The sequence below is a fragment of the Talpa europaea genome (assembly GCF_964194135.1).
Source record: "Talpa europaea genome assembly, chromosome: 2".
Lineage (NCBI taxonomy): Eukaryota > Metazoa > Chordata > Mammalia > Eulipotyphla > Talpidae > Talpa > Talpa europaea.
Window position 1 is genome coordinate 89,873,294 of NC_140068.1, and position 72,089 is coordinate 89,945,382.

Below are 72,089 nucleotides of genomic sequence, written 5' to 3' on the forward strand. Positions count from 1 at the left end.
CTCCCCATTTTCTGTCTTTCCCTCACCCTTACGGATTTCTGTTAAACATGTTATACTTTATAGACCTAGCCTCCAAATCTTTCATTTTTCTCTTTTACTTTTCATCATTTTGCTTTCATTTTTTATTGAAGTATAATTTAAATACAGTGAAACACATAGGCTTTAAATGCATAATCTGATGATTTTTGATAGAGGCATGTAACTCTGCTGTAACACTGCTGTATCGAGATATAGAACATCTTCATCATTTTTTCGCCCTCAAAGGCAACCACCATGTGATTTCTTCTACATTGATTAGTTTTGTCTCTTCTTGAACTTTTTATAAACAATACCATAGAGTATTTATTCCTTTGTATCTGGCAGTTTGCATTTGCCATGTTTCTGAGTTCATCCATGTGGTTGTATGCATCAGTATTAGTTCTTTTTGTTCTAAATAATATTCCATTGTATGGAATGTGCCACAATCATTTATCCATTTGCCTGGTTCACGGGTTACTCCAAATGTGACTGTTTTTGAACAATCTTTTCCATGGACATACATTGGATTAGTTTGCTAGAGTTTCAGTAACAACATGCCTCAGATTGCATGCTTAAATAACAAAAATCTATTTTCTCACAGTTCTGAAGGCTAGAAGCCTGGGATCAAGGTATCTGCAGGGTTGATTTCTTCTGAGGTTTTAAAACAGTGCCAGGTGGAACAATTGTTTTTGGTTTCTCACCCGTGTTCTCACAATTGCAAGACACTGTCGAGGTATAGGGTGCAACAAGAGCAAGGTTTATTAACCAAGGAGAGAGAGGAAAAAAGGAAAGCATTTCTAAAACCACAGTGGCTGGTTGTCCTACCCCAGGTAGTATCTGCAGTGTCCAGTACTCCAAAACACAGGTTGTTTGTATGAGATTGTGCTGTCCCTTCAACGAGAGCCTGGAGCTGTTGGCCCACCTGTCCTAGGATCCCATTCATAGCAGCTGGAGGTACTCACAGGTGGGGCTGCTGAGGTGACCACACAGCTGTTCTCAGCAACAGTCTGAAGTCCAGACTGTCTGGTTCAGCATCTGACTCAACAGAACCAGGAGGTGGTGCTGGACAATCAGAAGTGGTGGACAGCTCTCAGAGGTGGCCCAGCACAGGTCAGCAGTACTGGTCAGCACTGGTTACTAGAACACAGTGCCAGAGACATCAGTTACAGCTCCTTGAGAGCTGCTGGAATAAACCATCAGCAAAAAGTTCTTTTAAAGACACTGGGCCTAGTCCAACAGTGCTTTTGGCAGGCACTGTTAGAGGCAGGGTTGGGGGCAGGTGCGGTGGCCGGGTCTCTGTGTTCTATGGAGATCTTGAAGTCCTGACAAATCTGTGAGGCGTCTGATGAATGAGGCTGCAGCCTTTTGCTGAATGAATCAAGCAGGTTATGCCTCAGGGTCCCTGACTTTCAAGCCTGATTGGGCCATTTATATTCTAGCTGTTTGATTGGTGCTGGGTAAGCACCAATCGGATTGCTCCATTTTCAATACTCAATGGCCTCAAAATCCTTAACTGGCACTGGTGAGAGCGCAAATCTCATCGATCCATTGAGAGCTTGAACCTGATTTGTCCATTTTCCAATCCCGGCATTGTATTCAAAAGTGAAACCCGGCAGCCTGTCCAGACTCAGCTGAGGTCAGGGCAGGTTTGTCCAACGTGGCCTCTGCCTCAGGGTTGTGGTGTGCTTCAGCAGGGTTGGGTGTGGCAGTGCAGAGGGCCCTGAAGCAGAGCTGGGACATAGTTAGGCTCTATTGGAGTGCGGGCGACTGCTTGGATCCTGCCATGTTAGCCTGGTGCACTGTGGTCCTCTCTCCTGCAGCTTGCACTGGGCTGTGCCAGGCCTCATCAGTGTAGCCCCAGTGCTAGCTTGTTCCAGGGTGGGGTGAGGAAACCATCACTGTAGCCCACTGGTGCAGCACTGGCCCGCAGGTGGCATGTCGAGGCAGCAGTGGGACCCTGTAAGAGCATCTCCCCTTGGCTATCTTCTTCCCCGGCGTCTTTGCACGGTCTTCCCTCTGTATGTGTGTGTCCTCATCTCTTCTTCTTATAAGGACATCAGTCATATTAGGTTAGGATCTGCCCTTATGGCCTCACTTGAATCTAATTGTCTCTAAAGCTTCTACCTCCAACACAGTTACACTCTGAGGTATGAGGGGTCAGAACTTAAACATGAATTTGGGGGAACTCAATCAGCCCATGACATGCATTATCCTTTCTCTTAGTTAAATATCTAGACATGGGATTGCTGGGTCACAGGGTAAGAATATGTATAACTTTATGAGAAACTGCCTAATTTCTAAGTGATTGTATTATAGAGTCTGACCCAAATGAGTGGGGCCTTTGCCCTCAAGGGGAGGAATTCACTAGAGAGTGCTAGGTGTAGTGGAACCAAGGAAGATTTTATTAGAGACTCATGCATGAGCAAACCAGTGTTGCAAAGAATTAGCTTGGTTCCTCCAAGGGAGTTAGGAGGAGATATTTAAGGGTGGGGGGAAGGTCTGTGAGGTGAGGAGGAGAGCAGCGTCATAGATTGTTCTGGGTTGGGCACACCCAGGCACGTGCGGACGCGTTACACTTCAACTGCACATGTGGGTTCTCTGCCTGCTCCCTCCAGGAAACTCCGGTATAATCATTAGTCAGGATCTGAAAAAAAAAAAATCCAGTAATTATACTCCTTGGCATGTATTAAAAGGTGTTGAAAACTTATATCTATATAAAAACCTGCACATGATTGTTTGTGGCAGCTTTATTCATGATTTTCAAGATGCCCTTGGGAACAACCAAGATGTCCTTCAGCAGGTGAGTGGATAAGCACACAGTGGAACATCGGATAATGAAATATTCAGCACTGGGAAGAAATGAGCTATCAAGTCATGAAAAGACATGGCAGAAACGTCAGTGCACATTGCTAAGTGAAAGAAGTCTCAGTGTGAAAGGCTGCCTACTGTCATTCCAGCTATATAACCTTCTCGAAAAGGCAAAATAGTGAGAAGGTTACTGGCTGCTGAGGGTGAGGTGGGGGGAGAGGGATGAATGGGTGGAGCACAGGGAATTTTTAGGGGAGTGAAACTAGTCTCTAGGACGCTGTGATGGCAGACACCTATCCTTGCACTTTTGTCCAAACTCATTGAACGTACACCAGGAGCGAACCCTAACATCAACTCTGGACTTTGGGTGATCATGTGTGTCATTGGTGGCTCATGGATTGTAACATACGTACCATACTGGTAGGGGATGTTGGTAGGGAGGCTGTGGTGTGTGGGGCAAGGAGCAGATGAGAACTCTCTGTGCCTTTACTCAATTTTGCTGTGAATCTAAAAAATAGTCTATTAAAATGCATGAAAAAATACATACAGATGGTAAATAAAACATTCCAAGCAGCTTAGAAGTATAACTTGAAAAGTAAAAATCATACTTGTTCTTCCTTAACCCCCAGTGTCTTTCCTCAAAGATAACTATTAACTGATTTTTATATAAACTTGGAGAAAATTTTATCAGAAATATGTCAGCATATATTTTTTTTTACATACAAAAGACACCAGGTAAGATAGTCCTGTATCTTTTTCCATTGCAATTAACATTTACGCACAGAAATTCAACTTACTCTAATAGCAGCAGTGCACTTGATTTCAGTCACTCAACCACTTCCCTAATGTTTGTGAAAGTTTTAAAAGGCTCTTGCCAATAGTGCCGCAATACACTTCCTTGCAGTGGCAATTTAGTGGCACATCTTTAGGAAATTCCTGGTCCTATGGATATTGCCAACACTGTGCTCTTCGGAGGTTGCACTAACTTGTGCTCTTAAGAACAAACAGGGCATGAGGGGACTCACACCCTTGCTAATGCTAAATGTCAATCAATCTTTTCAGTTACCGCCAATCTGATGGGTTCATGATTTACTTCATTATTATCAATTGTAAAGAAGGATGATCCTCTTTATGAACACAGGTGGTTTTTGTCTTGCTTTTCCCTCATGATCTGTTCGTTCATGTTGTTCTTTTAAAAAGATTTATTTATTTATGCATACAAGAACTGGGGTACAGGCCAGAGGTGCGGGTGGTGGTGGTGGTGAGAGGATTCACCAGAGACAGAGCAGGGAACAGAACAGGCAGATTGACTGAAATACACTGTAGTGGGCGAGACAGGAGAGGTCTGCTGTGCCATGTGGGTAGCTCCCTGGGCAGGGATTGAACTCGTGCTGCAGAGGCTGCAGATAGCTTCACAGTGTTGTGCTCAACCCCTTGCACCACCAGGGAGGCCCCATGTTAGGTTCTTGATCTTTTTATTATTGACTTCTTTGAACTTGGTTCAAAGAACTAAGTAATGCAAAGAGACGTGCTCCAGTATTAATGGACTGAGGACCATGCAGACTCAAGTCAAGAAGACAGAGGGTGTATTCAAGTCAGTTTCGGGATGCTCTAGTGGAGATCTGGGGAGAACTGATGAGGGAGTAGCTGGGGAGTGGGACCAGGAAAGTGACAGAAGCATTAGGTTGAGATGGAATTGACTGTACTTGGCAGAAATGGGATGTGGAAGATGATGGAGGAAACCAGAAACCATAGCTGACTCCAGCAGTAGCTGGGATAACTACAGATGTGGGGGGGGGGCAGTGATGGGAGCAGGATATTCTGGATGGAGGGTCTGGGTTTAGGGGCAGGTCTGAGAATCCTCTGGGCAAGGGATTTATCACAGGTGCTAGCAGGTATTGTCTGGGCACAACGTCAGTCTACTTTCAGGGAGCTGTGTGGCCCACTAATCAAGGGCCCCCTGCAGACCTGCATGGCAGGGGAGCAGGCATGAATCCTGGAGTCCAGGCTGGGTTGGAGATGCTCCTGGGCCTTGGGATCCAGACTGAACTGGAGGCAGTTCTTTTGAAGTTGTCTCATTTTTGCATGATCTGAGGAGAGAGGAGGAGGAGACAGCTCCCGCCCATGCTGTCCCCGGGGCTCCTTCCAACCAAGCCAGATCTTACCTCTTTTCTTGCCCCTATTGCTCCATCTCTTTCACTTGTTCTGTCTCCATCTCCTTATTTCAACGCAGGGGGCCAGGAGCAGAGACAGCGAAGGAAAATCTTTCTTCCAGTAACTAGCCTCCCCATCACCCCCACCCCTCAATACTGTCTTAAGTCTCTTTAGGGTGCCTGCCCACAGTCCAGAGATCCCTCTAAGACCTGACCCTATCTCAGAATGGGTCTGGTGTGGGAGGCACTGGGAAGTCCCAGGCAGTCAGCCCTTGGTACCGGGAGCAGCAGGAGTCCATGGGATTCCTGGAATGACTCGCCCAGTTAGCTGCAAAATAAGGAGCAGCTCACTGGGAGTCTGCAGGGAGGAATGGTCTAGAAGTGTGAGTTCTAGAAGGATGGAAGCAGCCCAGGATGATGGCTGAAGTAGTCTCCAAGTCTGGGAAGACTAGCTCACAACAGCTGCTGATACTCTTCTGTCAAACTTCCACCGCCACCAGGATGTAAATCAAGCCTAGTTCATTGCTCTGGACTGAACCACAGCTTCCAGAGGTGTGCACTCCCCAGACCAATAGCATTTCATAAAATATGTTACATGCTGATAGATGGACTCACTTCACTCTTCTACAAATATTGTATTCTTTAAAATAGAAAGATGTTTGAAGATTACAAATATTGCTTGGGTCATGAAAACCACATCTGGCAACAGCAGCATATAGACCTGGAAGCCTGGGTCCTGAGAACTTCTTGGAGAACAAGCCCCATTTGGCCCCTAGAGGGCATTCTTCTGGTCTAGATTCTGGACTGTACTTTCTTCTGGACTGTACTTTCTTCTGGACTGTACGTGAGAGGGACGTAAACTTTTAAGCTATGTGAAGTGCTGATACTGTTTTTTTTTTTTTTTTTATAGCGGGATCTAATCCTGACTAATGCAACTCTCATTCCTGAGTTTGGTTAGGTGAACAAACTTCAGTTTAACAGCTATTTTTCCTAGGCATTTTGATGGTGTTATTCCACTGTCTCTGGCTTGCACTGCCACAGTTGAGAAGTTTATATTTAAAATTCTTTGTCAGTGGCTTCCTCTGTATTGTGTCCTGCAATTTCAGATGAACATTTCTTTTTGTTTATATTGCCTGCTTTATGATAGTCTGTTTCCATAGTTCTGGAGACTCCTCCACCATTACATCTTCACGTAATGTCCCTCAAGTTCAGTTTAGGTCTGGGATGTACAGAGTTCAAGACATAATATTTCAATAATAATGCATCCTATAACTTAATTGACTGTTGATAAAAATCTAGTCATATTTTGTGACATTATTAATAAACTTTGAACTAGTACAGTAGTGGGGCATTGAATATTTCTATGTAAATATTTTTGAGAAACTAGTGTTCAAAGTTAAAATGAATTCCGGTTAAAGAAATTAATATTAGTATATACTAAGTACTGTATCTAAATTGAAGATCTAATATCTATCATACCTACTTGTATGTATTCTATATGTTTCATTACACATACATGCAAACACACATAATTTTGAGTGATGTAACGAAGAACTAAGATGATTTTAGATAGCTCAAAAAACCTGTCATTGTCTGTATTTTTCCTTTCATTTATTTATCATATGAATTCCTCTTAAAGTTACTAGTTATCAGATTCTTTCCCTAATCTCTCCCCGACGCTGGAACAGAAGCTTCTCTTTTCAGTTCACTGGTTTGTGTTAATACTAGCAAGAGTGTATTGTGGACAAATATTACGTAAAATTAGTGACCAAATATTTGGTCTAAGGATAAGGAAGTGTAAGTGTAGTCCCCATTCAATTCCCATGAGTTCTGTACCAATGTAGACTTGTCAAAATATAGAACTCGTATCTTTCCTAAAACCCAAAATAAGAAAGCAAGGAAACAGCTCTACTGCAGACACATCAGGACTTTGAATATTAAATTATTGTACTAGTCACGGTGGGATTCCTCCTCCTAGTCGCCACATCTCAAAACCTAACAAAACGTCTCACTCCTACCTCCTTGTTGTTGCAAATCAGAATTCTAAATTGCTTAGAAACTCTGTTAATCCAAGCTTCTACCCCAAGTTAGAGAAGGAAAGTGGTGAGTTCTGTGCTAGATCAGAGGCCTCACTCTTAGTGAAGTGTATTTCTGCTCAAAGCAAATCACATGGCCAGTGCAGTGAGCCCAATGCCAAGAAAGAAGAGACAGAAATTCTCGAGCAATCCTAACAGAAGTGCAATTCAAATGTGGATTGGCAAGACAACAGGAAATGTGTTTTAATATCATGAAGATTAACAAGCAAGAAAAAGTTTATAAAAGAGGGAAATCTAGTCAATATGCTTCATATTAAGGTACAATGGAAAATGACAGAAATGTATAGTAGAATCGAAAGATCTGAAAGTATATTTGAAGATTGTATATTCTATTTTTTGCTTTGTTTTCTTTGGCCTTTGCCATAGGCCTGAATGCTCATTTGCTGTTGTGTCAAAGTTAATAACCCCAAATTTTGGAGGTCCACTTATCAATTTATCTTATGTTACTAGGATTTCTATTGCTACAGATAGTGAATGCAAAATGAGTTAGTGTAGAGGGGACTCCCAACTATTAATATGTACAGAACATCATGCATTGAGTAATCGATGGTGGACCTTCCACTGCATCACGAGTTCAGTCACCGGCCATGGAGCTACCCATATAGTGCAGCAGACTTCTCCTGTCTCGCCCGCTGCTCCCCTCAGCAGTGCATTTCAGTCAATCTGCCTGTTGTGCTCCCCATTCTGTCTCGGGTGAGTCCTCTTACCCCCTACACCTCTGGCCTATACCCCAGCTCTTGTATGCATAAATAATAAATCATAAAAAAAAGGTGATTTCTGGCAACAACCCAATTCTGGGTAAGACCCCCAGTTTTCATTCTTCTGTGTAATTAAATGAATATTAAAAGTTCTCCTGAGCCTGCCAGGCCTTGATTGACCTCAGCTGGAAATAATCACACTTCTTAGGGAGGCTTGTTCTGAATATCTGGGGAGGCCAATTTTTCATATTCATGAGAAACAACTAATAGTCCTCACTTGGTCCCAGATTTTGGTTTCAAATACTGTTATCATCTTAAAAATTTCTAGGCTTCTTGGAGGTACTGGATTCCATGTTGCAACAAGAGAATGCAAGATGGATCTGAGTGTCTAGCTGCCATCAAGTAAGGATGCAGCTGAGAATTCTGAGTGGAAAGGACACGAAAGCCAACTTATAGGCCTTGCAATAGCCAGACTGTGAGTATGTGAACCTCAAAAATGAAATACCAGTTAGTCTATTGAGACAAACTGAATCATCAAAAGTTTTGAATTTATAATCATCTTTAAAAAAGGAAGAATGGAATGTCTTTTTCACTATAGATGATGAGTACTATATATATATTTTTTTTTCCTCCTGATTAAAGAAAGTGTTATAGATGTTTAATTGTATGCACATTTCCATGGTGGGTAGAAGTGCTTCCATGTTCAAGGGCTTGAATGGTCACTGTCAGTCAGCACCCTGGGGGATGGGTGACTGGGGTGATCTTGTGTATTGATTGTTAGCTGACTATTTGGCTAGCCTCTCTCTGATGAGACAACTCTACCCTGAGATTCTGAAACTCCATTTCTCCTTTACCAACTGGTTCCTGGTTGTACTCTGCCAATGGGAGGGAAGCTAGGCCTGGTGGTGGGCCTCGTGGATGGGACATGATGTGCGCTTCCTGTTGCATCTTGTTCCTGTGCATGTGACACCACAGTGAGTTTCACCATGGCAGAGGCAGTGTTTCCAGTTTGTGGCTTTTCCTACTCCCAGGCTCAGCTTCTCAGGTCTCCTCAGAGGCCCTGGGCCAGATCCAGACCCCAGAGACCTGGGCCCCAAGCCCAGGGGGCCCTTCTCTGAGCCTGAAAAGGCACACACAATCTTGTTGTTAACAAGTCACAGGTATAGTCTAGCTAGATCAGAACAATATGTGATTAATCAATCCATGTTAAGAAACTGCTACCTTACCCCACAGTAAAGAGCAGGGCCTGTTGACTTGAGCCAGTGACTTACTGAAGGAAAAAAACAATAGTAATATTTGTATAGGCTTTCATAACAGCACTGAAAATAATGTTTGCCAAACAAATGCAAGAAACCTTAAAAATAAATCTCCTAAGTTTGGTGCTAAGGCTACCAAAGGAGTGAATGTAGAGGGAAGGAGGTAGAACTTTTGGCTCAACCTTAATAAAATTAAGATACCCTGAGTTACAAGTCTCAAGACTGTTTAATGAGAAGCCATAAGAGATGAAAGCTTGTTGGGAGAAGTAGGTTGAGAATTTAAAGTACTGCAGGGGTCACTGAATTCCGGAAAATAAGGGATAAAGGAAGGACTGGGTATTTACATTCTTTTTATCTGGAGCACACAAAGTGATACAGCAGCAGAGAAAGATTTTATTCTCATTTCAATGTGCTCAAGTGCTGCCTCTAGAGAGGATGGTGAGAAGGGGCAGTTCCCTTCCTGGGGTACTCAGGTCTAGTTAGAAATCCTTTTCAGGCTATTTAATTAAAAGTTCCCAAAAGAGAAACAAAAGAATGAGGATCAGGGGAAAGAAACAGAAAATCAGCAATGAGATGGTAGATTAAAGTGCTAATATATCAATAATGATCCTAAATGAAAATCATCTATACCGATCAAAAGGCAAAGATGGACAGAGTAGGTATAAAGAACACAACCCAATTATATACAGTTCACAAAAAACGCAGTTCAAAGTCAACTATTAGGTAAGTTGAAAGAAAAAGGAGAGAAAAAGATATATCACATAAACATCAGTTTTTTTCAAAAAGCAGGGCAACGATGTAAAATGTCTGATTGAAACAGATTCTAGAGCAAAGGAAAGAAAGATTTAGAGACAAAGAAAGAGCCTCCATAACGAAGACAGCATCAACCCACCCAGAAGAGTCAATGATCCTAAACATAGTTGCACCAAACACCAGACCTCTACGTATAGCAAAAACTTAGTTTTAAAGTACAGCTGAAAATTCCTTCTTAGTGTTTCAGAAATTTCATTCTCAATATAAAGCATGCCAAGAAACAGAATTAGAAAGTTTGTATTATTTACTTAAGAGTGGAAGGTGTTTGTAGTAAGAAGAGGGATTTGTTGAATGAATTGTATTAATCATGCTTATCTGATTCATCCCTGTAAATCACGTAGGCTCCTCTGAGTCAGAAAATTTCAAAACCTCTAGTCTACTTTCCTTCCTTGTGGGCCAAATGCGTAAAACCAAGAACATGTCTGGCAGATGTCAATTCTGTACAGTTTGAAGACAGGCTTTGATTTCATTTATAGAACACAGAATAAGAGGAACTTGAATAAAATCTTAACTATAATGATCTCTACAAGGTGTAATTATATGATTTAACTTTCTTTATTATTGTCTATATTTTATAAATTGATGCATTCAACCATTGTAATTAAAGAATTTTTTTTTTTATAGAGGCATGTTTTATTTATTTATTTGTTTGTTTGTTTGTTTTGTTTATACAAGCACTGGGTACAGTCAGAAGCGCGGGAGGGTGAGAGAATTCACCAGAGCCAGAGCGGGGAGCAGAGCAGGCAGAAGGACCGAAGTACACTGCTGAGGGGAGCAGCGGGTGGCAGGAGAGGTCTGCGCGCCATGTGGGACCCTCCTCCTGTGGCCGGGGAGCAGCCGGGGATCGAACCGGTGCCGCAGAGGCTGCGGGCAGCTTCGCAACTCAGTGCTCAACCGCTGCACCACCGGGGAGGCCCTGTAATTAAAGAATTTTAACCTTACAAGATTTTTTTATTTTTTAACTTGCAGATGCATTAATAATTTTAGTTGTTTTCATACTCAAATAGCAATCAATTTGGGTATAAAATTCTAGAGTTTATGGTATTCCTTACAGTCATCTTACTGTCTCTTGATACTTGTTACTCAGACAAGAAATTTGAGTCTTGTCATTTCAATTCCTTCATAAGAATCAAATCTTTCTTCTGTTTGCTTAGCAGTGGGAGTCTTTTTATTTAATTTTTTTTCCATCTGAAAGCATCCTAGTATTGGTCTCCATGATTTTTTTCTTGTTTATATTAAACTCTCTTAATTTCAACTTCTTTATCCAGTTTCAGATTCCTTTTCAGATAAGGAAAGAAGTTTAAAATATATACACTTTCATCCTTGTTTATGATCCACTTTATGGCCCCACTTTATGTTACATGTGAAGAATTTCTTGTATTTGTAGATTATTAATTGCATTTCTATGACTTGTCCTATAATATATTTCTGAACTCTTCAAAATATCTTTATATACATCACACCTGTGAATATTTTTTAATATAGAAAATATTCAAATAATGAAACTTCTGTCATTGATTTCTCACCATGTCAAATCTGTCTTCCTTTGCTTTTAGTTGGAACCTGCTAGATTTTTTTTCTTCCATCACTGTCTTGTTCTATATCAACCTATTTCTTTTGTAAAATGTAAATATATTCTTATTTAATGGTGGAAATGTTTTCTCCAATCATTTCTGGGGTTTTCCACCCCTTTGGGAACTTTCCAGGCACATCTGTGACAGAACACCAAGGGTAAGTGCAGGGTGTAGCTGTCCTGGTAATAAAGATGAGGTGGCCTCAAGCCCAGGGGATTGGGGTCGCCTGGTATGCAGGGGTAGGATGTAGAAATAATGTGTGCATTAGGTACTATATTAATTTCCATAGGGATTTCATTCAGTGCCCAAAAAACCCCTAAAAATAAAGTATTATTACCCAATCTGGCCCACATTCTGGCCCACATTGAACTGGGTGGCAATTGAGTGGGGGCCCCAATAATATTAACACTTTATTTTGTTTCCCCCCAAATATTATTCCCACTAAAATGTGTAGTTGAAAGTTAACATTATTATTTATGCCCAGAGAGCAGGAAACTGGGGTTTGGAGGTGCTTCATGAGATTTGGGTCCATCTCTAGGTTCCTGCATGGTCTCTGAAATCTGGAGCAAGGCAACCAGTGATGAAACAGCATCAGACTCAGAAACTCCCAGTAGTGACCTCATATCCTGTTGTGCAACCTTCTGGAGCCTCTAGGTCAGAGTCACCTCATAATTGTCCCCAGAGTCACAGCAGCAATTGAACTAAAGGATGAAGAAGAACAGGGTCAGGGGGCTGCTCTGGGTCTTCTTCCTCCTCATATCAGGTAAGTTGAGGAAGGGGGGCAGAGCCAGGATCTTGGGGGGGTGCCTCACCTTTTTCTTTGAATCTCCAAGGGATATGGTCCCCCAAGATCCAAAGCCTTTGCCAGGCTGGCTTTCTCTTCTCAACCTTAGCAGACTCAGGAAAACATATGAGGCCTGAGGACAGGGATAGAAGGGGTGAGTTAGGGAAACAGGATGTCTGTGCGTTTTGGTGTCTAGGACATACAAAATGAGAGGGAAAAATGATAGAGCAAATCTAAACTTGACATCAACTAAAATAATTTTGAGTTGAAAGTAGTTTTCTCATATTCACTATGGTGTTTTGGATGTGGACTGTCAATGAAACCCAGAAGACCACTCATTTGACAAATATTCCCTGGTAGCCTACAATAGGCCAGAGAATATGCTGCAGCTCAGGATGCATGGGAAAGACCTGGCACCCACTCTCACAGAGACTGCGCCCCATTCTCCACACCTCCGTTACCCATGAGGCTCAGGCTCAGCAGCACTGCCCCATCCCCACGCCCATACAGCTCTCCTCTTATTGCATGGCTCACACCGTCACCAAAAATGGAAGTTTCTGAAACTCCTGTTGGTCCTCTTCCATATTCTTACAAGAGAACCAGAGAAAGGGAAGAATCTGCGAGTGAGTTGGAAGTATGGTTGCCTTGGGCAGACGTGAAAGATGATGGGGGGTTTTCAGGAGCCCACTACTTTGGGGGAGGTCACAGTCACCTCGTGGAGCCTGCACACAAATGCCATTTGGGGCCTCCTGGGAGCTGAGTGCCCGTCACTGTGATCTTAGCTTGTGTCCCATGTTCTGTCTCCAATCAGGCAATTTCTTCCTCTCAAAAACAATCATTTACAGAAGTTGATTTGCACAAATCATGCAGTCTCTCTAGCTCCTACAGTAGAAGCAAAATATAGTATTAAGATCTGGGTTCGAGTGCTGGCTGGTAGGGAAAAGTGCTTCTCTGAAAAATGAGTAGTTGAAAAAGAAAAAGAAGTGGTTCCTCTCTCACGTTTCCAAAGAGGAAAGTTATTCCTTACAGAGCTTCACTCTGATACCCTGCTTATAGGACTCCGAGTTGCAGCCGAATCAGAAGCTGTATTTACCCTAGCAGAGGGGGAGACCTTCAGTGTGAAATGCCCCACCTCCACCTGGAAGTACTCCAACAGCAGGAAGGCTTGGCAGAGGCTGCGCGGAGCAGAGCCCGTGAATCTGGTGATCACAGAGAGGCCTTCAGGGACGTCCACGCAAGCCCGGGTGGGAAAGTACTTCTTAGAGGACAAGCCCACCGAGGGCATACTAGAAGTCCGAGTGACCAACCTTCAAGAGGAGGACTCAGGACTGTATCGGTGTGTGATCTACCACCCTCCCAAGGACCCTGAAGTGCTGTTCCAACCCATCCGCCTAGTGGTGACCAAGAGTGAGTGATCTGGGTGTAGGGGGTACAGCAAGGGGAGCCAGGCCAGGTGGGTATAGGGGCGGTGGGGGGAGCACCCCCAGAGCTGTGGCTCAGAACTTCTAGCAGCCCTTCTTTCTCTCAGAAACTACCAGTCTCTCATTTGAAGTTCTTGAGAGACATTTAGTCCAAAAGAAGATGGGGACTCTATGCATGAATGCTGCTTGGGGAGCTGACACAGATTTGCTGTGTGGCTGTAAGAAGCTGGTTACAATGGGAGATGAATGGTAGACTGGACATGAGTTAGCCTCTTCTTAGTTTCTTTCCTTTTTTTTAAAAATAGATTTATTTATGCATACAAGCACTGGGGTACAGGCCAGAGGTATGGAGGTGAGAGGATTCACCACAGACAGAGTGGGGAGCAGAACAGGCAGATGTGCTGAAATACACTGCTGAGGGGAGCAGCAGGCAAGACAGGAGAAGTCTGATTGCCATGTGGGTAGCTCCCTGGCTGGGGATTGAACTCGTGCTGCAGAGGCTGCCTGTAGCTTCATAGGTTGCATCATAACCCTTTGTGCCACCAGGGAGGCCCATGTCTCTTCTTTGTTTCTATGTAGAAGTCATTTCCTCAGGGAAGCCTCACCTCCCAAGGTTATGTCTGCTGTCCCTCCCGTGGGCTTCCAAAGCAGTGCTTCTTAGACTTTACTGTGGATACCAGCCACTTGGGGCTCTTATTTCAAAGACACACTCTTCTTCACTGGATCTAGGGTGGGACCTAGATCCTGCATTTCTGATCAGTTCCCACATGATACCTATGCTGTCCATCCATGGCCTCCAACCTGGGAAATAAGACTCCAGACTCTCTCTGTGTCTTCTCATAGACAATACTGTTTTACTGGGTTGCAGTGGCTGAGTTACTTATCTATTCATCTTACCTATTCATCTCTGAGTACCTTGAGGGAAGGGCCTCATCACCAGCAACTGTCGTAGTGTCGGGCACACAGTAGGGTCTCCATAGATGTTGATTGGCTGAATTATGGAAGGCAGAGGTAAGGGAGACTGGTTCAAGTTTCTTGCACCTGGGAAATTTTAAGCCTAAGGAAGACAAAGTACATATGCAGTATATTAATAAAAAATAACTTATAAAGCAATATGTCACAGGTATAGGTGAGTGCAGACAAGAGTGAATGGTATAAAGTAATCAGGGAGTTATTCTTAAAGAAGGTGGGGCCACACAGATTGGTGGAAAATAGCAGGCAAGTGCATTTCCAATGACATGTGTAGCCTGAAAGTTCCTTTGTTCTTCACCCCTTCCTCCCCTTTCCCCCTCCCTTCCCATTTCCCTTTCTCTCATTCAGGATGACCTCACACTATTTCTTTGATCTTAGCAAAAGAAAACTTCATTTCTTGAATGACCATATTCATTTCTCCCTTAGCTCCATATACCCTACCACCTACTGATCCATTCACTCATTCATCTCTTTATCTACTGAGTCATTCATCTATCTATCCTTCCACCACTGTCCCAAAATTCACCCATCCATCCATCCATCCATCCATCCATCCATCCATCCATCCATCCTTCCATCCATCCATCCATCCACCCACCCATCCATCCATCCTTTCATCCATTCATTCATCTAATGTGCCTTTCTGAATATATTTCAGGTATTCCTGGTGCAAATGGGTTTTCCACCCTCCCTCCCACAATCATCGAGACCCAGAGCGAACCCCAAACCATCTCCACAACAAACCACCTTCAGAGCAAAACCCAAACCACCTCCAGAACCACAACCCAAATCTCACTCATGTCAACTATCAGTGCCCCCGTCACCAATGTGACAGATGTCACCAGGTATGGTTTCCAGGTTGCCGCCGGACTGCTTTTTGGACACCAAGTCCTTTGATTCTAGTCCATGTGCTGAAGGGATGTGGGAATTGAGGGGTGGAGGGGGGTGGAGAGGAGGCACAGACTTGAATCACCTCAGTCTGGTAGAAACTACCTAGGAGCAGAAGGGGGTGCATGAGCCAGGAGGAGGCTGTCAGAGAGGCTGCTTTCCAGCTCACCTGTGTTTCTTTACACTGCAGAGCAGTAACATGGGGAAGATGGCATCTTTGCTGAAGTCCCATGAATCTTAGGCAGCCCCAGGGTCCTAATGGTATGGAGGGAAAAGCTTACTGAGGGAGACACCATAGATTTGAATACTGGCTGTGTGATCTCAGAGAGTCAGGGACCCTCTCTGCCTTGTTCCTTGTTGGGGGACTAGGAAACCGGGCTGGAAGCAATAATCTAACTCAACAGTTCTCACAGCTACAGCAACTTAGGATCACCTGAAGTGTTTGCTTTCCTTTGTTTTGTTTTTATTTTGTTTTCATTTTTGGAATTTTAATACTTATTCTTTTAATTTACGTTTTAAAATTATTATTTTATTTTTTATATTTTTTACATCATTTTTGTGCAATGTATGCATTTTTTTTTATAAATTTTATTGTTATATTCCCCATACAATTGCAGCCCCCCATTCTGACCCCAATCCCTCCCCTCCCGCCCCTGCCCCCCTAAAAGTGTCTCTGGTTCATAGTTTTTTGTTGATTTTGATTTTCACTTTCTTATAGTTATTCATTTTCCTGGTCCCTTATTTAAGTTTTCTAGATTCCTGCTATGAGTGAGACCATCCGGTATTTTTCTTTTTCTTTTTGGCTTATTTCGCTGAGCATGATCCCTTCCAGCGCCATCCATGTTGCAGCAAATTGCATGTGTTTATCTTTTTTGAATGCTGAGTAATATTCCATGGTATATATGTACCACATCTTCTTGATCCACTCATCTATTTTTGGGCATTTGGGTTGTTTCCAAAGCTTAGCTATTGTAAACAGTGCTGCTATAAACATAGGGGTGCAGGTGTTCTTTGGAATTGATGTTTCTGTGTCCTTTGGGTAAATACCTAGGAGTGGAATTGCTGGATCATATGGAAGCTCTATGTTTAGTAGGTCCAGAAATCTCCACACAGCTTTCCACAGTGGTTGGACCAGTTTGCACTCCCACCAACAGTGCAGAAGAGTTCCTTTTTTTCCACACCCTCGCCAACATTTGTTGTTGCTAGTTTTTTTAATATGTGCCATTCTCACTGGTGTAAGATGGTATCTCATGGTAGTTTTGATTTGCATTTCCCTGATGACAAGTGATGTTGAACATTTTTTCATATGCCTGTTGGCCATTTGCATTTCCTCTTCAGAGAAGTTTCTTTTAAGCTCTTCTGCCCATTTTTTGACTGGATTATTTTCTTTGTTGTTGTTGAGTCTCATCAGCTCTTTGCAGATTTTTGTGATCAGTCCTTTATCATTAGTGTTGGGTGCAAAAATGTTCTCCCAGTTGGTGGGGTTTCTCTTTGTTTTTGTTATTGTCTCTTTTGCTGTGCAAAAGCTCTTTAATTTGATGTAGTCCCAGCTGTTTATCTTTGCCTTCACTATCACTGCTTTGGGTGATGTGTCTGTAAAGATGTCTTTGATGTGCAAATCACGTAGTGTTTCGCCTATATTTCCTTCTATATATTTTATGGTTTCAGGTCTTATGTCTAGTTCTTTAATCCATTTTGAGTTGATTTTTGTGTATGGTGTGAGGTGGTGGTCAAGCTTCATTCTTTTGCATGTAGCGACCCAGTTTTCCCAGCACCATTTATTGAACAAACTTTCTTTGCTCCAATGCATAGTCTTTGCTCCTTTGTCAAAGATTAGTTGACCATAAATCTGTGGGTTTATTTCTGGATTTTCTATTCGATTCCATTGGTCTGTATGTCTGTTCTTGTTCCAATACCATGCAGTTTTGATGATTATGGCTTTGTAGTATAGTTTGAAGTCTGGGAGTCTGATGCCTCCATTCCCTTCTTTTTTTTTCAGGAGAGCTTTGGCTATTCGGGGTTTTTTGTGATTCCATATGAATTTCATCAATAATTGTTCTATTTCTTTGAAGAATGACATTGAAATTTTGATTGGAATAGCATTGAATCTGTATATTGCTTTTGGAAGGATGGCCATTTTAATAATGTTTATTCTTCCAATCCATGAGCAGGGGATGTCTCTCCATTTCTTTGTGTCTTCTTCTATTTCTTTTAACAGTGTTTTATAGTTTTCTTTGTATAGGTCCTTTACCTCTTTTGTTAGATTTATTCCCAAATATTTGATTTTTTTTGTTTCAATAACAAAAGGGATGGTCTTTTTGATTTCTTCTTCTTCAGATTTATTGTTTGTGTATAGGAAGGCTACTGACTTTTGCGTGTTGATTTTGTATCCTGCCACTTTACTGAACTGATTGATGAGTTGAATTAGCTTTTCTGTGGAGTTTTTGGGGTTCTCTATGTATAATATCATATCGTCTGCAAATAGTGATAGTTTGACTTCTTCTTTTCCTATTTGGATTCCTTGGATGTCTTTCTCTTGTCTTATGCAATGTATGCATTTTCATCTTGGTTATAATCCCTGGGAAATTCTCGCCACCCATTCACCCGTGAACTCTCACCATGGTCCCTTATGCTCTTCCCACCCCTGTTTTGATCCAACTCCTTCCTCCCCTGCCTGCAGAACATCTTTGGTTTATAGTTACATGCTGATTTTGATTTTTACTTTGTTATAATTACTTTTTTTTCTCTGATCCCTTATTTGGATCCTCTACATTCCTCTTATAAGTGAGACCACACAGTATTTTTCTTTTTTTTTTTTTTCTGGCTTATTTCACTGAGCATGATCCCTTCCAGCTCCATCCATGTTGCCATGAATGCTTTGTTTGTTTTTAATATTAATGCACGTGCTGTAATGAAGACCAACAGAATCAGAACTCTGGATATGGAACCGTTCTCAGTACATTTATATAAAATCCTCAGAGATTTCTCCATGTTCAAGCAAAGATGAGAATCCCTAACTTTGTAGACAAAACCCTTTTTAGAGGTTACAACTAAACACTGATTTATCTTAGCATATGTTTATCATTAAATAGTCAATGAGAAGAGGAAGAAATATTCTTCCATATTTCCACTAATCTAACATGTCTTCTTTCTATTTTCTTCTAGTCTATATTTATGTTTATATATTTTTCAACACAGTAGTAGTAGTCCTAATTATAAATATTTTCCCATGCTAAAACTATTGTTTGATGTTGATACCTAGTCTTCATATTTATAATTTTGGTGACTATGCTTTTCTACCAACAGATAAGCCATAACTTATGTAATAATTATTTGTCTGCTTTCAGACATGCAGATTGTTTTCATTTTATATAAACTTACTGCTGGTTTATTCTTTGTGTGTGCTGCTTGATTCTATTTTCTGGGAACTTTTCTATTTTTTTTTTTCATTTAAAAAATGTTTAGTCTCTCTTGGGGAGGGAAGTCAATTTGTTGCATAGTTTAAGTTGTAAAAAGGTGACTTTCTCATCATTTTGCTGTCCAGGTACCTAAGGCTCTTCACTGAGTAGCCCCAGGCACTGATGTCAGATGCTTAGATAACACTTGACCTGCCTCTAGCGCCCTCTGTGTCTCACTGTTCTCTGACTCTCAATTTTATTTTATTTTATTTTTTTGACTTATGGTTAATTTATTTGACTTCAGCTCTCTGCTAAACTTTATAAAACATGAATCCTTTTTCTTTTTTTATTTATATATATTTTACACCATTATTCATTTTTAAACATTTGCTTTTTTTCCCCATGTCCTTCAATTTGATCTCTAGTCTTGTGTAGAGTAGTTGTAGAAATTGTCTATTTCTATAGCAGTTGAGTCTGGACAGACTAAGTTTTCCTCATTCATTTGTATCCATTCTTAGGACATCTACTGACATTAACCCATTTTGCTAAAATCTGGAAAACTTTGTGATAAGATTTTGATGAAGACTGTGTTCTTCTCAGTTTATGGATAAGGAAACTGAGGCCAAAGAGGTGAGATGACAATCCAGATGCCGAGAACAGAAACCCTGTTTGCTGGCTCTGGAACGTAGAGAAGATGGCTTCTCTACTCATCTGAGTGCAGGAAGAGCCTCTGCACAAGGAGGAAGATCCTGCTTTTTCTCTGTGGTGCCCTCTGGACGTAGATTCATTTGCTCTACTAAATAAATTTCTAATCGGTAGCTTTAGGCAGTGGGACAAACTAAAATGCACAGGACCAGTTGGTATAGGGAAGGTTCTGCGCAGAAGAGATGGGGCACGAGGGACTTTTGGTGGAGTAAGTATCAAGTGCAGGGTCATGGACAGTGGTAACATGCACTTTCCTCCCCCTCACTCCCCAGGACCTCTCTGATCAGCATCGTCGTTCTGGTGACCTGTGGAATCCTGAGCAAGAGCCTGGTCTTCACTGTCCTGCTAGCAGTCACACAGAGGTCATTTGGACACTAGGCCTATGAACCTGCACAAACTGATCTCTGACCTCATCCACATCAGTTCGATAGTTGTGCCAGAAGAAGATCTCGAGGGGGAAGGGTGGGCCAGCAGGTGGCCATAACAGGAACTGAATCTGTAATACAGGTTATTTCTAAGACTCAGGGTCTCACCTCCCTGGCCCTGCTCACTCCCCTCACTTCACTAATAAGCTTGGGTGTATGCTTTGCCACCGCAAAAGAGAAGAGACTGTTCCAAACCTACCCCGATCCTCCACCCCTCCAGTGCCTCAGAGTTGGCATTAACTACAGACAGAATGTCATGTTTTCATTGTCGCTGTCTTGTGGGGGTGACGGAGTAAGAGGAAACAGCTGCTAATGTGCCCAGGCCTTGCCCTGGACTGTCATATTTTAGACTGACCTGGACAGAGTGTGTGCCCTGCAGTGTCCTGCTCTTCTGGCCATGGGGCTTTTTGTCTGGAATCAGATGCTTAGGTTTCTCCCTTCGTCTGTGGTCCTTTCAACACTCCGAGGAAGGGTGTTGAAAACCATGGAATGGGGAGAAGACAAGATGCCATGGGGAGAAATCCATATTTGGGAATAAGGGACTGAGTTAATCAGAATGTTGGATTCTGGAAAATACTGAGTGAGCTATTTTCCAAGGACAGGATTGACAGAAAATATCGCATCATCTACATTAATCACTGGATCCTTAGAACAAACCGGTGAAGGTAGAGAAGAATCTGACTAGAATGAGTAATCGTCACCATTTATTGGCCACCATTTTTTGGAACAAAAACTAAAGCGCCCCTTCACTGAAGACTAAGCACCCCAAAGCCACATGGTAGAAAAACCCAGAGCTGCTTGTATCTGAATGCCTCTTTTCCTGGTACCATGCAGGCGCAGGGTTGGTGGGGTCTGCTGGAAGGTGGGATCCGCTGGGAGCCAGCCTCCACACACACTCCTAGTGCCCCTCTGCCTTCTTCCTTCTCTCCATTTACCCCTGTAACTCCCCTTTAGCTCCCAAGCTCTCCCATGAAATGGGCACCAGGCCCATCTGTGCCAACAGACTGAAATCAGGATTTTCCGATTTCCTACCTTTTTGACTCTGAAGGGGAATGGCCCCAATGGTGGGGGAAAGATGACGAGCCTTACATTCCACCTCAGGCATGGCCAAGGCCAGTCTCACCCTTAGTTCCCCAAGAGCAAACACACCCTACCATACACGGTCCAACACGCGTTAGGAAAGCACATTCCCACCATCAGCCTGGCTTTCCCCGACTCCTGTGAGAAAAGCACCCAGTGCTGAGGAACATCCTCCCCGTCCTGCACCTTCTTCATCTGCCTGAGAACGCTCCGTGTGAACCCCCCCGGGGGATGGCGCTGACCCAAATGTTCTGCTGGGGAATATTTAATCCAGAAGCTGTTCATCCTGCACATGGACATTCCTGCCTGAAAGAGCAGAGTGGTGGAGTCAGTCACTGCGCGGCAAGGTGTTTGCTTTCTGAGTTCCCTCATCTGGGACCTGCATTAGTAGATCCAGTGTTGCACCTCTTTGGGAAGTTGACAAAAAGCCCTGGACAAGGGAGGGAATCTAGTGAAATGCTGTCTCAGAGAGGCAGAACACTGCAGGGCGGTGCTTCTCAAACTGCAGCTCTGAAAGCACCCGCTTCAGAGTTTCCTGGAGCCTTTGTATAGGTTCCCAAGGTCCTCCAGACCCACTGCCTCACAGCCCCAGACCCTCTTAGTGGTTCACTAGCTAATTTGAGAGATAGGGCTCCCAGAAGCCGGCATGTTCCTCAGCAAACACCCTAACATGTTCCTATATTCACTCTGTGGCTTATCGTGCTTGATTTAGTGTGTGGTGTGCTTGATTTAATAACACATCAAGTAGAAGTTAAGTCAATAAAGTAAAGTTGCTGAGAAATTATAAACACAGCATTGAAAGACACGTGTTGGCACCTGAAGACTCCCTTCCAGACTCTTCTCCCCTGCCTTGGGCCTGGAAGCCTGGTCTGTGTGGACTAAGTCAACGAGCTCCTTTGCCCACCAGCTTCTGGGTGGGTTTTGCCAACAGGCTGCGTGAGCGGAGAGCAGAGAGGATGGGAAGACAGTGAGCTCAGGATTCTATCCTGGCTGCGCCCTGGGGTGTGGCAGGAGTGGCTGCGTCCTCTACTGAAGGTGCCCTGAAGCCCCTCACCAAACAGCAGCTATCCCCAAGTTTTGGCAACTGCTCCCTCCTCTTGTCCCTCCGGCTTAGAGGTGGTAATGGCTGACTCACCAGGGTCCCCAGCCTTGGGGAACTAGCCCCTTCTGGGGTTCCAAACCCTCCCCACACTTTTATTGAATAGCCTCTCAATTAGTCAGTTTCAGTGAGCCACCTGCTGCTTGCTGGGAACTTGCCGGATAAGAATAGCATCATGTGGTTAAGCAAACAGGACTTGGAATTAAAAACACCCAACTCAGTTCATCTTTTGGGGCCTCATCCTTAACAAGAGATTTCTCTCGTTGCCTCAAAGGGTGTAATAACCAAAACCAGTCATGATTTTTGAAATCAACTGAATCTCATTCTGGTTCTCTTAAACAGCAAGAGAATTTTAGAAGGAGCTCAGCTGCTTGTAGAGTAGGTGAGACTATTGGAGGATCTGGTTTAGAAAATGGTGGAGACCAAGAGATGATGGAGAGCAGGGGCCGAAACTGAGGCTAAAGGACAAGATAGTCTTGTGATGTTGCCATTGAGGCCCCTGCTCCAGGACTCTTGAAGCTACCGGGCACTTGCCCCCACGCTTTCCTGGCTCAGTGCTTCCATTGCCCCTGCGTAAATCATTCCAACTGACCCTGCTGCTTGTCTCACACTCTCAGGATACTAAATCCTGGGCAGAATCATGCATTTGACAAACTTAGGTCAAGTGTCATGCCTGTCCCACTGGTGCCAGGAAGAAGTGACAGGAGAAACATCTGCTTCTGTACTCAGTAGAAAGGGAAGTGGAGCTACCCATCCTAGCAAGACCCACATGTTGGGGCTTGTCCCCCAGATGAAAAAAGCGCTGGGTACAGGAAAGCCAAAAAGTGACAGATACTGACTACACAACTCCCCAGAGCCAGTAGGATTAGTGAGATAACCTGTGTAAAGCACCTGGCACACAGCAGGACATCAATTGGAGGCACTTACTCCTAGTCCTCCTATGCCCACGCTCAGGGAAGCAGACCCCTGTAAAGGTAGGTACCTGAGGCACATGTCAGGGCCCATCTCACCGCATACAGAGCTTTCACAGACCTCATCTCTCTGGACCACTCGCTCACAATCACTTGCACTGCTCATTAAAATGAAGATTCTTGGTCCCTTCTCAGACTTACCAAATCAGAATCTCTGGGGTGAAGTCCAGGTCACTGTTTGCTAAGCTTCTTGAGTGACTCAGCTGTATCTCATGCTTGAGAACCACGGTATGGAAAAAGTTTAAAGAACACAAGACATCAAGAAAGTTAACTGGGTCTTGAAGGGCAAGCCAAATTCAGATGCTTAGTATTATTCCAGACTGGGAGAGGACAGGAGGGATTGCAGGGTGTGATGGTCAGTGGCCAGTGCCTTGGTGAGGAAGTGAGTGGAAAGGTGGGACATCAGGTGGGAGGTCTAGACTTGCGATGGTGGATAATAAGGAGCTATTGGGTGTTGCCCAATAGGGCTGTGATAATCATGGAAACAGGAAGGAAGCTGTCGCAAGAGAAATGATCTCTCTTTTCTTCTTCTGCATTTTTCTGAGCTGCTCCTGCACATCATATTTTTCTTAGGATTTCTCAACTGCAAAGTAACAACCAGTCCCAGTTGTTCGTGTGAGACCACATCCTTGCCCTCCAGGAAGAGTTCTGGGGCAGCCAGCCACAGCCCATCCAGGATGCAGGACAGAATGGAGGGAACAAGGCTGGGGGGGTGGACATGGCTACTGCTGCTGCTGCTGGTCTGGTTCTCAGGTAAGGAGAGACGGGGAGAGGGACGTGATGGCTGAAGGGAGGTACTGCTAGGAGGGGTTTGCCTCACTTCTTCAGGAGGGACTGGAATAGGATCAGACTATGCAGTCAGGCAGGAAAGGGAAAAGGAAGGTAATGAATGCAGACTGCTGGTCGACCCTCACCCAGCAGAGTTGGGTGGTGTGACAGAAACTGGAGGTTCCTCCGGCACATCTTGCAGTTGAGAAAATGATTTGAAGTCAAACAATCTCTCATCTTTGTGCTGGTATCTTGGGGCATGAAAAGAAATGGAAGCAAAGTTTCCCCTTAAATAAGGCAGGTGCTAAGCTAGAGGAAGCATTGGTAGAAAAAAGAAAATAACAACAAAAAAGAAAGAGCATTCAACTTGAGGACACCAGGAGCTAAGATAAAGTATTGGGTACCAAAAAGCCAGGGACATGTTTGTGGAACCCCAAGTAGAAGAGACTGTGTGTGGTAAAGCTAGTTCTTTTTAACCTTTTAAAAATGTTTTGTTATAAAAAAAATTCCAATCGACAAAATATAGAAAGATTAGGCACCATCATTTCCATCATCTAGATTTAATCATTCAACCATGATTTTGCCTTATTTGCTTCACACACACAACACACACACACACACACAATTGCTGAGCCATTTCAAAATAATTTTCAGAAATCCCAAATTACCCCTAAATGCTTGATGGGGCTACAGAGGCTATTGATTCACTCATGGAGAGGTGGTGGAAGGGATGTTTGTTCAATGAAGTACTTTGACCCCTCATTCTAGGATTCCAAGCTGAAGGCCAAGAGGTAAAGCAAGAGTGCCTGCAAGAAGGAAAGAACCTAACTGTCACCTGTACTTACAACCGCCAGATGTATGCCACCAGCCTAAAGGCCTGGCAGCGGTTGGGGATGCAGGGCCCCCCAGATACGCTGGTGCGCACCACCACGCGAGACCCAAGGCATAATCTGGCCCAGGCTGGGAGATACGTACTGGATGATTACCCCACTGAAGCTTTGTTCAAGGTGACAGTGATAGAGCTGCAGAGGCAGGATGTGGGGCTGTACCAGTGTGTGATTGACCTCTCACCTAGGAACCTCATTATCCTGCCCCCTCGGATACGGCTGGTACAGTGCAAAGGTGATCAGCAGCCAGACCCAGCAGGTATGTGGGGCCTCATGTGCTATGAGGGTTGTTCCAAGCCTCAGACCCTCAGGGTCTCCCGCCCTGAGACCAGTACCTCTGGGGTTCTTTGCTGTCTTTCTTGGTGACTTTGAGAAAAGCAAACTCTTCCCTGGGCCTCAGTCTTCTCACCTGTTGAGACAAGAAATTTGGACTAGGTCATCTAAAAAGCCTCTCTGCAGAGGGAGTGATAACTGAGCATGGGATGTGTGATAAGCATTTAACTTGTTCATCTCCTGGTGTGAAGCAACGCTGAGTCTCCATTGCACAGGGAGAGGCTCAAAGAGGCTACGGTGTCACTGCACCTTCGAGTCCACGTGAAGTGCTGCTGGGACCCTCCAGACCCCCATTTGATCTCATGGTCTTCAGTGAATCCTGGAAACATGCCCACTTTGACCAATAAAAAATTGTCCCTTGGGAGAAGGGAGTAGGATCAAAACGGGTGGGAAGAGCACAAGGGACTATGGTGATGGTTCACAGGTGAACGGGTGGTGGGAATTTCAGGGGATTATAACCAAGATGAAAATGCATACATTGTACAAAAATGAGAAATGATATAAAATATACAAAATAATAATAATAATAATAAAAGAAGGTGGGAGGAGTCCTATAGACTATGGCAGAAGACTATGGCGTGATTTTGTGGTGGGAGAGCAATGATAACCACACCAAAGGCGAGAAATCCTAGATTGTCAAAATAATAACAAAGTTGTAAAAAAAATGGTGCTTTATTAATAAAAAATAAATTCATTAAAAAAACTAGAAAGTTCCAATCAGCAAAAAAAAATTTAAAAAATTAAAAAATAAATGAAAAACTGTCCTTTGGGATCAAGGAACTGCTGAAGCAGCAGATGGGGAGTAGACAGTAGAGGGCAAAAATGAAGACCTCTGGCTGGCCCTTGGTCACTTTTCTTTGAGGGGGACACAGTGGTTCTCCCTTCTCCTTTCTTAGAAAGCCTATGCAGCCAGGAAGGCGGAGCCTAGTACTTGCACCTGCAGCTTCTCAATAAACTTAGTTTGGAGCCAATGAGCGGGCAAGGCCTCCACTACAGAGGACACCCTCGCCTGTGTCCTGCTGACCTACATAGGCGAATATCAGGGTTGTATTGAAGTCGAACTTCACAGAATCTAGAAACAAAGTGTTGACCAATCCCATGACAGTGCTATGGCAGGACTGACAGGAAACTACTGAACTCCCATCATAGAATGAAACTATTTCCAGTACTTTAGAAACATCGGAAGATACCAGTAACAAGCAGGCCAGACACACCTGGTGCAGGTGGTAAGTATTTCCCCCCGCCCCCACCCAGGAACACTGTATTAATTTGGTCTCATGCCTAGGCCATGTACAATTCCAAACTCTTGCTCTTTACAAAGGTAAGTGGGGGGAGCCTCCCCAGTGGCGCAGTGAGTTGGGTGCAGCACTGTGAAGCTGTTCGCAGCCTCTGCAGCACCGGTTTGATTCCCAACTGGCTAGGGAGATACCCACATGGTGTGGCAGACCTCTCCTGTCTCACCCACTGATCCTCTCAGCAGTGTATTTCAGTCCTTCCGCCTGTTCTGCTCCCTGCTCTGTCTCTCGTGAATCCTCTCACCCTCTTGCGCCTCTGGCCTATACCCCAGTGCTTGTATAAATAAATAAATCTTAAAAAACAAACAAACAAACAACCACAAAGGTAAGTGAGGCAGAGTAATGGCAAAGAGCGCTGGCCTGGATGCCCCCTACCTCTCTACCCTGCACATACTCAGCCACCTAGATGAGCCCCTTACCCCCTTCTAGGCTTTCCTCCCTGTGACATCCAATGGCTCCACTTCTCTGGGTTCTTCTGTGTTTGTCAAATTCAGAAAAACAAAGTTTTTATATTTTACCCTGAACAAAGATTGTCTGTTCCAGGCGCCAGGAGATGGCTTGGCCCACCAGGTTGGGACCCATTATTTGATTGGTTTTTTGACTCATATCTTAACAAAGACAACAAAGAAAATAACTGAAGGTGACTGAGCCCATACTGTTGAATGAGAACTGTGCTGATTTTATTACAGGAGAGTGTAAATAATTATTTTTATCGAATCATGAGTAACTGCTGGCAGCCTTCTATTCCTCCTCTCCAGTAGCTGGAGGGAAGTCAGGCTAATGTGGCCAAGGAAGCGGAGTCTAGTCCAGATCGCTCCTGCCTGGAGGAGTTATTGATCCCCCAGGTGAAACAGGAACATAACCCTCTGAAAGGAAACAGCAGTAATTACCGGGGTCTCCAGGAAAGAAAGGGCGCTGGGCACTGTTTTTGTTAGCTTAAAAGAAGTGGTTGGAGAAGTGGTGGTCCTGGGTCTGTCCAGGGACCAGCGGGCTTCCCCTCACTGGATGGGGGGATCCTGCTTTGTTTCTCTTCACTTTTCCAGGTGGGGGAAAACACCACTGAAAGAAAGGTACATTCTAGGATAGTATTTGGAGGTGGTAGATGTTGTCCCCCCCAATCCTCTGTGTAGGAAGAGAGGCCTGAAGTGTGAGTTTTAGAGGAGAGAGGACAGGCTGCAGGGGGCAGGAGTGTGAGCTCCATGGTTGGTGGGTCCAGGCAAGAGCAGAGGGTTGACTGGGTGTAGGGATGCGCGCAGTGGCCCAGCTCATTGGGCAAGACTCTGAATGTTGAGGCCAGAAAGATGTCACAGAAGTACACAGGGATGGAGGTGTGGTCTGTGGGTCCCGGAGCTGACGCTGCTGCTTCTACTGGGTGACCAAGACAGTCACTGTTTATTATGTACCTTGGCTGTTAGCTTTAATGCAGTCATGTTGAGTACAGTCAGATGGCGAATGCTCCTTCCACGTTTGACCTAGAACCCTGCAAATCTCTCTTCCCTAGACAGGTATAGTCTTATGGCAATGAAGTTGGGAGATAGTCACTCAGACTTAAGAGAAAAACAAAATTGATCCAAATACCTGGGAGTGTCCTCTCCAACTCAGAATGCGCCAACAGGCCCACCTAGTTGGCACACTCAGGACATGCTGGCCCAAGTTCATTGGGTGTGTCTGGGCCCCCAGTAGGTATCAGTCGAGGTCCTGAAGAGCATTGTATCTCTTCTAGAATATGACACTTACCAAAGAGAACCAACCCTAAAAGGCAATCTGTGTGCAAAATAAGTTCCGTCTAAATTAGGGTTGCTGCACAGAGGGCCAGGAAAAGCAGAGTAAGATCTTGGGGTTAGCTGAGCCTGGGCTTAAGCCCCACATGTGGACTCTGGAGAGCCAGACTGGACCGCATGGAGGACTATCTTTCACCCAGGCAGGCCCAAGGGCTCCTGATCCCCAAGATGCAGAATACCCTTTGCTTCTATTCCTCTCCTGATGCCCTAGCACAAACCATGAATATTACTCTTCGTAGCCATCAAGGTTCCATTGATCAGCCTGAGGAGAGGAGCTGGGAGTTGGGCTGCTAAGATTATACAAGCATAGTATGTCCTTGCTAACAAAGTCTTGATGCAAATGGACTTGGGCCAGCAGTAGCCTCTGCCTTGGACTTAAGGGAATGGGGCTGACAGAGTCCTCCCCTCCCAGCAGGGGGTCACCCAGAATTGTTGAGGTTGGGGCTGCCACTGGGAAATCAGAGAATCCTGCCTGGAGGAGGAGAAGTGCTGATGGCTGCAGAGGTGCACTAAGTGTAGTAGAGAGGGTGGCAGTCCATGAGGAGCAGGTGTGGACACACACGGAGCCTTCAGGGCCATGAAGTCATGCACACTTCCTTCTGTGGGCAGTGGGGAGCATGATGGCACCCCTGCACCCTTGAGTGAGGAGTGAGGGCCCAGTGCAGAGTGACCCAGGAGCCGTGTGCTGGAATTGTGGAGAAGGGAGCTCTTAGAGGTAGGGATCACAGGAAAGGCAGTGGTCCCATCTCAACGGGTGTGAGCCCCTGCTTGACTCTCATAGCCAAAAACAGGGAGCAGGCTGAGCCTCAAAGTGTAACATTCCCCCCTTTCAGATTCAGAAGGGCACGGATCTCCACTTGCCCTTGACCTCACAGGTCTGCCACAGCTGATTACCACTCTGACTCTCGGACTCATCCTGAGCAAGGGCCTGGTGTTCTCGGTTCTATTTGTCTTTCTCTGGAAAGCCTAGGTCTCAGGTGAGTAGGGGGTGGGGCCAAGCGTGGGGTAGGAATTAGAGTGGACAGAGTCAGTAGCTACAGATGTGGGGGTAGAAGGCATTCCCCAGGACCCCTACCCTCACTTTCCGCACTTCAGCTCCCAGGATTTGTTGGATGGGAGGCCCTGAGAGCCATGTGGGTGGAACTGAGGTGGAGTCCCCAGGATGGGGACACCTGGCAGGGGGGCTCGGTGAGGACTTCTGCAATGCAGAATTTCCTTCAGAGGAGGGAGACTCACCTGGGCTGGCATGGATGGAGCATACTCAAAGACTGCCCATTTCTCTCACTCCTCAGGCAAGGCGGTCTCCTGAGGGGGCCACAGTGCAAGGCGAACCCTGAGAAGCAGCAGGCGCACCCTTCCAGAAGCCAACAGTCACTCTGTCCTCCCTAACAAACATTACATTCAGTGATAAATAAAAATCCTTTCCACCAAATTCAAAGAATGTTCCGAGGAATTGTCACCATACCATAAGATCTGTACTTTAAGATCAAGATGTCGCATATATAAAAAATGGAATACTATTTAGCCATAAAAAGATAAAACCTTGCCATTGGCAGCATGGATGGACCTTGAGAGGATTGTGCTAAGTGAAATAAGTCAAAAGGGGAAAGACAAATAATGTATCATGTTCTTCACTCATGGAATAAAAGAAAAGCAAAAACAATCAAATAAATACAACACAAATGAACACAAACCTTTAGACTCTGACAACAAAATGGTAGTTATTAGAGGGAAAGGGGTGGAGGAACCAGGTTGGTGGTGGGTATGGTATGACATAGTTGCTGGGGTAAGAAACTGTACACCGAAATCTTTACTGTGTTGTAAACGACTGTTTTTTGTTTAGATTCTCTATATTCTATGCATAAATGAAACCATCTGATATTTATCATTTTCCTTCTGACTTATTTTGCTAAGCATAATAAGTGAGTGCTAAATTTAAGACTTTTTGCAATTATTAGTTTCTGCATTTTATTGCTTAATGTGGTAATTATGTTTATAAATTATTTGCTTTTAAACTCCTGCATTGTTACTGTGGTAAATATATAAGTAACATATGCATCATACAGTTTTGACTATGATAACTATTTTTATTTTTTTTAATTTTTATTATTTTTTTATAGAGCCTTCCTTCCTTCCTTCCTTCCTTCCTTCCTTCCTTCCTTCCTTCCTTCCTTCCTTCCTTCCTTCCTTCCTTCCTTCCTTCCTTCCTTCCTTCCTTCCTTCCTTCCTTCCTTCCTTCCTTCCTTCCTTCCTTCCTTCCTTCCTTCCTTCCTTCCTTCCTTCCTTCCTTCCTTCCTTCGTTTATACAAGCACTGGGTACAGTCAGAAGCGGGGGAGGGTGAGAGAATTCACCAGAGCCAGAGCGGGGAGCAGAACAGGCAGAGCAGCGGACAGCAGGAGATGTCTGCGCGCCACGTGGGACCCTCCTCTGGTGGCCGGGGAGCAGCCAGGGATCGAACCGGCGCCGCAGAGGCCGCGGGCAGCTTCGCAATCCAGCGCTCAACCGCTGAGCCACTGGGGAGGCCCTGATAACTATTTTTTAAACACCCTTGTTAACTTTTTCACAATATAGGATTTCTCCCCTCAGGTGTGGTCAACATAGTTTTCCCACCACCAAAGCACCCACCGTCCTCCCCACACATCACCAAGTTCTCTTGCCCCCCCTTCTTTGCTAGGCCCCCTTCCTTCCTCTCTTCCTGCCCCCACTTCTATACTCTCACCCTTTCTTCCCCCTCCCCCTAACAGTCCTGAGAGTCTCAGACTCACAGCGCATTGTCAAGGGTCCATTTACAGTTTGTCTTTGTTTGATTCTGTGTTTGGTTTGTCTAGACTCCACACGTAAGTGAGACCATCCGGTATTTATCTTTCTCTTTCTGGCTCACTTTGCTTAGAATAATCCCTTCCAGCTCCATCCACGTTGCTGCAATTGGCTTGAGTTTATCATTTTCATTTGCCGTGTAGTGTCCCATTGTGTATATAGAACCCATCCTGTTCCCCGTCTGATCTGGAGCATGTAGTTTGTTTCCTTATCTTAGCTAGTGGAAATAGTGCTGCAGTGAGCATAGGAGCACAGGTTTCCTTTCAGTTTAGTGCATTTGTGCTCTTTTTTTTTTTTTAACATTTATTTAAGCATACAGGAGCTGGGGTGCAGGCCAGAGGTGTGGAAGGCACAGGTGACAGTACAAACCAAGAGTGGGGAGCAGAACAGGTGAATCTACTCAAGTACAATGCTGAGGGGAGCAGCGGGGAGACAGGAGAGGTCTGCTGTGCCTAGTGGGTCACCTCCCTGGCAGGGTGAACTTGTGCTGCAGTGGCTGTGGATAGCTCCACAGTGCTGAGACTTAACCCCTTGATTGCTAGGTCATGTGGAAGATCCATTTTCAGTCTTTTAAGGAATCTCCACACTTCTTTCCATAGTGGCTGGGCTAGTTCACACTCCCACCAACAGTGTAAGAGGGTCCTTTTCTCCACATTGTCTGCAGCACTTGTTGTTTGTGTGGGTTTTTTTTTTAAGTTTTTTTTTTTTAATTTATGCATACAAGAGCTGGGATGCAGGCCAGAGATGCAGAGGGTGAGAGGATTCATCAGAGACAGTGGGGAGCAGAATTGGCAGATCTACTAAAATGCACTGCTGAGAGGAGCAGGGGGTGAGACAGGAGAGGTCTGCCGCACCATATGGGTGCCCTTCCTGGCTGGGGATCAAACTCATGCTGCAGTGGCTGCAGATAGCTTCACAGTGCTGTGTCTTAACCTCTTGCGCCACCAGGGAGGCCCTGTAGGGTAAATGGTTTTCAGGCTTTTCTGCCCTCCCTCCATTAGGATTGCTCTGCCTCACCTGCAGTTGTCACATTGTTGTAAGCTGTGTTGTTTACTTCTGTGGGCCATGACTAGAGTATTGAGACAGTCACCAAGAGAAGCAGAGACAGGAAAAAGAAAGCCAGAGGAGAGAGAGAGAAGCCCAGAGTGAAGACTTGTCACAGGCTTGGAGGCCTATCAGCCTATTGGCCTCCTGGCCCACTGGCACCCATGTCTGCTGTGTGCCTGGTTGCTGCACTACATGTAAAAGCTCACAAAAAGCCTGAGAAAGCCACCGAGAGCTCCAGGACTTTCCTTTACCCGTCTGGTCTGCTCGAATCCTAGATATCCTGCTCTGTGGCCTTCCTGCCTCTATGGGCCCCTTGTTTGTGTGTTTTTTAACTATGGGCCATTCTCACAGTTGTGAGGTAGTGTCTCATGATGGTTTAGTTTGCATTTCCCTAATGATAAATGAGAAAGATAATTTTTTCATGTGCCTTTTGGCCATCTGCATGTCTTCTTTGGAGAAGTGACTATTTAGATCCTTTTCCCATTTTTGATTTGGTTGTTTTCATTTTGTTGATTTGTATAAGTATTTTGTAGATCTTTGATATTAATTCCTTATCAGATGTAGGATGTGCAGACATGTTCTCGCATTCAGAAGGGTGTCTCTTAATTTTGGTCACTGTCTTTTTTGCCATACAGAAAACTTTTAGTTTGATACAGTATCTGTTGTTTACTTTCTCCTTCATATATTTCTTTCTTCTCTTTTCTTTCTTTCTTTTTTTTTTTTTTTACAGATTTATTTATAAAAGCACTGGGTACAGTCAGAAGCATGGGAGGGTGAGAGAATTCACCAGAGCCAGAGCGGGGAGCAGAACAGAAAGGCTGACGAAATACACTGCTGAGGGGAGCAGCGGGCAGCAGGAGAGGTCTGCGTGCTATTTGGGACCCTCACCCAGTGGCCGGGGATGGAACCGGCGCTGCAGAGGCTGCGGGCAGCTTTGCAACCCAGCGCTCAACCGCTGCGCCACCGGTGAGGTCCTCTCCTTCATATGTTTCTTATGTTAGGGAGTATTTTGCAAAGGTTTTTCTCTATATATTTGATGGTTTCAAGTCTTATATCCAAGTCTTTTATCCATTTTGAGTTGATTTTCATGTGTGGTGTGAGATAATGGTCTAGTTTCATCATTTTACATGTGGCAGTCCAATTTCCCAGCACCCTTTATTGAGGAGGCTGGCTTTATTCCAGAGTATGTACTTTGTTCCTTTCTTGTATATTGTCTGTAAATGTGGTTTTATTTCTGGGCTCTCACTTCTATTCCATTAGTCTGTGTGTCTGTTTTAGGTTCCATTACCATGCTGCTTTCACTACTATGGCATTATAGTATAGTTGGAAATCAGAAGTGTGATACCTTCATTTCCACCCTTTTATATAAGGAAAGCTTTGGCTATTTGGGGTCTTTTGTGTTTTCTTATGAACTTTAGTAATCTTTGTTCTATTTCTTTGAAGAATGCCATTGTGATTTTTATTGCAATTGCATTGAATCTCTAAATTGCTTTGGGATGGATGGCCATTTTGACAATGTTGATTCTTCCAACCCATGAGCTGGGTATATCTTTCCATTTGTTTAATGGGAGGAGGATGGAGATCAGATGATCCAGGGTCTGTGGGCTAGGCTAACTTTCAGTCTTTGTCCTTAGAGTAATGGATATCAACATAATCCTTGTTCTTAGCTTTCACAGCATTTACAAATGGCACTAAGAGTTTCTTGTGTTTTTTAAATAGCTAAGAATGTCTCACCCCTTGCCCCCCACCCACCAAAAAAGTCTTTCCCTCATATGAATTACCTCTGTATTCCGGCAGGAACTTTGACATTATGCATAGAATTATAATAAAAATGAACTTAAAATTCTGCATGATGAGCATAAAACAAAAGAAAATATTTGGGAATGTAATTTATTTACTAAATAAGATTAACTGAATGTTGATGGAAGAACAGTTAATCATTTGATGAAAAATGCATTATATATAAGGTCTATTTTTTTCCAAATAACACTTAAAGCATACTGATAAGGTCATATATAAACATAGTTTGGACATTTCAAGAAGATTCTGAGTGCAGTGTCATTCAAAATCACAGTTCTTGGGTTCACCAGGTCATATCATTTTCAGTCCAGTAAGAAATATCATGAATTGTGTACATCATTTTGGTAAGGTCTTAGAGAAATCACCACATAGGCATCATTGAACAATCCCGAATCTATTACAAACAGTATTTAGCAATGTGTTCTTATTTCTGAAATGCCACATTAGATATATGAAAATTATCAATATTTAAATACAAAGAAAAGTAACAGAATTTGAGATTAATAAATAGTTTAAGTCATCAAACTCATCCAGATTCTTCTTTTTAGTCTGAGAAAAGTGCAGTGTTATGGAGCATCAGATAAAATCCAGCTGAACTTTAATCCCATTTCAATCTATCCTCACAGAAAACATTGACTATTTTTTTTTATAAATTTTATTGTTATATTCCCCATCCAATTGCAGCCCCCCATTCTGACCCCAATCCCTCCCCTCCCGCCCCCGCCCCCCTAAAAGTGTCTCTGGTTCATAGTTTTTTGTTGATTTTGATTTTCACTTTCTTATAGTTATTCATTTTCCTGGTCCCTTATTTAAGTTTTCTAGATTCCTGCTATGAGTGAGACCATCCGGTATTTTTCTTTTTCTTTTTGGCTTATTTCGCTGAGCATGATCCCTTCCAGCGCCATCCATGTTGCAGCAAATTGCATGTGTTTATCTTTTTTGAATGCTGAGTAATATTCCATGGTATATATGTACCACATCTTCTTGATCCAGTCATCTATTTTTGGGCATTTGGGTTGTTTCCAAAGCTTAGCTATTGTAAACAGTGCTGCTATAAACATAGGGGTGCAGGTGTTCTTTGGAATTGATGTTTCTGTGTCCTTTGGGTAAATACCTAGGAGTGGAATTGCTGGATCATATGGAAGCTCTATGTTTAGTAGGTCCAGAAATCTCCACACAGCTTTCCACAGTGGTTGGACCAGTTTGCACTCCCACCAACAGTGCAGAAGAGTTCCTTTTTCTCCACACCCTCGCCAACATTTGTTGTTGCTAGTTTTTTTAATATGTGCCATTCTCACTGGTGTAAGATGGTATCTCATGGTAGTTTTGATTTGCATTTCCCTGATGACAAGTGATGTTGAACATTTTTTCATATGCCTGTTGGCCATTTGCATTTCCTCTTCAGAGAAGTTTCTTTTAAGCTCTTCTGCCCATTTTTTGACTGGATTATTTTCTTTGTTGTTGTTGAGTCTCATCAGCTCTTTGCAGATTTTTGTGATCAGTCCTTTATCATTAGTGTTGGGTGCAAAAATGTTCTCCCAGTTGGTGGGGTTTCTCTTTGTTTTTGTTATTGTCTCTTTTGCTGTGCAAAAGCTCTTTAATTTGATGTAGTCCCAGCTGTTTATCTTTGCCTTCACTATCACTGCTTTGGGTGATGTGTCTGTAAAGATGTCTTTGATGTGCAAATCACGTAGTGTTTCGCCTATATTTCCTTCTATATATTTTATGGTTTCAGGTCTTATGTCTAGTTCTTTAATCCATTTTGAGTTGATTTTTGTGTATGGTGTGAGGTGGTGGTCAAGCTTCATTCTTTTGCATGTAGCGACCCAGTTTTCCCAGCACCATTTATTGAACAAACTTTCTTTGCTCCAGTGCATATTCTTTGCTCCTTTGTCAAAGATTAGTTGACCATAAATCTGTGGGTTTATTTCTGGATTTTCTATTCGATTCCATTGGTCTGTATGTCTGTTCTTGTTCCAATACCATGCAGTTTTGATGATTATGGCTTTGTAGTATAGTTTGAAGTCTGGGAGTCTGATGCCTCCATTCCCTTCTTTTTTTTTCAGGAGAGCTTTGGCTATTCGGGGTTTTTTTGTGATTCCATATGAATTTCATCAATAATTGTTCTATTTCTTTGAAGAATGACATTGAAATTTTGATTGGAATAGCATTGAATCTGTATATTGCTTTTGGAAGGATGGCCATTTTAATAATGTTTATTCTTCCAATCCATGAGCAGGGGATGTCTCTCCATTTCTTTGTGTCTTCTTCTATTTCTTTTAACAGTGTTTTATAGTTTTCTTTGTATAGGTCCTTTACCTCTTTTGTTAGATTTATTCCCAAATATTTGATTTTTTTTGTTTCAATAACAAAAGGGATGGTCTTTTTGATTTCTTCTTCTTCAGATTTATTGTTTGTGTATAGGAAGGCTACTGACTTTTGCATGTTGATTTTGTATCCTGCCACTTTACTGAACTGATTGATGAGTTGAATTAGCTTTTCTGTGGAGTTTTTGGGGTTCTCTATGTATAATATCATATCGTCTGCAAATAGTGATAGTTTGACTTCTTCTTTTCCTATTTGGATTCCTTGGATGTCTTTCTCTTGTCTTATTGCCCTGGCTAGGACTTCCAGTATTATATTGAAAAGCAATGGTGAGAGTGGACATCCTTGTCTTGTTCCAGATCTTAATGGAATTGCTTTCAGCTTTTCACCATTGAGAATGATACTGGCTGTTGGCTTGTCATAGATGGCCTTTATGATGTTGAGGTATGTTCCTTGTATCCCAAGAATTTCAAGGGCTTTTATCATGAATGGGTGTTGCACTTTGTCGAAAGCTTTCTCAGCATCTATTGATATTATCATATGGTTTTTATATTTCTTTTTGTTGATGTGTTGGATAACGTTGATTGATTTTCGGATGTTAAACCATCCTTGTGCCCCTGGAATGAATCCAACTTGGTCGTGGTGAATTATCTTATGGATACATTGTTGGATTCTGATAGCTAAAATTTTATTGAGGATTTTTGCATCAGTTTTCATTAGGGAGATTGGCCTGTAGTTTTCCTTTTTTGTGTTGTCCTTGTTCGGTTTTGGTATTAGTGTAATATTGGCTTCATAAAACGTGTTTGGTATTGTCCCTTCCTTCTCAATTTTTTGGAAGAGTTTGTGAAGGATAGGCACTAATTCGTCTCTGAATGTTTGGTAGAATTCATTTGTAAATCCATCAGGTCCTGGGCTTTTGTTTTTGGGGAGGTTTTTGATTACCATTTCAATTTCGCTAATTGTAATTGGTCTGTTTAGGTGTTCTATTTCTTCTTTATCTAGCTTTGGGTGATTGTAGAGTTGTAGGAATTTGTCCATCTCCTCTAGATTGTTAAACTTGTTTCCATATAACTGTTCATAGTAGTTACTGATTATTCTTTTGATTTCTGCTGTGTCCGTTGTGATTTCTCCTCTTTCATTGATGATCCTGTTTATTTGTGCTTTCTCCCTTTTTTCCTTTGTGAGCCTGGCTAGGGGTTTGTCTATTTTATTGATTTTTTCAAAGAACCAGCTCTTGGTTTCATTGATCTTTTGGATTGTTTTTTTAGTTTCAATTTCATTTATTTCTGCTTTGGTTTTTATTATTTCTTTTCTTCTACTGGTTTTGGGGCTTTTTTGTTGTTCTTTTTCTAGATCTTTGAGCTTCGAGATTAGGTTGTTTCTTTGCGTTCTTTCTTGTTTCTTGATGTGAGCTTCTATTGCTGTATATTTTCCTCTTATTACTGCTTTTGCTGCATCCCATACATTTAGGATATTGGTGTCCTCCTTGTCGTTCAATTCAAAAAATTTTTTAATTTCTTCTTTGATCTCCTCATTAGTCCAATGGTCTTCCAGTAGTGTGGTTTTTAATCTCCATGAGGTAGGAAAGTTCCTTGCCTTCTTTTTATGGTTTATTTCTAGTTTGATGCCTTCATGGTCAGAAAAGATGGTTGATATGATTTCAATCTTGGTGTATCTGTTGATGTTTGTCTTGTGCCCCAGTATGTGATCGATCCTGGAGAATGATCCGTGTGCACTTGAGAAAAATGTGTACTCCGTTTTTTGGGGGTTTAGTGTTCTATAGATGTCTGTTAAGCCCAATTGCTCTAGGTCTTTATTTAGAGCTTTGGTTTCTTTACTTATTTTTTGTCTTGTTGATCTATCCATTGTTGATAGTGGTGTGTTGAAGTCTCCCACTACGTATGTGTTTTCTCTGATGTCTGTTTTCAGAGAGGACAACAGTTGTCTGATATATTTTGGTGCTCCTTCGTTTGGTGAGTATATGTTAATGAGTGTTATTTCTTCTTGAAGTATTGTCCCCTTGATCATAATGTAGTGACCATTGGGGTCTCTTTTTATCTTTTTGAGTTTGAAATCTGTTTTATCTGATATAAGTATAGCTGTTCCTGCTTTCTTTTTTGGTCCATTTGCTTGTAGGATTGTTTTCCATCCTTTAACTTTGAGCCTATTTTTATCTTTTGTAGCTAAATGTGTTTCCTGGAGACAGCAAAAGGTTGGGTTTTGTTTCTTAATCCAGGCTGCAACTCTGTGTCTTTTTATTGAAGAGTTTAGTCCATTTACATTTAGAGTTAATATTGATATGTTAACATCTGTATTTGCCATTGTGTTTGTCTTTCCTTTGATTTTATTTATTTATTCTTTTAATAACTTTTTTTTTTTTTTGGCCTTCTTTCATTGTTATTCGTCGCTCTGAGGTTCTGGCTTTAGGACTCCTTTTAGTATTTTTTGGAGTGGGGGTTTAGTTGCAATGAAATTCCGGAGTTTCTGTTTGTCTGGGAAGGTCCATATTCTTTCTTCAAAGAGGAAGGAGAGCTTTGCGGGATAGAGTATTCTTGGTTGGCATCTGTTTTCTTGGAGTCTGTTGACTATGTCCCTCCACTCTCTCCTTGCCCGTAGTGTTTCTTCGGAGAAGTCTGATGTCAGCCTGATTGGTTTTCCTTTGAATGTTATCTGTTTCTTCCCTCTTGCCAGCTTCATTATTTTTTCCTTGTCCTGGATTCTTGGGAGCTTTACTATTATGTGTCTTGCTGTATTTTTTCTTTCATCGTGGAAGTTTGGTGTTCTTCTTGCTTCTTGTATATCAATTTTCAGCTCCTTCTTCACATTTGGGAAGTTCTCTTCAATTATCTCTTTGAATATTTTCTCTGTTCCTACATCTCTCTCCTCTCCTTCTGGTATTCCTATAACTCTTATATTTCCTTTCCTCATGGAGTCAGATAGTTCCCGAAGTCTTTCTTCATTCTTTTTCCTTCGTACTTCTCTTTCCTTTTCTGTTTTGGTTCTTTTTATTTCTGTGTCTTCAAGAGTACTTATTCGTTCTTCCATTTCATCTATTCTGCTTTCATTGCTTTTCCCAGAATTCTTTAGTTCTTCCATTAATTCTTTGATCTCCTGCATTTCTTTTACTTCCCTCTTTAGGGACTCAATTTCTTTCTTCTGACCATTGTTTTCCCTCTCTAGGGACTCAATTGCATTCTTCTGATCGTTGATTATTTTTCCCTTATCATTGTTTTCCTTTATGACTTCTGTCAGTTTTTTAATCACGGCAATTTTAAATTCTCTTTCTGGAAGGCTCAGAAATTCTTCCAAGTTATTGTCGTTGCAATCTGGGGGCTGGCTTTCTTTTTGTGGTGTGCTTTTTCTCTGGAGAGTTGCTAGGTTGCGTGTGGTTCTTCTCCTCCCTACTGTCTGTTTTCTAATTTGCCGTATGCGTTGGGACACTGTGTTGTTGGGACTGGCCGGCATCTTGGGTGGGCTTCTCTGTTCCCCTCTGGTTCTTCCAGGAGTCATCTGTCAGTTTCAAGCAGCCTTTACTGGAGAAAGGTCCCTGTTCTAAAATGCCGATGTGGGGACACACTCCCCTGTGCGCCTGGTCTGCCCCGGCGGTGGGTTCCTGCTCCCCTCTGGGCTTGGACTGCAGGCCAGAGGGGGTCTGGTGTGGGCGAACTTCCCCCGCTCACCTCTGGCTCCTGAGGAAGCCTTCTGCAGGTAGTCTTTACTGAAGAAATGTCCCTGTTCTAAAATGGTGATGTGGGACACACTCCCTGCGCTTCTGGTCTCAGGCACACTCTTCTGCGCGCCTGGTCTGCCCCGGCTGTGGGTGCTCGCTCTCCCTGTGGGCTCAGACTACTTGTTCGGAAGGGGCCCGGTGTGGGCTAACTCCCCAGCTGGCCACTAGCTCCTTCAGTAGCCTGTGCTGGGGTCAAGTCGCTAGGTGGCGCCAGAGATCTCTCCTAGAGCCCTTGGGGAGCTGATTTTCCACCCCGTGGGACAGGGAGCAGAGCGGGGATGGTAGGGTACACCTCAAGGGCTTTGGGGTGCTGTGTCTGCCTTGTGCCCCACCGTCGTGGGGAACCCACGCCCCTAATTTCGTGCCCCGGGTCTCAGTTCCAAAGCCCTCAGTTCCAGGACGCGGGCTGTAGCCCAGATCAGTGGCGCGGGAATGGCGCCTTTTGAATCCCGCTCCCCTGCCTGGGCACCTTGTTCCTGCTCACTCAGGGAGGGCCTCCGCCGTCTCCCCGCAAGCCTAGGTCGCAGGCGCGGGGACCTGGGCAGCTGCAATCCGAGCGCCGCTTTCGCGCAAGCTTACCGGGCGGCCGGGGCTGTGTGCTGGTGCTGGTCTCCTCCTGGGGGCGGGGCTCTCTTTAATGGCGCCTGGAGCTCACCTCCGCGGCGGATCCTGCAGGGTTCGCCTCAGCTCCCGTTCACGGGGTGTGGTGGCTGAAATAGTTCCTTTCCACTCACAGTCCCACTTGCTGCGTCCGTTTTTCTTGTTGGGCGTTTTGGTTTGTTGTTTTCCTCCTCTCTGCCGGTCGGAGAATGCCGCCTCTGTGGGCGGGGGAGGGGAGCAGGGTTCTGCGCTTCCCTCCCTTCTGGTCCTCTTTTATGGCAACTTTCTTCTTTGGGCAGTTTGCTGGAGTCGTCCGTTTATCTTCCGTGTCCCAGTTCTCACTGGGACCTGCCGCTTTTCCTCCCTATTAACTTTTTTTAATGGGAGATCTTACTCGCAGTGTCTCCTCGCCGCCATGTTGCTCCGCCCCCCCAACATTGACTATTTTTTTCCTGCAGACATGCAACTGTCAACTATCCAACTATGGGTCTAGATTTGCATTATAGTTTTATTTACTACCTACTCATTTTCATCTACAACACTTGTTCCATGAAACAGCTTTGAATAACCAAGGCAGGAAGTGCGGTCTTATCAAACCTGTCAGTGAATGTTCATGGGCACAGCAAATAATATTGGCTACATTTAAGGCGATGTATTTTCCTTTTAAGAAATGGTAAATCACTACTTATCTACATGCTTTATTAATGTCCTAGTTATCATTCCAGTAACAATTTCATTTTGTGTCAATATGTATGACCACCTGCTCCCTCCCCAAGTAAAGTCTATTACACATCGAAATACCCGCAAAGTATGTGCACTGGATTGAAAAGTAGGTGAAGTCACAGAAGCTCCTAAGGAGTTACATAGACTGAGATCTCTGGAAATCTTAAAGATTTGTAAGCAATAGCAGACAGTATATAAATCATAAAGATTAATGAAGACATACAAAACTGTGGTGATAATTACATCCAAATGCAATAGTTTGATAGTCTAAAACATTTCTTTCTTATAAAATGATTCTTTCTTAGAAACAATTCGGATTGAACCATTTTTTCCCTGCATGGTCTTGCAAGAATACTAGCTCCCTCTGGCTCACAGATCAACTATCCTAGAGAATATCATAGTATATCACATCAATTCTTTGGATGTGGACTAGGAGGAACATGAGAAGGAACTTGAGCTTCTTAACATCCAGAGGTAACGTCACATCCGTTTACTTTCTATTGGGAAGAGCTAGTCACATGATCACTCAGAACTGCATGGGAACTGGCAAAGCTAATTTTGTCCAATTAATTACAGGCTATAATTATAGAGTTGAAAAACGATTTACAGGTAGCTCCTTGTCTTTGATAATAGAGAACTGTTCCTATTCAATTGTTCTGAACATTAGAGGGTTGTTTCTTTTTTTGGTCTGTTTATATTTTGTCTGCTCAATTTTCTGGCAAACTAGGTACATATAAAGCCCCCAAATACAAGGTAACTCATATCAGGAAAAACAGTATGAAATAAATCTACAAAAATGAAGTCAGTATATAGAGCTCATCTCACGAAACAGAGGAAAGAATTGAACTCAATAGTCTATATCCATCTAGAAAATGCATGAATTTCTGTGAATAAGGTAAATGGATTTTAGACTTTGAGATTAATGTAACATTCACAGTGATGATATACTATTTATATTTTACTATATTATAAAAACCCACTAAATTTTGTGTATACTCAATACTATTCTATATTCTGAATATTATAGGAATTTCCAGGGAAATGAAATAATGCCCCAAGCATACATGCATGAAATGAATTATCTTCATAGAGTAAATGCCACGTTTGGCATTATAAGGTGGCAGCCATGTATGACTAACTAAAATGGCCTTAAAATTGGAATTGTTTGCTAGTGGCCCCTGACCTATTCTTTTAATCTTTTTCTACCAGAAGAAATACTCAGTGAGTACAAAGTAGATTATTTTACAGTAATGAACGCTTTCATTTCACAAAGTAAAAGGAAAGTAAGAGGGCCCATTTGCATCTCTGGACCTGGAATTTCTTCATAGCACTCCAACGATATGCATGCCTTTTGCCAGGTCCCCATACAAAAGCTTTCTCTATGGTCCTTGTGCCCCAGAAAATTGCTGATCTTGGCTATCTTTTCCTTATATGACATTTTTTTTTCTGTATTATTGGACTGCTTTCTATTTAAATTTTCATCTTTCTCAAATCTCTCTCTCTGGTCTATAGGTAGAGTGTACTAATGATGAGCCTGATGCTGGTTTTCATGGAAAGCCTTGTAGATTATATCTACGGCTCTTGTAGATTGTATCTATGGCTCTATTTCAGAACCCTCAGGTAACCACTCCAGGATGAGGTCCAGATCACAGCGCCTCTGAACATGTTCCTGTCATGGACCGTGCATATGTGGGGATGGACCCAACTTACATTCCTGGAGGACAGTCCAGCACATACTTCAGCTTCCGGTGGGGAACTTGTCTCTTGGCCCCATATATGGTACTTAGGAGATTCCCATTACACAGCTCAGGATCAAAGAACAATTTGATTAGTAATTTGAGCAGTTTATATTCATATATCTCTATACTTGCACTCCCCTAGAATAAACCTAAAATTTCACTAAGATTTTCATGTGAAAAATTGATTTCAGGGTATTAAGGCCTGCAAACATCTTCCAGGCAGATGGAAAGATAAGGGTTGTCTTTAGGAATAAATGCAAAATGTGTATATCAGAGTATTCTATGTACATTAATTATGGAATAATTATTTATTCATAAATTAAAATGATAATATTTCATCATTTTCTATAAATCAGAAGAGCTCATTGCTATCATTTCTTTTTTAATACCCAGCAGTTCTTAGTGATGAAAAATGTGGTCATCCTAATAGCTAAAGTTCAAATTTAAATTATTACTGGCTTACTTACTATAAAGTCTTGGGGAAATTTAAAAAAAAATTTTCTTGTGTCCCTATCTGTGATATGCAGGTAATAATAGCAATAGCACATGATTCTTACATTAAATGAAGGGAAAATACAAGTGTATAAGTAAAAAATTCGTAACTACCCCAAACCATAAAAAAACTTTACCTATTGGTATTTTCATTTCTTGAACTGTTTAGTTAAATCCAGAAGCTACATCAACCTCCACCATATTGTTTAATTACCAAGAATAAAAACTAGTGAATATTTATAAAAATAGACATTAATAATATGTAGCAATGAAACTGCTCTCTCAATTATTGGAGATCAAATCAACTTTAAAGAATGCATTGAAAGTAAAACATTAGTTATGGAAATATAACAGAAGCAGAGAAGTGGGGGATTGCATATAGGGAACATATTAATGGACAGAAATTTTTGTTTATAATACTGTATGGAGAAGCTGTGTGAGTCTACTGGACAGTGTAAAGAGTAGCAATAGGTCCATAGAGAAATAAACATAAATAAGAGAAACTGATTTAAGTGAAAATGGAAATGCTTTGGATGTAATCCCAGCTGTTTATCTTTGCCTTCACTATCACTGCTTTGGGTGATGAGTCTTTAAAGATGTTATTGCGATGTATGTCTTGTAGTGTTTTACCTATATTTTCTTCTATATATTTTATGGTTTCAGGTCTTATGTCCAGTTCTTTTATCCATTTCGAGTTGATTTTTGTGCACAGTGAGAGGTAGTGGTCTAGTTTCATGTTTTTGGATGTGGTGGTCCAGTTTTCCCAGCACCATTTATTGAACAAACTGCCCATGTTCCCTTGCATATTCTTTGCCCCTTTGTCAAAGATTAGCTGTCCACAAAAGTGTGGCTTTATTTCTGGACTCTCTATTTGGTTCCATTGGTCTGTGTGTGTTTTTTTGTTCCAATACCAAGCTGTTTTAATTATTAATTATTATGGCTTTGTAGTATAGTTTGAAGTTTGGAAGTGTGATACCTCCTTTTTCTTTTGTTTTCATCTGTAGGGCTTTGGCTATTTATGTTTTTTTGTGGTTCCATATGAATTTCATCAGTATTTGCTCTATTTCTTTGAAGAATGTCATTGAGATTTTTATTGGAATAGAGTTGAATCTGTATATTCCTTTTGGTAGGATGATCATTTTAATAATGTTAATTCTTCCAATCCATGAGCAGGGGATGTCTTTTCATTCCTTTGTGTCTTTTTTCTTTTTTTTTTTTTAAAGATTTATTTATTTATTTATACAAGCACTGGGTACAGTTAGAAGCACGGGAGAGTGAGAGAATTAACCAGAGTCAGAGTGGGGAGCAGAACAGACAGACTGACGAAATACACTGCTGAGGGGAGCAGCGGGTGGCAGGAGAGGTCTGCGCGCCATGTGGGACCCTCACCTGGTGGTCAGGGATTGAACTGGCGCTGCAGAGACTACGGGCAGCTTCGCAACCCAGTGCTCAATCGCTGTGCTACCAGGGTGGTCCCTTTTTCTATTTCTTTTAACAGTGTATTTTTTTTTTTAAAGATTTATTTATACAAGAGGTGGAGTACAGGCCAGAGGCACAGGAGAGTGAGAGGATTCACCAGAGACAGAGAGTGGGGAGCAGAACAGGCAGACGGACCAAAAGCACTGCTGAGGGGAGCAGTGGGCGAGACAGAAGAAGTCTGCCTAACCATGTGGGTTGCTCCCTGGCCGGCCAGGGATCAAACCTGAGCTGCAGAGGCTTCGGACAGCTTCACAGCGCTGTGCTCAATCCGCTGTGCCACTGGGGAGACTCATCTTTTAACAGTGTTTTATAATTTTCTTTGTATAGGTCCTTCACCTCTTTTGTTAGGTTTATTCCCAAGTATTTGATTTTTTTTTGTTTCAATTATAAAAAGGATGGTTTTCTTGATTTCTTCTTCAGATTGATTGTGTATAGGAAGGCTACTAATTTTTGTGTGTTGATTTTGTATCCTGCTACTTTACTAAACTGGTTGATTATTTTGAGTAGTTTTTCTGTGGAGCTTGTAGGGTTCTCTATGTATATTATCATATAGTCTGCAAATAGTGATAGTTTTACTTCTTCTTTCCCTATTTGTATTCCTTGTATGTCTTTCTCTTGTCTTGTTGCTCTGGCTAGGACCTCCAGTATTTTATTGCAGTCAGTGGTGAGAGAGGACATCCTCTCTTGTTCCTGATCTTAAAGGAAAGGCCTTCAGCTTTTCACCATTGAGAATAATATTGGCTGTGGGTTTGTCATAGATGTTAAGGTATGTTCCTTCTATCCCGTGAATTTCAAGGGCCTTCATCATAAATGGATGTTGGACTTTGTTGAATGCTTTCTCAGCATCTATTGATATGATCATTTGATTTTTATTTTTCCTTTTGTTGATGTGTTGGATTACACTTACTGATTTTCGTATGTTGAACCATCCCTGTGCCCCTGGGATGAATTCCACTCGATCGTGGTGTAGTTATCCCTTTGATGCATTGTGGGATTCTGTTGCAAGGATTTTGTTGAGGATTTTTGCATCAGTTTTCATTAGGGAGATTGGCCTGTAATTTTCTTTTTTGTGCTGTCTCGTTTGGTTTTGGTATTAATGTAATGTTGGCTTTGTAGAACATATTTGGTAGTATTCCTTCTTTTTCAATTTTTTGAAAGAGTTTATGTAGAATAGGCACTAATTCACCGCTGAATGTTTGGTAGAATTCATTTGTGAAGCTGTCTGGGCCTGGGCTTTTACTTTGGGGGAGTGCTTTGATTACTGCCTCAATTTCTCTGCTAGTTTGGTTGTTTAGGCGCTCTGTTTCTTCTTTATCCAGCTTTTGGATGATCATATTGTTCTAGGAATTTGTCCATCTCTTCTAGATTGTTGCATTTGTTTGCATATAAGTGTTCATAGTCATCTATGATTATTCTTTTGACTTGTGCTGTCTGTTGTGATTTCTCCTCTTTCATTTATAATCCTATTTATATGTGTTGTCTCCCATTTTTTCTTTGTGAGCCTGGCTAGAGGTTTTTCTTTTTCTTTTCTTTTTTTTTTAAGATTTATTTATTTATACAAGAACTGGGGTACAGGCCAGATGTGCGGGAGGGTGAGAGGAGTCACCAGAGACAGCCGGTAACAGAACAGGCAGACTAACGAAATACACTGCCGAGGGGAGCAGCTGGCAAGACAGGAGAGGTCTGCAGCGCTATGTGGGACCCTCAGAGGCCCGCAGGGCTCCAGTCAGCGCTGCAGAGGCTGCGGACAGCTTCACAGCTTAGTGCCCAACCACCTGCACCACAAGGGGAGGCCCTGGCTAGAGATTTTTCTATTTTGTTTATTTTTTCGAAGAACCAATTTTTGGGTTCATTGATCTTTTGGATTTTTTTTTAATTTCTCTTTCATTTATATCTGCTTTGATTTTTATTATTTCCTTTCTTCTACTGGCTTAGGGTTTTTTTGTTGTTCTTTTTCAAGCTCTTTGAGATGTGCGATTAGGTTGTTTGAGTTCTTTCTTGTTTCTTGATGTGAGCCTGTATGACTCTGTATTTTCCTCCTATTACTGCTTTTGCTGCATCCATACATTCTGGAAAGTGATGATGTCCTCCTTGTCCTTCAACTCGCCTGCTGCTTTATAGGTACAAATGTTTGGAAGCAATCGAAATGAAAACCCTCGGGAATGGGTGAATAACCACTGTTTGTCCATGTGATGAACTGCAGCAGTTAGAGGGAGGACCACGAATGGGGGGGGGGGGAGCGCAGAGGAACGCTGGAGGGTCCTGAGGGCACAAAGGCAGAGAAATGGGGGGGCGCCCTCTGGCGGTGAGGCCTGAAGAGAGTGTGACGGCGGCGCCAGGGCAGGACGGGCAGGGACGGGGCGCAGCGCGAGGAGCCGGGGAGGAGGAGCGGGGAGGGGGCTGAACGGCAGGACGAGGGCAGAGGGGCCTATTGTGAGCGACAGGCAGAAAAGTGACCGCGGGTTGGGGGACAGGGGGGCGCGAGGGACGGAGAGCGGAGAAGCCGGAGCTGCAGCTGGGCACCAGGAGGCGCAAACGGGCATAGCGCGCGGTGGGGGCGCTGCGGCCAGGACCCCGTGGCGAAGGAGGAGCCTGCGGCCACGGGCGGGGGAGTAATGGGGGCGGGGACCCCTGCGGGGTGGTCTGCCCTGTCCCCCGCCCCCGCCCCGCCCCGCCTCGCCTCGCCTCTCCCCCGTCGCTGAGCCCGCCTCGCCCGCCCCCACTTGGGGAGCCGGGCCGGGGCGCGCTGGCGGTGGGGAGCGGAGGCTGAGCTCTGAGCACCGCCGCCTGCGGTGAGGGGAGCCGGCCCGTTGCCCGCGGGCCGCTGCCTGTGGGACGGCGCCAACTTGGACGAGCGGCCTTTCGTGTGGGCGTCTGGGCACTCTCGGGCGAGATGACGCCCACTTGTGCCTCAGACACTCTCTGTGTCCCCGGGTTGGTAAATCACCCCAGCGTTGTCCCCTGAGCCCGAGTGGTCTCTCACGCCTGCACTCAGGGGAGCCCCACAGACGTGACCTGTCCCCTCCTGGGCACTGACCTGGACCCTGCGGGGTCGCGCTGGTCCGCCCTGGCTCCCGCGGACGGTCTCCAGCTCCCCAGAGGCAGCCGCTCCCCGGACCTCCAGCTCGAGGACCCCGCGGCCCGAGGCCCTCAGGCGGGAGTCCAGGCTCCCGATTCTCGCCCCCAGACACTGCTAGTCTCTGGGCAGGGGAGTCTCACCGTAAACACAGACGTAAACACCCACGTGCAGCTCCTTTATTACACGAAACACAGTGAACAACAGTCTCTCACCTCGTCAGACATCCGGTAGGTGTCATGTCCCTTTCCTAATGTATGGGGGGGGGGTTCCAGGTTCCCTGCCCCACCCAAGGGAGGGTGGAGCTGAGCAGGGAGAGAAGAAGCTGCAGAGGAGACTGAGAAGGAAGGAAGCAGGATGGAGCCAGAAGGAGACCTGGAGGAGGCACATGGAATGGAGAGACATGTGAAGAAACTGCACTTGCCTGTTTGTCGTGGACTGGGTGACACAGATGTGGGTGAGACCCGTGGGGAGGTGACAATGGTGGTTTTTGTCTTGATTTTGATTTTGCTCTCCCCCCCCCCAGACTTGTCTGGTTGTTTCTGATCCTTTTGTGGGTCCACACTGGAAGGTGCTTTAGACTTGTGGCAGGCTTTGGGGCCTTGCTCTGGGCCAATCCCATATGGATGGACTTTTACCCACAAGGGGACGAGTAACTTTGGGTGCTTGATTTAGAAACTATTCTTTGCCTTTCCTGTATTGGTTTCTAATTGTATTAAAGTTCCTTTTCATTGAAGTCTCATATGTTTTGTGTTGATGCGGCGGATGGCAGAACCTATTTAGAGCAGGCAGATTTGGGGGGTCTGGGGTGTCCCTCTCCCTGCCCTGTAACAGATTTGGTGCCCAACGTGGGGCTCAAACCCACGACCCTGAGATTAAGAGTCTCATGCTTTACCGACTGACTCCCTGCCCTGTAACAATAAGAGAAGCGTGATTGGCCCCCTCAGAGCCAGGCAAGGTGGGGCTTTCTGCACCCCACGCCCTGACCCCTGAGCAGGGGCTGCCAGACAGTGGGGGCAGAGTAGAGTCACCAGACCCTAAAAACCCAGAACACAGGTGGGCCACTGTGTCCTTGTTGGTTTCTGGTTGCATCCACGTCTCCTCTTGGCTGATACTATGGCGGGGGGGACAGACAGCACCCTGATTACAAACAGGTTCCAGGCTCCCTGCTGCACCCACTGAAGGTGGAGCTGAGCAAGGAGGGGAAGCTGAAAGGAACTTGGGACACATGTCTGCATGTTGGGGACCTTGCCCTGGATTCTTCAGCACGTGGTGAGGACTCCTAATCTGGGTCAACCCTTTCCTTCAGGTTTGACCTGTGACAACTTCTGGCGCCCATTTGGTAAACTCCTCTGGGTATGCACCAGGATCCTGGAAGGAGGAAAAGTAATTTCCCCTCTATCCTGCAGGATTCTTGATGGAGACCTTCCTGTAATAAAGGGCCAATTAGTGGGAGAAAAATACATTTAGGTAAACATGGATTCCTCCTTGCAAACCTGGGGAAGACCCAGGAAAACTAAGTAACTGAGTAAAACTCAGTCCCCTCTTCAATAACATCTTCAACTACAGACAAAGGGCAGAGGAGGGGGGGTCAGCTCTGAGGGGCACCGGGAAGCCCAGCAACAAGGCCGTGGGTGTTGCTGATGCAAGGAGCTGCTGACGCAAGGAGCCACCGCCTCCTCTGATATATTCGTGGAAATGAGTCTTACAAAAGGGCAACCTCCACCCTCCTCTCAGAGCCCCCTACCCCATCTGATTCCAGAAACAACCAGTAAATATAATCCTTCTGTCAAAGAGGCGCCTTGTAGAGCCATGAATTTCCTTCCTGACGGGCCACACTGGCTCCACACCACTTAACACAATTGCTATGTCAGCTCAGCCTCTTGGTAATTAGCAGATTGAAATTTAACCTATAAGATACCCCTGATTTGTTGTCTTCCATGAGACTTCCCTGGTGAAGAGGAGAGGCCGTTTGCCCCTCACCTTCCTGTGCTGGGCCAGGCTGCTCCAGCCTTGCTGTGTGGCTCAGCCTGCTGCCTAGTGAGTCTATTTCCCTGAAACCCTAACTCACCTTCAAGCTTGATTTTTTTTTTTAAAGATTTAGTTTTATTTATTAATGCATACAGAATTGGGGTTAGGCCAGAGTTGCAGGGGGTGAGAGGACTCCCCAGAGACAGAGTGGGAAGCAAAAAAGGGGATCTGTTGAAATACACTGCTGAGGAGAACAGCAGGAAGACAGGAGAGGTTGGCTGCACCATGAAATCAGCTTCTGGGCCAGGGACAGATCTCAGACCATCGCAATGGGCGGTTGCAGTGGCAGCGCTGAGACATAACCTCTAGGCCACCAAGGAGGCCTCAAGTTTGATTTTCCTTTCTTGTTACTTGATGCTGACATTTGATCTTTTTTTTTTTTTTAATTTAAGGTTATTTTATTAGTGATGCCAGAGAGGAGAAAGTAAATTATTTTAATAAAAGAAAGACCAAGTACTTGTCACCTCTTTGTGTTGAAGAAAATCTCTAGCCCAGGATAGAGCCAGCCTACCCAGGGTGTCAGGTCAGTCGTGGTGTTCCTGATCTCATGAATCAGCGCTTCACTGGAAGGGCAGCTCTTCCAAGCAGCCAGTCCCCTGGCACCACGCAGCCCTGGCCTGTGCTTATTTCCCTGTTCCTTGATCTTCAGGATGATGTCGGATGTTGGGGATCCTGGCCAGTCATGCTCTATTTCAGTACTGCCAATTCCATCTCTCTGTATTCCTTGTTTTCGGCTAAAATTTCTCAGGAAGTGTGTCCCACCCTCCTCACTTCCAACCCACTGATGGTTTTCTCTGAGTAGAGGACACCAAGCCCATTTCTAAATTGTTTTCATACATGGGTGGGCCACCTCCCAGATGCCAGTGTTTATTAGCATAAGAATTTGTCGGTCTCATCCAAATTGTTGAACTTATCTGCATATAGAAGTGCACAGTGATCTCGGATTGCGTTTGTCTCGTGACCCAGGATGTGGTCTTTTTCCTGACAATAGTTCCTGTCTGCTGTTTCTGCTGATTTCTTCTTTTTAATTTTTGATCCTGTTTATTTGTTCTCCCTTTTTTTCTTTGTGAGTCTTGCTGGAGGGTAGTACATTTTACTTATTTTTTCAAAGAACCAGCTTTTGGTTTCATGCGTTGGTTGGACTGTCTTTTATTTCTATTTCAGTTAGTTCTGCTTTAGTTTTTGTTATTTCCTTTCTCCTGCTGGCTTTTGAGCTTTTTTGTTCTTTTTCTGGTTCTTCGAGATGGGAGATCAGCTTGTTTTTTTGTTTTTTGTTTTCTTGTTTCTTGATGTGGGCCGATTTATTCTATATTTTCCTCTTAATACCACTTTTGCTGTTTCCCAGACCTCCTCATTTTCAGTCATTCAAGGTCCTTTTTAATTTTTTCTTTTATGGCTTCATGAATGCAGTGGTCGCTCAGCTGCATGTTGTTCTGTTTCTATGTGGAGTGGGGGTTCCATGCTCACATCATAGTTGATTTCTAGTTTGATGCCTTTATGGTCAGAGAACATCTTGGTATGATTTCAGTCTTCATGTACTTGTTGATGTTTGTCTGGTGACCCAATGCATGACTGATTCTGGAGAATGATCCATGTGCACTTTGAAAACTGTTTATTCGGTTTTGGAGGTACTGTGTGTTACAGATGTCTGTCAGGCCCCTGTGTTCTAGATCTTTATTTAGGGTTATTGTGTTCTTGTTTAGCTTTTGTCTTGTTGATCTGTCCAAGGGTCTTTATCAGGTTTTCACCCGTTAATCCCCTACAGGTTTTGATGTTTCAAGGCAGGAATGGTAACTATGTATTAAGTAATAGGAGCAGGGGAGGAAGTATCCTGGGCTACCATCTTGCTTTAGAGGTACCGGGGTCCTGGTTTTATGGGGCTGATTATCAGGGCAGGATAGCAGGAAGCATGTTTCAGCCATGCGCAGAGAGGCACCTGCTTCCTCACAGATGTCATGTTTCATTAGCATTCTGAGTCTCCACCCAGGGTGGGTGGAGGGTGAGTTTTAGCAGACTAATGAGAAGTGAGTCACTTCCAGGTGAGTCTTCTGTCCTTTGTGTGTGACCTGATGATCAGCTGCTTCTGGAACCATCGCCTGAAACAGGAATCCTCTGCAGGGTGAAGGTCTGTTTCCCTCTGGTGATTGGCTGGCTGGGCCTTTTAGCTTTGGGGCTCAATGACAGGTAGGTCAGGAAAACAAGTCTAGGTTCAAGGGGTCCTGAAACATACAGACACCTGTTACCACACAGGTGCCTCTTGCCTCTGATTTAGTGGCATGGGTGCCTTTCCATTAAATGGGGATGCTCAGTTTGGATACATGACAGAAAAAAAAAATAGACTTTCACCCTCCTCTCACACCATACACAAAGTTAATCCAAAATGGACCCTAGATCTAATCATGTGCAGGAGAGTCCTATCTACGATGTGTTACTTTGGCATCTCTATTCTTTTGAGCTGAGACTAGTCAAAACCCTAAGAAACCCCTGAGAAATTTTGGCCACTCCCTTAACCAGTTAGAAGATTAAAAATCAGGGTCATTATCCAGAAGTGGGACTTTGAGCAGAAGTAATCTTTCTATCAAAGGACTCCCTCTACGTGGCAGGGCAAGCATCTCATTACACAGCATGTGTTACTACTGCCCCAGGTTGTGGGTTCCTGGGCTCCTCACTCAAGAATGTAATGAGGACTCTCTGCTTTTTTTTTTTTTTTTAAGGACTCTCTGCTTTTGAAGCTGAGATTTGCTGCTGAAGTGATGGAAGAACAGAAAGGCCCGGAGAGACCTCAGTGTGAGTATCTCCCTGAGGACAATAGCCTCTTTGTTTTATAGGCCACAAGGAGCCTGACACAATGGGTGTTGCTTTTTTTTTTTTTTTTAAAAGATTTCTTTCTTTATGTATACTAGAGTGAGGCCAGAGGTGAGGGGGGTGGGGGGTGGGGGGGTGGGCAGTGAGAGGATTCACCAGAGACAGTGGGGAGCAGAACAGACAGATCTACTGAAATACACTGCTGAGGGGAGCAGTGGGCGTGGCAGGAGAGGTCTGCTGCACCATGTGGGTAGCTCCCTGGGTGGGGATCGAACTCATGCAGCTGTGGCTGCTGAAGCTTCATAGTGCTGAGACTTAACCCCTTGTGCTATGAGGGAGGCCCATGGGTGTTGTTAATCTATGCACGGGGGAAGAGAAAGGAGGTTCTGGAGCAGCCTAGTGCAGCTGCAGGAGAAGATGCTTCTTCATGTGTCATATATTCAGAAAATGTTGGCAGATCCCACCCAGAGATAGACATCTTAGTATGATAATGAGAGCAAGGTTGGAGCAAGTTCAGGGTTCTCAAGATGGATGTGCCACCCATGGGGTCCAACTGGTCTTTCTGAAGGGCCAGTGGGTTTTCTGCTTTGTAGTCACTGAACTGATAGCTGATAACAAATGTGTTACTAGGGGCAAAAAGTTAAGCTCTTTTTGTTATTAATCATTAAGCAATGGTTTACATGCACCATTGTTAGTGTTCTTGGTTCCCAAATGACATGCAGAGGGAAAGAAGCAAGAACATCTGGTCTTTGTGATGAGCTCCCTCCATTCCCATGGGACCCATTCTCTTCCACTAATCTATGAATTTATCCCAACATCTCACCATCTGAATGGCTCACTCTCACTCTATAACAAGTCTTGATGACAACTGGTGTGGGAAATCCAATTCCCTTGCTCCTTTTCAAAATGGTTTTGGCTGTTCTAGTTACTTTGCTTGCCATGTAATACTTAGAATCAGTCTGTCAATTTCTACTTCCTGCCCCAACCAAAGTAGCAACAAAATGGATGGGTTTTTGACGGATATTACAGTGAATACACAGCTCGGTTAGGGGAGAACCATACATCTTAACACTATTAAGGCCTCGAATCAGTGGACACAATTTACCTTTTTATTTATCTGTTTTGTCTTATAGTTTTCAGAATACAAATCTCACACATATTGGGTTAAATATCTACTTAGGTACTTAATGATTTAAATGTATTTTATATATTTCTGGTTTTCTATATCTTAGGTAGAAGCAGAACTCAAAAGTCCCATGAATCTTTGTCTAACTCTTTGGCCCACTGATGCCCCCATCTGTCTCTGTCTTCCACTTCCTTCCTACCTAGAGAAAGTGTTAAATTTAACCTCTTAGCCTCAGATCAAAGAACAGGCACTAAGAAATCTTTACCGATTCCTCCCAATGTCTGAATATCAAATGCTCAGTTCCATTGTCTTGTGTTAATGTGGATTCAGCCCTTGGTCCACATGTCTGAGCACAGGGACATTTCAGTGCCTCCCTTCCTTCCTGAGGGCCTTTCTTTTCCCTCTGCTATATATAAGTTCAGACATACCAGCCACCTCACATTTGGCACAGAGATATCTTTTCCTCTATTGTTATATCTGAAGTCCAACTCTTACTGACATATGCATCACTTACCCAGAATCTAGCCATTCTGCTGTGCTAGGAAACTCAGGTCTTTTGGAACCTTGTGCCCCTGGATACAAGGCTGACCATTTATGGGGAGGCCCTAGCCTCGGAAGCATGTCTGGGCACATGACATATGCCTGATGTCTAACTTCAACCAGAACTTTGCAGCTGCTGGGTAATCCTCAAATGCCTGGAGGTCCCTAGTAAACTCCCTATGACAGAAGCTCCAAATCCTCCTATGGCCAGAGCTCCTCACCCTCCTCAAACAACACTTAACTCCCTCCTCCTTCTTCCCTAAGACTATATCAAGACTGTCAGATGTGAGCACCCTACCCTCTTTCAGATGCCCCAGTATTCCCCCCATCCTCACTCCAGAGCAACCTGAGCAGCTAGAGAAGCAAGAGTCTGGTCAGGACCATGGCCAGCACCCAGGACAGCTCTGTGCTAGGGGAGGGCATAATAGCTGGTCTGGGAACAGGCCTCTCCAAGCTGGAACAGCCCAGACTCTGTCAGGACACACCACCAGCCCAACCCAGGAATGTCTCTGTTCAGTCCTGTCTGAGCAGTGGGCTGGATCGAGTCATGGGTATATCCACTCCCCACCCTTGTCTGGGACCACCAACCACATACATCTGAGCCCACAATTATCATCTGTTGACAAGCAGACACTAAGATGTCCCTTTACCAAGTTCCTCTTTGATCCAATCCTGCTTTGAGTTGATCTCACATTCCTGGTTCCAAACCTCTGCCTTCAAGCACCGTCCTCTCACCCCTGACCCTATGCTGACCTGATTCTCTTCCCACCTCTGGGCATTACACCTTCACTCTCTGGCACTTCCAGGCCAGGTTCTCCCATCTGGTGTTTTCTAAGTTGAGAACCTCAGTCCCTGTCCAGGGCCAATAACGCCCCTCTTCAGAGCAGGACACATCCCAGAGTGTCCTGTGTGAGTGGTGTGTGTGTGTGTGTGTGTGTGTGTGTGTGTACATGCACGAACATGGACTGGGATTGGATTAGGTCTCAGACAAGCAGACAGCAGGAACTGCACTTGCCATGTGATTAGATGAGGACTGGCCAGTGTAGGCTGTCTGGGCTGCACATGGGACAAAATGTGGCGATTGGAAGGTAGATGTGACAGAACCTGGATCCCAGAATAGGGATGGAGGCACAGACTTCCCCTGCTTACAGATCTGTGATTTGACCCAGCTCTGTTGTTTACCAGCATGTGGTCTGACACGTTTCTTAATTCTCTAGGCTGACTTCACTATTGTTAGGTCCTAAAGAGAAAATGTGACTGCACATTGTTAGGTCCTAAAGAGAAAAAAATTAGCTGGTAATATTTCCCTCCTGTTTCAATATATTTTTATATTAATTCTTCCTTTCTCTTCCTGTCTATCTTCATCCCAGAATTCTATTACACTTTTTTTCCCCAAAATGACTCTCTCTCTTTCTCTCTCCCTCCCTCCCTCCCCACCTCCTGTGTTGGATGGAAGCTAGAGAGAAATAATTTGTTGGTATTACTACCCTCTCCTCCCCCACGTGAGTGGAGTGGACAGGGGTGCTTGCCTCTGTAGCCACAGCTCCTGTCTGCAGCCTCGTGCCCAGGGCTCCAGGAACACCTCTCCTTCCTTCTCTGTAAGCCTGGGGTCGCTGACAGCTCCCATCATTGCCTGCATCACCATCCCTGGCTGGTTCCCCTGTCCCACCAACTCCTCTGCAGAAAACCCTGTTAAAATGATCTACAGTTGAGCCCTTTGGTTGGACCATGAGTTTCTAGATGGATCCTGACCTGCAACTTCTTCCTCTGGGCATTCCTTTCACTCTTAGGTAGAATTGGGAGAATATGGGGCACTCTTTCGAGGGGCACGTCCACTCATCCCACAAGTGCTTCCCAAACACCTGCCCTGTGCCAGGTACCATACTGTGTACTGGGAAGCCACATTTCAACAAGCAGCTCTGTTGTTGCTGCATGTGACAGGGATGCAGCTGTTGTAAATCTGTGGCTGGATTATGTTATAGAAGGTCAATACCTTGGGTGTGGGGAGTGAAGGGAGACCCTTAAATGAGTCATCAGAGAGAGTCAGGGAAATATCTGGCCATCGCAGCCAGAAAGGAAAATTTGGGCTTCAGGTCTGAGGGTAATTTGAGAGGTCAGGGGCCCCCACTTTGACCAGATATCTGCCAACCCAGTAATGATCTTGCCACGAGCAGAAGCGCAGTGTCTGAGAAATGAATGAGGATCACGAGAGAACCCCAGCCATTCTGAAGATAAAGAAGTTTCCTCCAGGGAGGGCCGATCCGCCCCTAGGGTGAGCAGAGCCCACACGGTGTCGCTGTTTCCTCACTGTCCTTCCCAGCACACCGGAGCACGCTGGGCACTCTGGGACCAAATGAGGTAAAATGCCAGGCTCAGTGTGTACCTAGCACAGCTCTTAGGAATGTTGTCTGAGTATGAAACCCTTTTAAAATGACTCTAAAAAATTAGGATATCAGCAGAAGTCTGGAGTTATAATTTGTGCCTGGATTTGAATAGAAAAATTTTCATCAATTATCCAAAAAATTTTAAGCAGAATCTTGAAAATAATAGTTAGGAAAATGAGGTAATTTTTAAAGCTCTGGCGTTGAAATGGTACAACTCAGATATAAGTTTTTATTATGTAGATTGCATGCCTCTGTGATATCAATAGTTACTTGTAAAATAATGTGTGGAGTTGAAACATCACTCCTCCAAGTCACAGGGAAACTATGAACCAGTGTCTCAGGACCAGCCCCAGAGAAAGAGCTGTTCTTTCTTCTGATGGTGGTCTGAAGGCACCATCAGAACTGTGGGAAAAAAAATCTTTATTTAAATTCAGATTTGTAGTCTTTCTGTAAATTCTTTATGTAGTTTCGGGTCACCTGCTGCACTTAGGTGGGTCACAGCTTTAGAGGGAGAATGTGTATGACAAGAACAACTATAGAAAATGTGTTTAACATGAAAAAAATCTTTTAAGGGCTAGCTTCAATTAATTTCTATGTGAAAAATATGTAAAGATTCATTCTAAAATGGAAAATGATGTCCATAAGTTATTTAGTGAGCACTTACTATGCGCTAGGCACTGGTTTTAACATTTTACAGGGCCTACCCGGTGGCGCAGTGGGTTGAGCGGAGCAATGTGAAGCTGTCCGCAGATTCTGTGGCACCGGTTCGATTCCCGGCCAGCCAGGGAGAATCCCACATGGTGCAGCAGACCTCTCCTGTCTCACCTGCTGCTCCCCTCAGCAGTGCATTTCGCCAGTCTGCCTGTTCTGTTCCCCACTCTGTCTCTGATGAATCCTCCCAACCTCCCGTGACTCTGGCCTTTTCCCCCAGCTCTTGTATAAATAAAAATAAATCTTAAAAAAACATTTTACATGTTACATGTACACTGTCATTACCTACAGATAGATAATAATTTGAGAGAAGCTATGTAATTGCCCAGGATCACACAGCTAGTGCAGGGCAGGGAGGTTTTGGCAGAGGAGAACTGGCTTCTTCAGTGCAGACACTGCGGACCCCTGGGCGTGGACAAAGGGGTGAAGGGCCAGGAAGATTGGACTGGAGATTTGTGTGAGAAGGGGACTGCCCACTAACGGCAAGACAAATGTGGATTCTGAATATGTGCTCGTGTGTGTTTCCTTGAGCGACAGAGTAAAGCCTCAGATTCCTTTGATGACTTGTGTGGTGTCAGCCTGGGTATCCTCGACACTCCTTGAATGACAGTTCCTTCCCTCATGAGACCCATGCATGTAGCTCACAGGTGTGACAGCCACAGAAGGTAGAAAAGGGGGCTTTTTTTTTTTTTTTTTTTTTTTACAGAAAGACAGTGAAGATTGAGAAAGCAGCTCACTCAGAAGAGGAAATACCAGTCATATAAGAGGAAAAGCTAAATTTCCTAAAAAAGCTAAAAAAGCAGAAAAGCTGTCCTAGGACTCTGAATTTATGTAAAGAATTACACAATGGAATGTTACTCAGCAATTAAAAAGATAAACTCATGTAATTTGCAGCAACATGGATGGAGCTGGAAGGGAGCATGTTCAGCAAAATAAGCCAGAAAGAAAAATACCGGATGGTCTCACACATAGCAGGAATTTAGAAAACCTAAATAAGGGACCAGGAAAAAGACTAACTATAATAAAGAAAAAATCAAAATCAACAAGCAACTATAAACCAGAGACACACTACGGGGAGGGGTGGGGCAGGGAGAGGAAGGATTAGGGTCAAAATAAGGGGGGTGCAATTGTATGGGGAATATAACCAAAATGAAAATGCATACATTGTGGAAAAATGATATAAGAATATAAAATGAAATATTTAAAATAATTTTTTTTTTAAAAAAGAATTTTTCCAGGTAGCGCAAGGGGTTAAGTCTCATCACTATGAAGCTATCTGTAGCATGAGTTTGATCCCCAGCCAGGGAGCTGACCCAGAAGCCATAGCAGACCTCTCCTGTCTTGCCCACTGTTCCCCTCAGCAGTGTGTTTCATTCAGTCTGCCTGTTCTGCTCCCCACTCTGTCTCTGGTGAATCCTCTCAACCCTCACCCACACCTCTGGCCTACACCCCAGTTCTTGGATGCATAAATAAATAAATCTTGAAAGAATTTTTCATAGTTCTGATGGTGCCTTCAGCCCTTCAGGGTGCAGAAAGGACAACACTTTCCCTGGGGCTGGTCCTGAGACACTGGTTAATAGGACTCTCACCTACTGAATCCCCAGTGGGCACAGCTCCCAGCCTGGGAATCTAGAACTGGGAAGGCAAGGAGGAGCTGGGTGGTGGTGGGGGGATAGCGATTTCCACCCAGGGCAAGCTAAGGGAGGGTGCTCTCCCAGAGACGTAGAGATGGTACTCCTAGAGGAACTTGTGCAATCTTGGCATCTTATGACCTCTGTTCTGGAAGTAAGGGAAGGTCAGAGGGAGTGAAAATTGGGTTACTTGGAGGCACTGGTGTCACACTTAATCTTATTTAACCCTGTCCTCTATCACTCCTCACAGACCCAGGCAGGTGGAAAGGATAGGAAGACAATTCCCCCCACTCATCCCCACACTCTCCATGGAAACCTCAGACTCAAAGCTTCTCCCTTTTGGTTGATAAGGACTTTTGTTTCCTTTGCTCCCCTGGCCCAACTCCTTTGCAGGAAGGGTTGACCCTTGCTGTGTTGGGATCTTTTTGTAACACACTGAAGTTACCCCATCACTGGTAGAACAGCTTGTGCCTCTATTCTGGAAAGTTATCAATTTTTTTAAAAAAGATTTATTTATTTATTTACACAAGCACTGGGTACAGTCAGAAGCCAGGAGGGTGAGAGAATTCACCAGAGTCAGAGCAGAGAGCAGAACAGGCAGACTGACGAAGTACACTGCTAAGGAGAGCAGCGGGTGGCAGGAGAAGTCTGCGTGCCATGTGGGACCCTCACCCAGCAGCCAGGGATCCAACCAGCGCTGCAGAGGCTGCGGGCAGCTTCGCAACCCAGTGCTCAACCACTGCGCCACCGGGGAGGCCCTCTGGAAAGTTATTTAAGTATGAAGGTGAAATAAAGGTTTTCCCAGACAAACAGAAGCTACTGGAGTATACCACCACCAGAACTGCCCTTCAAAAAAAGAGTTGAAAGTTCTTCTACAAGAAAAGAAAAAAATGAAGCACAAATTCTTGAGCAAAATGACAGCAATCCAACACCAGAAGCATTATCAAAAATAATGAGTCAACAACAAAAGAGAGGAAAAAATGGACAGACATGTTTTGTTAAAAGTGAGAGAGCAAACTCCAGCTCAAAAAAGGACTTCAGACACAGAATTTAAGTTATGTTGATAAGGCTGTGGTGATAAAGGAGCTCTCACCCACTATTGGTGGGAATGTAACTTGGTGCAATACCTGTGGAAAATGGTATGGGGATTTTTCAAGAAAATAAAAATGGAAATTATTGGATCATGTCAGGTCTTAACCTCTATCATGTATTTATCCAAAGGATATCAAAACTCTAATATGAAAAGATTTATCTGCACCTATGTGAATAGCAGCATTGTCCACAATTGCCAGGTCATGGAACCAACCCAACAGGAGAATGGAGCATATACTCAATGGAGTACTACACAGCTATGAACTAAAGATGGAATAGTCGCATTTGGGGCAGGTGTTGGATGGTTTCACTCATCTGTGGAATATAAATAACCAAAACCACACACAAGCAATACATAGTAGGAATAAACCTTGAACTCAGTGAAAGAATATAACGGTTAGCAGAGGGAACAGAGGGGACGAGGGCGGAGTGGGGAGGGAGGAAGATGTGGTTGGGCACGGGTGGTTTGGTGGAGGATGAGTGGAACATGTACAAAAATATAACCCCCAAATTAAAATAAAAATTTTTCTTTGTCAGTTATTAAGTATTTACAAACAGGTTCTATTGGTCTTTACACTTCTTTGCAAACCTTTTATTTTAGAATACTTACAGATTTCCAAAAAGTTGTGAAAACATTACAGAGTTCCCATTTACCCACACCTAGTTTTCCCTTTCAGTAATATCTTACAATTTATTTGGATTGTTCCTTAATAATAAATGAATAATATTATACACATTTAGTAATAATTAATCTGCAATCACAAATCTTCCTTAAATATAATGAGTGAAAATTATACTTCTAAACAATTTTCAATTTCTCTTTTTTTGCTAATTTTGTTTTTCTTTAATTAATTTATTTATAGTTATTTGAGGTAATATTTGGATCCCCCCATCAGGTATTACCCCCATCAGGTATTGCATCCATTATCCAATTGCCCAGAGTCCACCACCATTGTCCATTTTGTTTTCTTCCCTCTTTGTTCTTAACCCCTCTGGATACTTCATTTTGATAGTTGTCAAAGGTTAGTTTTTAAGCTTATCTTTATCTGACTCTTAGTCCCTCTGTATTCCACATATTAGTGACATCATCCAGTATTTATCTTTCCTTCTGACTACTTTCATTTAGCATTATCCCTTTTTAGCTCCATCTATGTTGCCACAAGTGGCATGAGCTTATCTTTTTTGATCACTGAGTAATACTTCATATGTGTATATATACCACATCTACTCGATCCACTCATCTATTATTTTGGGATACTTAGGTTGTTTCCATAATTTAGCTACAGTAAATTGTACTGCAATAAACATAGGAGTGCAAGTCTCCTTTTGAATTAGTGTTTTTGAGACTATGTCAAACTAAAAAGCTTCCACACAGCAATAGAAACCATAACTAAATGGTTTCTAACTAAACCATAACTAAAAAAGACACCCTACTGAATGGTGGAAAATATTTGTACACCATAGATATGACAAGGGACTGATATTGAAGATCTACAAAGAACTCAAACAACTGTACAAAAACAAAACAACTCAATCAAAAAATGGCAGAAGAACTAAACAGACACTTCTCCAAAGAAGACATACAGACTGTAAACAGGCACATGAAAAGACGTTCACTATTGCTTATCATTAGGGAAATGCAAGACCAAGATGGGATACCAGTGAGAATGGTCCAGACTGAGAAGACCGGAAACAAGTGCTGGCAAGGATGTGGAGAAAAGGGAATGCCCCTATGCTGCTGGTGGAAATGCAGACGTGTCCAGACCTTATAGAATGTGGTATGGAGGTGTCTCAAAACAGTCACAGTGTATCTGCCATACAAACCAGTAATTCCACTCCTAGGCATCTACCTCTGAAATTCAAGAATACTAATTCAAAAGGACACTTGCACGCCCATGTTTACTGCAGCACAATTTATTAGAGCTGAATCATGAAAACAACCTAAGTTCCCCCAAACAGATGAGTAGATCAAGAAGATGTGGTCAATATAGACACCCCATTTTTAAAAAAGATTTATTTATTTGTTTGTTTGTTTGTTTGTTTGTTTGTTTATTTATTTATTTATTTATTTATACAAGCACTGGGTACAGTCAGAGCGCAGGAGGGTGAGAGAATTCATCAGAATCAGAGGGGAGAGCAGAACAGGCAGACTGATGAAGTACACTGCTGAGGGGAGCAGCGGCCGGCAGGAGAGGTCTGCGCGCCATGTGGGACCCTCGCCCGGTAGCAGGGCATAGAACCGGCACTGCAGAGGCTGCTGCAGGCAGCTTTGCAAACCATCGCTCAAGCGTTACGCCACCAGGGAGGCCCTAGACACCCCAGTGTTATGGGAAGGGAAGTTATGTTTCCTGTCCTTGCAGGCAGAATAAATACATAAATTATTTGGAATTTAACTGGAGAATTTTTTAGTCTTCCCCACTTATTTATTCAATCTTTTATTTATGTCGGCATGGATTTGTGGATATTTTATTTGATACTTTGGATTATATTCCCATGTCCCATAATTTCATTGCTTAGGTTGTCCAGCTATGACTATTTTTTGCCTGCACATTTTTACACACACATTGTTAGCATGAAAGGAGTTTTCCTCATTCTATCCATGCTTGTGCTCCTTTGACCACTGATTGAGCATCATTAGGAAGTGAGAACTGAAGACATGGAGATGAATGGAACCCTCCCTTCTATAGCTCCCCCCACCAAGGAATCCAGTCCCTGCTGCCCTCCCCTTCTCTCACCCCCCCACCCCCCACATGCCTGCCACTTCCCCAATCCCCTCTTCAGTTCTTCAAGCTCTGATGCTGGGGAGCGGGAGCAGAATCAAGTCCTACTGCTGGTGTCCACTCCTCAGAGACTACCTCTTTTCTCGTCTCCACCATCAGAAGCAGATTGTGGGTAACATGGCTTGGGGAACCCCACATCTGTTCCTGCCCCCTGTCCTACTGGTACTTTTGGCCTCAGGTGAGATGGGGAGGTGAAGGCTAAGGGTGCCACAGGGAGAAGGGTGGCTCTGTGACGAGAGGACTGGCTTTGGGGAACCATGTTCTCTGTGGGAGCATCAGAAGTTGTTCTCTGCCTCCTTCCCTAGTCCTGGGAGTGGATGGCTGGGTCCAGCCAGGCTCTGACCTGATGACTTTTTATCTAGGTTCCTGGGCAGAATCTGCGCCTGAAGTGCTTCATGGAGTGGTTGGGGATACATTTACTGTGAAATGTGTGTACACTCCTGACCAGGGGCCCTACAGGCCTAAATCCTGGTGTCTCCAGACAAAACCAGGTTGGTGTAATAGAGTGGTTACCAGCTCCAAGCCCCGGGCCTCCGCTCAGGACTCACGACACGTGATCTGGGATGCACCAGACATCGGCATCATCACCGTACTCACAATTCAGATGAAGGAAAACGACACAGGGATTTACTGGTGTGGAAGCTACAACGCTTCTTCAAACAAAATCACTATTTTCAAAAAATTCAATCTGATAGTATCTCCAGGTGAGCTTCTTTCTTGAGGAAATATCTCCCTTCCTCCCTGACTCTGGGGGGAAATGTCACTCAGCCATTTTCTGGTCCCCATTGCACCAGACCCCACCAGGTCGTCTGCTCTGCTCTGAGGCGAGTGAGGGCCCCTGTCCCCAGAAAAGGGCTCTCTACTCTGCTTCACTCTGCCAGTTCTGGCCCCTCTTGGTGGGGCAGGCTACCAGGGCTTGCGACACAGGCCCTGGAGTCTCTCTGTGACCTTGTGTCTCTTGCTTATTACATACCCCAGCAGCTCCAGTGTGCAGAACTTAGGAACAGTTCACCCTCTGCCCAAGGGGCCCAGAAGAACTGTCTCTATGTCCCCTGTTTCCTCTCACAGCCTTGGGGCCAGACCTCATTTTCTCCCCTGGGCTTCTGGACACTCATCTGTTTCTTATCTCTTTAGCCACCACCACTTCTCCTGTGATGACCTCTACTTGGCTTCCATCAACTACAGGTAGGTCTGGGGTCTCATGAGGGCAGGAAGGAGGGTCGTCTGGCAACTTAGATAACCTCAGATTCAAGGAAGAGGGAACTAGGAAGCCTGCCTCTGGGGGATGAACCTCTGTGGCCTGGGCTGGTGGGGGAGTTACATCCTGGGCTCACTTGGAAATATGTGTATAATGTGATATGATCAGCTTCCCAAGAGAAGTCCTGAAGGAACCTAACTTACACCTCAACCCTGCCCCTCATTTCCCAGCTCAGGGAGAAACTGCTCCCCTTTAGTTTCATGGCTGGCCTGAGTTGTAGTTGGTTATAAAGATCATAGGCCTTAATCTCCCCCACCTGAGAGACCCTATGAGATGACTCTGTCCCCTCTCTACATCCTCTCATGATTTGGAGGACAATTCTGTTCTTTTTTTTCTGTTCCTCATTATCTTCACTGTTTCTTCCATAGTTCCGGTGCCTTCTCCAGAGGGGACTTTTGGCCCACCTTCCACCCATGCCTCTGAGCCCAGGTAGGTCGGGGGTCACACTGGGTTGGAGGGCTCCCCACAGGGAGGGCCAGCTTGCTTATGCAGCCTCTGAGTAGGCAAGGATTCTTTACAAGGCTGTGAGATTATTTTACTATCAACAATTCATGGAAGCAACTTTGCTGTATAATTAATTGACCTTAAGATAATTTTGCCACCAAAGAACAAAGAATGAACACAGAAAGACATTCAAAAGGACATAATGAAATGTGACTTTGTTCATGTGTGTAGAGATTCACGGCAATTCCATGAGTAGTGAGCTTATTTTCCTTTGCAGTAAAAGAGAAGAGAATGAAAAACGGAAGGGGGACATTTAATAAGGACATGATAACATTGTTACCCCATGACTATTGGCTGTAAGGCAATTTTGAGTAGGGAGACATTCAAAGCACATACTGAAACACGAACAGTTAATAACAAAATTAAAGAGACAGAATATCCAAATGCATTTTATACTATTTAGATTAATGGCAGGCTGTGTAGAGAAGTAATTTTCTTTTGTGAATTGTATCTGACCCAATGTCTTCCTAGTCATTCAGTCGCTCACAGTATAGCACATTATTTTTGCATTTTTTTGGTAACCGAATTTGTTGGAAGTATGACATCAAAACATAAAGTCAGTCTGCATATTTTTATTTTACTTTTTAAATGGCTATTAAATTACCATTGTATTACCTCTGTAGGGGCAGGATGGGCACTGTGCAGGTTTTCTATGATCCAAGCAAACTGGGTAAAGGAGAGTCCTGGAGCCCTCAGTGGCTTTCCCAGGCTTTTATTGCTCTTTACATTCATTGCAGCAACCAGGTACATGGCAGGCAGGGATGCCAGGAGGCCGTGAGGCCTCCAGGCCCTTGGCAAGTCTTCACTCTGGGTTTCTCTGGCTTCTTTCTTCTGCCTTTCTTTCACCCCTTCTCTCTCCTCCTGCTTCTTTACTGCTTCTGTTTCTCTTGGTGACTGTCTCAATAGTCCTCCCATGGCCCACGGAAGTAAATAAGATAGTTTGCAACAATGTAACAACTGCAGGTGCTCCCACCATTAGGATGGTGCGAGGGGCAGAAAAGCCTGAAAACCATTTATCCTACAACCTCCTTGCCAGTGTTCTGACCCTATAGGATTTCCCGTCAGGTGCAGCCACTGCAGCCTCCCACCACCAAAGCACCCACAGTTCTCCACTATAGTCAGTTGTGCTCTCTCCGCACTCCCCCATTTCTCCTTCATTCCCCTACCCCTCTGAAAGCCAGAGATCTACGGGCAGCTTCCAAGAGTTGGTTTTAAAGTTTGTCTTTGAGACTAGCAGTCAAACTATAAATGGGAGACACTCAGCAGGGAAGGGGGAGGGAGAGGATCACAATGTGTATTATGGTATCACCTGCAAATGATAACTTTACTTCTTCTTTCCCGATTTGGATTCCTTTTATACCTTTCTCTTTCCTAATTTCTCTAGCTATCACTTCCGAAACTATGTTGAATAGTAGTGGAGAGAGTGGACATCCTTGTCTTACAGCAGATCTTAGTGGAAAGGCTATCAGGTTTTCACCATTGAGAATGATGCTGAGTATGGGTTTGTCACATATGGTTTTTATTATGTTAAGATATGTTCCATTTATCCCAAGTTTTTTTGAGGGGTTTCATCTCAAACAGATGTTGAATTTTACTAAATTCTTTCTTGGTATCTTTTGATTTGATAGTGTGGCTTTTCTCTTTATTTTGCTGATGTGGTGATTGATTTTCAGATTTTCCTTGTGTCCCTGGAATAAATCCCACCAGGTTGTGATGTTTAATCCTTTTAATGAATTGTTGGATTCAGTTTGCTAAGATTTGATTGAGGATTTTTGCATCTGTCATTAAGGAGGTTGGTCTGTAGTTTTCTTTTTTGAGTTGTCTTTGTTTGGTTTTGATAGTAGAATGGTGTTGGCCTCATAAAATGTGTTTGGAAGTATTCCTTCTCTCAGTTTTTTTAAAGTTTGAGCAGGGTAGGTATTAGCTAACCTTTGAAAGTTTGGTAGAAATTGCTTGTGAAGCTATCTGATCCTGGACTTTTGTTTTTTGGGAGAGTTTTGATTACTGTTTCAATTTCCTTGCTTGCGATTGTTGTTTTTCAATTTTTCTATTTCTTCCCTATTCAGCCCTGGATGATTGTATGATTCTAAAAATTTGTCCATCTCATCTATGTTGTTGAACTTGTTTGCTTATACATGTTCATAGTGATCTCTTATTATCCTCTGGACTTCTGTAACATCTGTTGGAACTTCTCTTTCATCTTTGATCCTGCTTATTTGAGTTTTCTCCCTTTTTTTCTTGGTGAGCTTAGCTAAAGGATTGTCTATTTTGTTTATTTTTCAAAGAATCAACTTTTGGTTTCATTGATTTTTTGGTTCTTTTTCTAATTCCTTAATATGAGAGACTAAATTGTTTTATCTTCTTGTTTATTTGGTCCCATGTTGCTATGTGCTTTCCCCTTAGCACGCTTTTGCCATATCCCATAAGTTTTGGAAGGTTGTGTCCTTATTGAGGACACAATGCTGAGACATTGTGGAACCTGCAATGCTGAGACAAGAGGTTCATTGAGGTCATGACTGGAATGCTGGTCATCATGGGCCAGAAAGCTGGCCTCTGTACAGACCATGATGTCCTTCCTTGTTATCAGCAAATCTAAGACTGTGGGAGAAAGAAGCGTGGGAACAGAACAACCTGATACTGCAGAGCCTTGGTGGTGAAGGTGTGCCAGAATAATGCTGAATCCTAAGAGAATGAATCATTGTCTTGTAACTAACCAAGGTGGGGGGGGGGCGCTTTGTCTCAATGAAAATGAGGTGCACCAGAGACTTGGGGCTCTTGTGCAGTGGAGCCTTGCATCTCCTGGTTCCACTTTTCTTAAACTCTATCGTGTTTCTCTCAATTCTTTTGGTTCCGTCTCTCAGCCTTGTTCTCCAGCTGGTTCCTGCATGTCCTCATTATAATTCATCTCAATTTCTTCTTTGATTTCCTTATTGATCCAGTAGTCTCTTAGTAGTGTGTTGTTCAATCTGTACATATTAGAGGATTTCCCTGTCTTCTTTCTAGGGTTAATTTCTTTTTTTTTTTTATATATTGTAATCTTATTTTATTTTTAACAGTCTTTTATTTTTTAAAATTTCTTTTTATTTATATATTTTTTGCATCATTGTTCATTTTTAAACAATGTTTGCTTCCCCCCCTCCCCAGGTGTAGTCCCCATAGAATTTCTTTCACCAAAGCACCTGTGCACCATCACCACAGTCCCCTGTGCTCCTCCCTGCCCCCCCATCCCTCTCCCTCTGATTCCTCTCCTTCTTCCTCCCTTGAAGGATGTCTCTGGTTTATAATTGTCTGGTTTTGTTTTGTTGTGTTGTGCTTTGAATTGTTAATATTTTTCCCCTGATGTGTTATTTGGATCTCCTATGTTCCTCCTATAAGTGAAACCATGCGATATTTTTCTTTTTCCTTCTGACATATTTCACTGGGCATAATTCCTTCTAGCTCCATCCATGTTGCTGCAAATGGCATGAGTTTATCTTTTTTTGATTTCTGAATAATATTCCATTGTGTATAAATGCCACATCTTCTTGATCCAGTCATCTCTTTTTGGGCATTGGGGTTGTTTCCAGGTTTTACCTATTATACATAGTGTTGCAATAAACATAGGGGCACAGGTATTCTCTTGAATCAATGTTTTTGTGTCCTTCGGGTAGATCCTTCAGGAGTGGAATTGCCGCGTCATATGGTAGCTCCATTTTTAGTAAACTGAGGAAACTCCACAGAGCTTTGCACAGTGGTTGGACCAGTTTGCACTCCCACCAGCAATGTAGGAGAGTTCTTTTTTCACCACATCCTCACCAACATTTGTTGTTGCCTGTTTTTTTGATATGTGCTATTCTTACTGGTGTAAGGGGTTATCTCATTATGGTTTTGATTTGCATTTCCCTGATTATAAGGGATGTTGAACATTTTTTCATATGCCTCTTGGCAATTTGCATTTCCTCTTTGGAGAAGTGTCTTTTAAGTTCTTCTTCCCATTTCTTGACTGGATTTTTTAATTTGATTTTGTTGAGTCATGTAAGTTCTTTGTATATCTTTGTGATCAGTCCCTTATCAGTTGTATGGAGTCTCTTTGTTTTGGTTAATGTCTCTTTTGCTGTACAGAAGCTTTTAATTTTGATGTAATCACAGGTGTTTATCTTTTCCTTGACTTTCTTTGCTTTGGGTGATGAGTCCTTAAAGATGTAACTGAGATGTATGTCTTGTAGTATTTTACCTAGATTTTTTTTTCTATATATTTTATGGTTTCAGGTCTTATATCCAGGTCTTTTATCCATTTTGAGTTGATTTTTGTGCATGGTGAGAGGTAGTGGTCTAGTTTCATTCTTTTGCATGTGGTGGTCTGTAGTTCAGTTCTTATTTGATATCTTTATGGTCAGAGAAGATGCTTGGTATGATTTCAATCTTCATGAATTTTTTAAAAAAGATTTATTTATTTATACAAGCACTGGGTACAGTCAGAAGCGTGGGAGGGTGAGAGGATTCACCAGAGACAGAACGGGGAACAGAACAGGCAGACCGACGAAATACACTGCTGAGGGGAGCAGTGTGCGCAGCAGGAGAGGTCTGTCTTACCATGTGGGACCCTCGCCAGTGGCCGGGGATCAAACTGGTGTTGCAGAGGCTGCAGGCAGCTTTGCAGCCTGGCGCTCAATCGCAGTGTGACCAGGGCAGGCCCTTCATGAATTTTTTGATGCTACTCTTGTGACCCAATACATGGTCAGTCCTGAACAAAAACCCATGTGCACTTGAAGGATATGTTTTCTGCTTTTTTAGGGTGTAGTGCCCTATAATTGTCTATTAGAGCCACACAGCCTAATTCTTTCCTTAGGGCAACTGTGTCCCTACTTATTTTCTAACTAGTTGATCTGTCTATTGGTGAGAGTAGGCTGAAGTCTCCAGTCACATACGTATTTTCTTCAATGTTTGTTCAGAGTTGCTAGTAATTGCCTAATATATTTTGGTGGCCTGTCATTTGGTGTACGTGTATATCTATGGGTGTTTGTCTTCCTGATATATTGTTCCCTTAATCATTATGTAGTGTTCATCCCTCTCTCTTGTTACCTTTTTTAGTCGGAAGTATATTTTATCTTATATAGGATAACTGTCCCTACCTTCCTTTGGGTCCCATTCACTTTAGAATTTTTTTTTTCTAATCCTTTACTTGCAGACTATGCTTATCCTTGGAAGTCAGGAGCATTTTCTAGAGGCAGAAGAAGGTTGGATTCTATTTCCTTATCCAGCTAGATACCCTATGTTTTGATGAGTTCTGTACATTTACATTTAGAGTGAAAGTCTGTTACTATATTATTTTATACACAATTTTGTGGTTCTGTTTATTTCCTTGTTCAATTCTTTGTGTTCATTCTTCCAGACTGCATATGAAGTTTACCTTTGAAAAACACAGGTTAGAATTGTATGGTCCATTATGAGGATTTTTTTATATCTGTAAGTTCAAAATTCAAGAATTCAACCAACTTAGTGTGTTGTTGAATTTGTCAACTATAAGCTGCTCTCAGAGTTTTTACTGTGTGGGGGTTAGCGCCCCTAGGTACCCTAACCTTTGTGTTGTTCAAGGGCCACTGCACTGTATTAGAAAATAGTTATATATCAATTTGCAAGAGTTGGATTCTTCTTTCATCAGTGGAGAAACAAAACCAAACTGACAGACTAAACATATTAAAGTGAGTGATCCATTAGTGAGTGGAGAAATGAAATCAAACTGTCAGTCAATTAGTTCTTTTTCTTTTAAGACAAAATTCATTGTCTTGCAGCTAATATTTAGTGTATGGTGAAACTGTTAAAGTGCAACTACCTGACATACTTTTAAAGAGGGTTGGGGCATGATACAATGCAGAGGACTCCCCCTCTAGGTGCAGTTACAGAGGGAGAGAAGATGGGGAAGAAGATACAAGTTATTAACTTTGAAGAAATTATTTAAAAACTAATTTAAACATGGATTTCTGGGATGAGAACAAATGGAACTCAAACAATGTGGGAGTAAAGTTTATTTTGTCCCTTGAGCACTGAGTGGTGACTCTAGCCTTGGGTTGATGTTGGCTGGAGACCTCCTCACGAAACAAGTGAGGGAAAACTTTATTTCTGCTCATGACTCTTGCCATTATGGGTCTTGAGACCATCAAATATCCCCTTCACTGAGGAAACAGACTGCACCAGTCTAGGTCATGGGTCTCTAGGAGGTCACAAGGCACACCAGAAGCTGTGAATGACTCATGGAGATGAATGCATGGACAGTAGATGTCTTGACACATGGTTATGAAGAATCCCTGTAAGAGAGAAAATGGAAAGGAAGATGTATTTGAAGAAAAAGTCAATACAAATCTCAGAATTATGGAAAAAGGAAAGATCACACATCTAAAAGACTTACACATTGTCAAGAGGGGGAAAATAAGAAGTACACACTCATATACACACATAAATACAAACACACATGGACACACACACACACCCCTAAAACCACATGTACAATGTACCTATCAAAGACAAAGAGAAATTCTTAAGATTTTCAGATCACCTACAAAAGAATAAGAATTACATCTCCATAAAAGAACACAATTGCATAGTATTGTGTGTGTATGTGTGTGTGTGTGTGTACATGGGAATCTATTGATAAAGACACAAGGTCAAGCGTCCTCCAACCCTCACCCTCCCCAAGAACACAGATCTCAACAGAAAAAGAATGATAATCATTCTTAGGGCAACACTTACCCACCCCCTCCCATTCCTCTCCAGAGTCCCATGCTTTACAGCAGAGACACAAGGAACAGGCTCAGGTGAGGAAAAACACTCAGGGCATCTCTGACCAGCAATAGTTCTGGAAAATGTAGCGAGATAAGCACTCAATTTAAGAATATGTGAAGTGAGCAGCACAAGTCCAAGGAAATATAAAGGAGGAAAATAATAATGGCGATTTTTAAAAAATGGAAATGATCTTTTTTTTTTAATATTTATTTATTTATACAAGAACCAGGGTACAGGCCAGATGTGTGGGAGGGTGAGAGGATTCACCGAGACAGAGTGGGGAATAGAACAGGCAGACTGATTGAAATACACTACTGAGGGGAGCAGCGGGCGAGACAAAGAGGTCTGCCACACCATGTGGGTATCTCACCGGCCTGTTGGGATCAAACCTGCACTGCAGAGGCAGTGGACAGCTT

The 72,089-nt window shown here is 43.5% G+C and overlaps 2 protein-coding genes across 2 annotated transcripts; both read left to right on the forward strand.

Annotated features, from left to right (window-relative positions):
- Positions 1-12,124: 12,124 nt before the first annotated feature.
- LOC311187758 (triggering receptor expressed on myeloid cells 1-like) lies at positions 12,125-20,068 on the forward strand (the record flags this gene model as incomplete). The annotated part of the gene is given in 5 exon segments (XM_084259081.1): positions 12,125-12,179; positions 13,257-13,607; positions 15,252-15,450; positions 19,857-19,956; positions 19,958-20,068. Coding segments are annotated over 5 exon segments (816 nt in total).
- Positions 20,069-23,848: 3,780 nt separating this feature from the next.
- On the forward strand, positions 23,849-29,193 carry LOC311187768 (triggering receptor expressed on myeloid cells 3-like; the record flags this gene model as incomplete). Its single annotated transcript, XM_084259092.1, has 3 exons — positions 23,849-23,912; positions 24,696-25,073; positions 29,099-29,193. 3 exons carry the CDS (start codon positions 23,849-23,851, stop codon positions 29,191-29,193), a joined length of 537 nt encoding a protein of 178 aa, XP_084115218.1.
- Positions 29,194-72,089: the final 42,896 nt, after the last annotated feature.